At 41.9% G+C, this 71,736-nt stretch overlaps 2 protein-coding genes across 3 annotated transcripts in view; one reads left to right on the top strand and one right to left on the bottom strand.

Moving 5' to 3' along the window:
• arhgap28 (Rho GTPase activating protein 28) overlaps nt 1-23,432 on the top strand; it is a 30,983-nt gene extending 7,551 nt beyond the window's left edge. The window contains exons 1-15 of one of the 2 annotated variants that reach the window (XM_072680010.1): nt 3,210-3,620; nt 8,612-8,796; nt 9,734-9,954; nt 13,287-13,362; nt 13,516-13,688; nt 13,978-14,143; nt 14,244-14,335; nt 15,434-15,511; nt 17,518-17,677; nt 18,399-18,481; nt 20,352-20,549; nt 21,031-21,165; nt 21,535-21,662; nt 21,746-21,810; nt 22,004-23,432. In XM_072680010.1, the coding sequence (XP_072536111.1) occupies nt 8,640-8,796; nt 9,734-9,954; nt 13,287-13,362; nt 13,516-13,688; nt 13,978-14,143; nt 14,244-14,335; nt 15,434-15,511; nt 17,518-17,677; nt 18,399-18,481; nt 20,352-20,549; nt 21,031-21,165; nt 21,535-21,662; nt 21,746-21,810; nt 22,004-22,095 (1,824 nt within the window). In that variant the 5' untranslated portion in view covers nt 3,210-3,620; nt 8,612-8,639 and the 3' untranslated portion in view covers nt 22,096-23,432. Of the gene's footprint in view, nt 1-3,209; nt 3,621-8,611; nt 8,797-9,733; nt 9,955-13,286; nt 13,363-13,515; nt 13,689-13,977; nt 14,144-14,243; nt 14,336-15,433; nt 15,512-17,517; nt 17,678-18,398; nt 18,482-20,351; nt 20,550-21,030; nt 21,166-21,534; nt 21,663-21,745; nt 21,811-22,003 lie in introns of those variants that run through there. The other variant, XM_072680009.1, reaches the window with a different exon arrangement.
• Nucleotides 23,433-24,825: 1,393 nt separating this feature from the next.
• Nucleotides 24,826-71,519, bottom strand: lama1 (laminin, alpha 1). Its single transcript, XM_072680007.1, has 63 exons — nt 71,279-71,519; nt 66,750-66,920; nt 66,309-66,421; nt 60,940-61,182; nt 59,499-59,678; nt 59,107-59,196; nt 58,091-58,208; nt 57,447-57,625; nt 56,859-56,964; nt 56,007-56,164; nt 55,691-55,831; nt 55,066-55,233; nt 53,726-53,830; nt 53,389-53,603; nt 52,428-52,539; nt 52,157-52,267; nt 51,742-51,869; nt 51,237-51,323; nt 50,670-50,881; nt 50,259-50,365; nt 49,115-49,295; nt 48,877-49,013; nt 48,522-48,755; nt 47,907-48,050; nt 46,200-46,382; nt 45,735-45,920; nt 44,675-44,802; nt 44,415-44,535; nt 43,993-44,133; nt 42,945-43,063; nt 42,163-42,249; nt 41,864-42,057; nt 41,331-41,473; nt 41,072-41,173; nt 40,869-40,980; nt 40,495-40,651; nt 39,180-39,390; nt 38,847-38,963; nt 38,331-38,494; nt 38,073-38,211; nt 37,829-37,931; nt 37,590-37,706; nt 36,682-36,864; nt 35,939-36,093; nt 35,575-35,718; nt 35,352-35,485; nt 35,075-35,222; nt 34,237-34,361; nt 33,901-34,051; nt 33,635-33,779; nt 33,277-33,418; nt 33,059-33,173; nt 32,396-32,563; nt 31,489-31,640; nt 30,713-30,895; nt 29,857-30,046; nt 28,912-29,018; nt 27,637-27,826; nt 27,119-27,271; nt 26,732-26,885; nt 26,406-26,539; nt 25,313-25,529; nt 24,826-25,196 (listed from the first exon to the last, which is right to left on the bottom strand). Exons 1-63 carry the CDS (start codon nt 71,337-71,339, stop codon nt 25,033-25,035), a joined length of 9,279 nt encoding a protein of 3,092 aa, XP_072536108.1. The 5' UTR covers nt 71,340-71,519; the 3' UTR covers nt 24,826-25,032.
• Between the last annotated feature and the right edge of the window lie 217 nt (nt 71,520-71,736).

Raw genomic sequence — 71,736 nt, 5'->3', positions numbered from 1 at the left:
TGCTCATGTCAGCCACAGGGACTCGAGCCTTGTTTGTGATGAAGCCGAATGCCGAATTATCCCAGCAGAACGTCTTCAGAGAAGCTCGGCTAGTCATTACTTTTCCAGCTCTCCGATGATGATGATGATGATGATGATGATTATGATGAATCATCTGTGCTGCGTGCCCAAAGCTTCTTAATCCAGTCTGAATCTTTTTTGAAGTCCAGCGTCACTCACAATGCTGTATTGATTCGTTTTGTAGGATGCCCTGTTAATGCCCAGCCTTTTAAACAGTTTTTCAGCATCAGAATGTGCTGACGCAGCGACTAGGCATCCAGCCTTAATGAGCCAGGCCTGGCCTGTGGGAGATCAGACCAAGCTGAGTAAATATAGCACCCATGGAGCTGCCATGTCTGACATTAGAGGAAGGTGATTTTCCCCCTCACCCCCAAATCCCACACCCTGCTGCTATAAAAGCCACTGGCCTGCAGTTGGTCAGGCCATGTGGGGTACATGGGCTGCTTAGTGGCCTGAGCTGGGCGAACATTTGTGCTCAGGCTTCTAGTTTCAAAGGACTCTCTGAAGTTATAGATGTTGTTTCTGGTATTTGGCTGACACTGTTATCCAGACTGATATGCATTTGAATGACGTTACACAGGTTGGTGAGTGTAGAGTTGAGGGGTCTTGCCCAGGGACTCTCGTTGGTGTAGTGTGGTGTGCTTGTCCAGCCAGGGGATTAAACTGTAGTTTGCCATGGAGAAGGCAGTGTTGTTACACTGCACCAGTTTTATGTCTTATTCTTTATCAAACAATTCTAACAAGTAGCATCATACAATTTTAAGAATTTTAAATAATTGTAATTATTTAAAAACATTGTATTGAATACTTTTACTTTAAGTACGCTCATGATTTGTTGATGGTGGCATCTGTACTGCTTAGCAATTAATCACAACTATCCTTTTATTGTTGTTTGGCTTTATGTGTTTATTAAGCCGTTAATATTTTTGTCCAGACCAGTATTCCTTTACCATGCTACCACCCCACAACACACGTTATTGGGACATTAACATTCTTTTATTTATTTATTTTAATTTATTCATTAATCCTTCCATCCAGCCATCCTTCCTTTCCTTTCATTAGTAACATCACACAATTCACCATTTGTATATGATCCTACAGATACCAGGCTTGAGGAGCCAGTGAAGCCTTTTTTTGTTTGCTTGTTTGCTTGTTTGTTTTTTTTTGTTTTTGTACATCAGTCTCAGGTGAAGAACATGGAGCAGGGGTATTTTGTGGCTGATTGTAGTGTAGTGAAGTCATGCGCACATCCAGTCTGCACTGACTAGAGCAACTGCGAGAGGCACAACAACAGTGCGGTTATTGCTTCTAAAATGAGCTATGGTGTGCAGTTTTTGAGCTTAGCACAGTGTCCATGACATGGCTAAATCCATCTCATCAGTCTTTTCTTTTTTTATTTTTTTTATTTTTATTTTTTTACTTTTTTAATCGGTGTGCTTCCCATTCGTCACACATGACGCTGTCTTAAGTGAGCAATCCTGCATGCCGGAATTAGTCTTTATATTTTTAGATTCATCACTATGTGCCAAAGCTGTGAATTCAGTCCAGTCTGCTTTACTCATGAGTGATGGTCACTGCTGAAGCCCTGCATTTTGCACTAGTAGAGTAGAGCCAGGCACTTTCTGCCTTGTTAAAGCTCTCTGAGGCATTTTTAGAAACCAGATGTTTCTTATTTGGGTTGAAGTTTAATTGGGGGAGGTCGACATACCTTTCTGATGAAATCAACTTGAGCCGCTGTTATCGTTTTTGCTGCCCCAAACAGTTAAAAAAAAAAAAAAAAAAATCCCTCACTGATCTATGTTCACTATGTATGAGTTTTCAACATTGCGAAAGGGGTGTGCAAATCACGGTCAGCAATTTGGCACGGTCCTGTGATTTTTATCTGCTCTGAAGTGGATGCCCATTTTAATCAATATGGAAGATGGAAAAGGTTTTAGTCAATTAAATAAATGGACGGTGAGAGGCCATGTAGACATTGACGAAGCACTCGCAAAGGTTTTTCCAGGCAAGGGGAAGGAGCTTGAGACGGCCCCTTTCACGAGTTGCTTGAAAAGTTGCATCAAGACAAAAGTACTAACAAACAAGTTCTGGGGTCGGTTTTGTTGCTGTTGGATGGTGGTCGTGGCACCATGGCTAGCGTTGACATTCCTGAAAGGAATTGGGTCAGGACTTTTTGAGCGACCCTCAGTGTTCTCCTTTGGTTCCAGCAGCATCACAGAGGCCAACACTAGCCCCACGTTTTTTTAGTTTAGCCCTCCTTTGTCAATGACCTACATTTTGGCTTGCAGGCTGTAGACTAGCAGTTTTGCCAAAAGGTGAACTTGCTGTTGTTTAGAAAAGACAAGCGCATGCCTTTTTAGGCACTTATCGTCAGTTGTTTATTCCATCCAGACTTTGTTTGACTGGTCAGGGATGTAAGCATAAGCGCTGGTGATAGGGTTGATATGGTACATTTGAACCTATTCAGAGAAGACGTACTTCCGCAAACCCCCAACCGTGCGGTAGAAGAACGCAGAACAGTCCTACTGCCTCAATAAGTTAATACGTTCAAAATGTCTAGCTATACCTGTGTTGTTTGTTATGATTGTTACGGGGTGGTTTGTCAGGTATTTCAGTGGAATGTTTGTTTTAAGTGAAAGCGAGTGGTGATGGTGGATGATGATTGCGCACATCTGGGACTGGTTTCCCAAAATTACCCTCATTTCATTGCTGCAGCGCCACAGATTTCAAACCTCCACACATCACCTTCCACCTTCACTGCGCTCAATGGAGGCTTCAGGAGAAAGCTGGACGTAAACAGAGAAGACAATGGACATTTAATGACCTCTAAAAGGAAGTGGTGGGGGCTGCAAAGATTAAAGCAGGGAGAGGCTTCAAGCAGAGCCAGAGAGAGAGCGAGAGAGAGCAAAAAAAGAGAGAACAGGGCAGGATGGAGCAACAGAAGAGGGAGGGGTAGAGGTGAGAGAGCGAGAGAATGAGCGAGAATGGAGAGAGGGAAAGAAATGAGAAATGAGAGAGAGAGAGAGAGAGATACTGAAAGAAGGACGGAATGAGGGACAGAATGAAAGCCAGAAAGAGGACAAAATAAAGAGACGGTGAAGTGAGCGAAAGAGAGAGAGCGCAAGCGAGAGAGATGGATGGGTAGTTGGGGGGAGAGAGAGAGAGAGGAGTGTGAAAAAGAAAGACGGAGGGGGCAGGGAGAGAAAGAAGTGTGTGTGTGTGTGTGTGTGTGTGTGTGTGTGTGTGTGTGTGTGTGTGTGTGTGTGTGTTGGAAAGTTGCTGGCCTCCCGTGGAGTGGGATGGATAGATGGAGAGAGGTATGTGGGAGGGGAGATGAGTTTAGGTTACACACACACAGTTCCTGGCGTCACAGGAGGAAATCCTGAGATTGGGTCAGTTTAGCTTTGTCGTTTCTATTCTCTCTCGGCCTCTCTCTGTCTCTCCCTCTTTCTTTCAGTCCTTGTTTTATTGGACTTAGTTTTTATGATCTACATCTCAGATCAAAGCCGGCTGTCCTAATGCCCTCCTCTGTCCTCCTCAGCTGGATGAACGACTGAAAGGTAATCTGTGGCTTTACTCTCAGATGTTTTGTAAGGGATGTTTTTTTAACTCACCATTAATCACAGGCAATGAGCTGGATGGAAAAGCTACAGATGCGACGTGCTGTACTTTCTGATTGTCCTAATATTCGTGTGTGTTCTGTGGTTTCCACATGCAGTGGCTTTGTCAGGATTTGTGCTATACTGAAGTGCTGTTGTAGGTAAAGGAGTCTGTTTGGGGGTGCATGTTGTTTCTGCGTACTCAGTACAGTGTTTTGTGGTGTAGTTAATGCTCTGTGAATTACTGGATACTGTTGGATACTACTGGATACACAGTCCTCCTGACTGTCCTGTTCGATTACAAGCTCACTGTCGCGAAGATGTAGCTGGACGTAGTTTCAGATGAAAGAAGGACACTAAATTGGAGCTACCTTTAAAATTCAACCCTCTGAGCTCTGAAATCACTAAAGTTGTCCCTCGTACGTCTTTAAAAGGTACACGCTTAGCCACAACCCGCACTACCCACACTGCCCGCAGCTAACACTCCAGCTACCAGCTAGACATTAACACTAACTGAATGCTCTCTGGTGACTAAGTTGGTTGCTTTGAAAGTTGTATGCTGGCCATGCAGGATCTTCAGCATACTCCATTCAGTATATCTGGGATCTGAGTCTGTATAAAAGGATGCCTAATCATACTACATAGCCATCATTATGCAAGCTGCAGGTTTGTGAACTTTAGATGACGTAAGTCTCAAGTTGTCTCATGGCGTATTTTCAGTGGATGGCTAATACCTCTCTGTTTGATCATGCAGACTGTGAATGTGAGTGTAGATATAGATCTGAATTCCTTCTCGGTATGATTGTACAGTGTACACACACACAGAAAGCAGGTTTGCCATGTTGTTGATGTGAGAACACACAATTTTCTATTATATGGAGGAACTTTGCAGTCTGAAGAGGAGTCAGTTCAGCTGACAGTATGTCGACTGGGCTGTATGTTCGATGTACAGTCTGAGAAAAGCCCAGCTGAGATCTGCCAAAAATGTCACCATAATGCTCAGAATTACTGACTGTTTTTGGTCAAAACTCTGCCTCTGTTTACCAAAGGACAGCAGGACAAGTGGCACTGAACACCATATGGACACAAAACTGAATCAGGATTCACATAACACACAACTATGTAAATATGTTAAACGTTTAACGAGATTAGCCTCACTGCTCATACTTCTAGCGCTTCAGATCGCCTCTTCTTGTCAATCACACCCTGCAGTTTTGGCAATTGGTGAAACGTCCCATGCATATATTATGCTGTGTGGACTCGTATGTCCAGTTCAAGCAGCTGTTTGCTACTGTTTACTATAATTTAGCTGGATTTATTGTTTCCTGCTGAAATCAGGAAATAAATGCTAGAGGACAATACATGGAAATGCATGAATGTGCAAAAAGTCAATCAGAATGCAACGGACAGTCCCGATAGTCATGGCCAGTTCACAATAGATACTCTCAGTTTACCTGTAGGCTGAGGTTCAGGTTGAGGCAGTTGCATGAACTCCATATGTAGAGGGAAATACAATGACCCCCCCCCCCCCCCCCCCCCCATAAAACTTAAGTCTAATGCAGAGGTCTGAGTAAGTCAAATGACGAATGATAAACGCAGCCTCTGTAGCTAATCAAACATAAAACGCATCATAGTCATCAAATCCCAACGTTTTGGGATTTGTTGACAAATGGCCTAAATGGTCTGTACAGACGTTTGGGCACCCTAAGCATTGCAAGGGCTCAGATTTCTTTAGAAAAGGTCTCAAATCAGACCTAAAGACATGTCACCAGTTGCAATTAGGAAATGTCAGCTCAATCAGATTTCCAAATTTTATACAGAAGAACATGATGCCAACTGTGAAGCATTGGGGGTGGTGATGCTTCCGGTGGCATTAGCAGTGTTGGACAGGTGGGGTGAGGAATGGATGCCACAAGATGCCAGCATGCCTGGATGGAAATGTTAAAGCATCTGTTGAAGGCTGAAGCTAAAAGAGGATGGGCTCTACTATGAGGTATGTTTGATCCAAAACATACCTCAAAATTCACTGCGTACCACCTGAAGAGACACAAATGGAATTGCCCTCACAATTCCCTGAGCCAAACATCATAAAACATTTGTGGATAGACCTTAAACAAGACGACCCAAGAATCTCTTAGAATTAGAGGCCTTCAGCATAGAACATTTTTAGAAAACTACTAGAAAGACTTTTAACTGGTTATAAAAACCTACAGAGGGAGTGTACGTTTCTTTTATTTATTTTGCTATTTGTAAGTCATAGTTTTAGGTATAGCACAGTTTGTTTCTTTTTTTTTATTTACTTATTTATTTTTTCCAATTATATCCCCAATTATGTCATTTCCACTACCTAGGGCTTCCCCAAGCACAGAGTGCTACAAGCACTGGGAGGATGAAGGCTCTTGCTCTTGCTACCTCTGAGACATACGCTGTATGACCATTGTTCATTGTTCCTTCTGAAATCAAGGCTATTACCAAAAAAAGAAAGAGTCTGTCCTGCTTTTGCTAGAGTAGCTGTCTGTACTGCCCAGGGAAAGCTTTCTACTAGTTTTGGGGCACTGCTATGAGGATGATTTGTTTGCATTTAGCAACAAGACCATTAATTAGGTCAGGATCACCACTCCACCTTATTCCCAACTCCCTAGCTCCCAAAAGTATTGGATGTAGCCCCAATCATATCAGAGAACACCTTTGCACTGCTCCACAGCTCAATGCTGGGGGACATTACACCCCTCTAGCCCACACCTGGCATTTGGAATGGTGGCAATAGGTCTCCACAGAGTCCTGTTCTGTTGGCAGTACTTCTCTATGTGATCTGTGTCAGCAATGGATGCAACTTCAAGTAGCTGAATGCATTTATTTGAACGAGCGTTCACAAACATTTGGACATATAGTGTATGTTGCCAGCCAAAACATCAATGGGCAGCTGAATATACTTGGAGGAGAACTCTAACTGCCAACTGACAGAAACCTATGCTGGCTTGCATTGCCGTGAGTGAAAGTGTGTAGGAGGCCTCTTCCTCTCCACCCGTCGTAGAGTGAGGCCAGTTGGGCTGATGTTTAATTTTTTTTAAGTTTGTCAGTGGGTTCTTGACTGTTTATGTTTAAAAGCATGTTATAGTTATGTACAACTGTGTAATAGTCTGAAACATCATGTGAAACCATGTTTGGGTGGTGGTCGAACTTTTCTGGTGATTTTTGTTTCAGTCAGTGCAGATACTTTCTCAGATCTGGTTGGTTCACCAGAAGAAGCAGCTAGAACACACATACACTTACTGATAGGGCTTTAAACCCGTTTTCCAACAAGTGTGACATACTGGTCATACTTGTGTGGTTAAGTCAATGGAGGAAGCTCTCCTAGTTTGCACTGAGGAATTGTCATGTAAATGTATTGTAAAGCATTCCAGAGTTAGCCGGAGATTAGATAGTTGTCCGGAGAATGCATCCTCGCGTTGACGTTGTATTTGACGGTGTATGTGTATGTTTATGCTATGCCCCTAGAATCTGTTGGAAGCTAAGCGCAGACGTCCTTTGGGGAATGTGGAGGCTATTAGAATGAAGTTTTGCTCTTAACACATAAACCATCTCACATGATCATAATCAATAACTTCCTCTAAGTGAGGCCTGCCCTGCTTCCGGGCAGTGAAACTGAGAGAGCGAACTGAGAGACATGAACAGCGATAACAGTTCATTGTCAGCTAGTTTGTCCTTATCAATATTTCAATAGGAAATTGCTAATCTAAAGTGAGGCCTTCTTGCTTTGCTCTACAGTGCTTTTTGACTTCATCATCTTGGCTTGGGTTCCCCTATCTATTGTACAGTGATAAAGAAACCGCTTAACCAAGCATGCTAATGTGGCTAACAGTGAACAGAACACCAAACACCAACACCAAACACCAACACCAAACACCAACACCAAACACCAACACCAAACACCAACACCAAACACCAACACCAAACACCAACACCAAACACCCACCAATTAGCACAGTGTAATTTGGATAATGCTAGGCTAATGGATGGCTGTCCATTTTCATTTCAGCTAAACGTTTCCTTAAGACCTTTAGGACCTGTTGGTGAGCGAGTGTGCAAAGTGATTCTTGTTTTACCATCCTAAAATGACTGAATCTTGTCTGGATGAACTTTCATCTAGAAGGTTCCAGAGTGAAAGGGTGGTGGGGTGAGGGGGGTTCACCTCCTTCTCACCCACAGCTGCTGGGAGAGATAAGAGTGAAGGTCTGTGTAGTGTGGCTGTCCCTTTCATCTCTAAAACCTTCAAGGATGCTCCGAGTGTCCTGTGTCCTATCAGGCCTATCCTGTCCCATGGCTGCATTTTGGGCAGAATGATGTGACCAGGTCTGCCTGTAATTGGAGGGCTGGAGCTACAAAATGGAAAGCAGGCGTTCTGCATGTGCTGGTCTTTCGGAACAAGGGGAGCGTGTGCTTTTTGATAACAGCCTTGCTTTTGTCAAGAGCGCAGTAGTGCTGGTTATTGCATGGCCAGTCTGTTTCTACAGAGACATGGAAACAATGGCTGGCTAGTAGAGATGTAGTGTAGTGCACTGATTCGAAGGTGAAAACTGATCTGCATCTAATTTGGAAGGTTAGAATAAATTATAATATTACTTGACAAAGTATGCCATTTTTTTGCTCAGCACAAAGGGTGTCCTGGCTAGTCTTTTTGTTCAGTCTAAGACGTTATATATGCCTCCTCTCTAATCTGTGCCTGCATCACCGTGGGTGTATGAACGCTATATTTCTGCTTTTCTTTTTTTTTTCTTCCCAGTAACGCTAATGTGGTCTCCTACATTTACACCTCCATGGTGATTCACACCATGGCATGTAGTCCTGTCATTGTGTTATATCACAATGCCTCTTCTCTAGCGACTCCCCCTCAGCAGGCATGAGGCAGATGGGTTTGAGTAAGCACACTCCCACTGTTTTGTTTATGGTAGGAAAGTGCAGTATCGGGGCTTAGCGAGGATGAGTTCGGCGGGGGCCATGCCGCCATCCCCTCCGGAGCGCTCCGTGTCTCGCGACTCGCAGGACTCCATGGATGACTACTGGAGTGAGGTGAGGAACATCGAGGAGGACTGCCAAGGAGGTCAGGAGGAGATGATCGAGAGGAGCAGCATGGATGGTGAGTACTGAACACTTACCAGTGTTTTCTTCTAGAAACAGGAATGCTGGAAAGCATTCTCGGAGTGTTACAGTTCTCAACATTGTGGGTGGATTATTATTATTTAGGGGTTGTTATTATTAGCAGTTTCATGTACTGAAAGCAATGATCAAGTACATTTGTTTCTTGTCTGTTTTGGTTCATTTGTGGATTTAGACTTATGATCAACTGCTAGAACATTATTGTGCTCATATACAGGTTCTTTGTGTTTACATTGTGAAGACATAATCAAGAAATGATCAAGACCTATAGATTAAGCACATAACGTTGATTATCTTATAACATTGGTTCATGTTATGCAGGAGAAATGGTCAGGAGGAAATACCTGTGTGACTTTGATAAAGGCCAAATAGTTTTGGCCAGACGACTGGGTCGGAGCATTCCATGAACGACAAGGCTCTTTGATGTTTGAGGGCAATCTATATAGGACTAACAGAAGGACTACTGTTGCTCTCTCAGAAATGTTTAATGATGGTTATGGGAGAAAAACCTCACAACACACAGTCCATCACACCCTGCTGTGTAGCTGCAGACCAGTTGAAGTGCCCATGTTGACCCCTGTCAACTGTCAGAGTACCTACAATGGGCACAGAAGCGTCAGTGGACCTTGGAGCAATGGAAAAAGGTCATCTGGTATAAGGAGTCTTCTTTTAATATTACTTGAATGAATGGTACGGGCACATGGTACCACTGGGCACCTTCATAAGTCTTGTAGGGTGGGCAGTGTTTGTGGCATGCAGTTGACAATCAGCATATTAGGCTGGTGGTCTTAATATTTTGGCATATCTGATACAATTTATATTTATTTAGTGTCAGATGGAGGTTCTGCTTTGACTGCACAAGTGATCCCATGTCTTTTTTTTTTCCTGACAGCAGGATTTTTTTCCTCTGTTTTCAGAAGCAGAGCTGGAGGAAGCGTGGCTGCATGAAGCTGGTCTATCCACACTGGTGTCTGGATCTCTGACTGACAGCCCTACAGAGGCTCTTCTTTCCACACTCACTCGCTCTCAGGCTGCCATGGTGAAGAAACGCCTGGACAACTACACCCAGACTCTGCGCAAAAGGAACAAGCAGCCCATACGTCATGTCCGAGACGTCTTCTCCACGGCTGACACATCGGTGAGTAAAAGACTGGAGATGTTCAAGAATTATGGCAGTTATGGCAAAAGTTCCCATCACCGGTTCTGGAGGACCTCCTCCCTTGCACATTGTAGTGGTATCCTGCTCCAACACACCACCTTCAACTGAGGACAGGCTCAGTTAGCTGGATCAGCTGTGGTGGAAGTAGGGTAAATACTAAAATGTGCAGGGCTGGGGTCTTGCATGGGAATCTCTGAGCTAGGGAGTAGAGACAGTTCCATAAGCTTAATTAAGCTTCATTTTGCTCAGATCTAAACTTTCTGTCTATTCACTTTCATATTTGTGTTTGTAACTGTGGTAACAGTCTGCCCTGTGTGCACTGAAAGGACCCGCATGTTTTTTGCTGCCCATGCACGTCAGACAGGCTGTATAGGTTCCACTCGGCTGTCTATGACCTGATTGTGCAGGTAGTAGACAGAACAGCTCCTGATTCAAACACAGTTGGAGTGGAAGTGCCCGAGATGCTCATGTGTCAGCCTCATTTCAGCACGTGCTGTTAATATGACTGACAGCTGTGTCTAGTGTGGGGGGAGGGTGAACGCAAGGGGTTCCTCAGCATGCCGGAGACTGCTGCGTCTCTGCACCCCACTGATGGGTCAGCTGCTCTCTGCTCGTCTCGAAACATACTTGCCTGGCTGACTAAGGCTGGAATGTGGAAACAACACAAGTCGGAGGCCTTGGCACAGGAGGGTAGTGACTAGTTATTTATACTCCGTTATTTGAACCTGAGTAAAGTTTTAAGGGATTCAATTCGATAAACAATAAAGCAAACATATAGTATGTTAAGTGTATTTGTGAGGGGAAGCAATCTACTTTTGCTTTGTCATACTTTAACCAGTCAACTCATTATTTAGTTCTGTTTTTAATGTTTAGCTTTAGCATTTTATGCTAGACTAAAAGAATTTAGACCTAACAAACCTCAGCAGCTGTGATTGATGCTAGACAGATGCCTGATGTATTTTACTGCACTTCTGTAGGTTATTCAGTGTTCCAGTGATTTTATGCCAAAAACAACATATCTAACGTGTGTATGTGGACACTCCTTCTAATGAATGCATTCACCTATTGTAAGGCGCACCCATTGCTAAAACAGATGTGCAAATGCGTGCGTACACACACACAACTTGTCTAGTCCCTGTAGAGAAGTATTGTCAATAGAATGGGACTCTCTGGGACACATGAACAGAACATAAACCTATTGTCACCATGCCTAATTCCAGGGGTGAGTATATAGAGTTGTATAAAGCCCCCCCAGCATTAAGCTGTGGAGCAGTGGACCTGTGTTCTCTAAAATGATATAATGAGTTGAGGATGAGGTGGGGTGGTGATCTTCCAACATTCTGACCTCACTAACACTCTTGTCTCTGCATGCAATCAAATACTTACAGTAGTGTTTCAAAATCTAGTAGAATACCTTCCCTGGACAATAGAGACAGTTACTCCAACAAAATGAGAGTAAACTTTTTTTTTTTTTTTTTTTTTTTTCCTGAAGAAACAATGAATGAGCAGGCGTCCCATTACCTTTGTCCATATAGTGTATGTGAACATATATATTTTCACTTTTTAAAAATATTTGAACCGCCAGCTGTACGGTGTGTCAGGATGTCATGTCATGATACATGGACTAATAGAAATCCTCCAAAATGATTTTATTTATTTTTTTTTTTACATCGTCAATTGGAGGTCAGGAAAATGTTTTGCTAGCAAGGGGCTAGCAAGGCAGAATGTTTAGGGCTGGCGGGACAGAGACACACTAATCCCTGCATTATAGAATTAGATCTCTGTTAAATCATAATGATCATTTTTAACCATGAATGAAAAAAAATCCCCAAGAACCTCATGTTTTTTTTTTGTTTTTTTTTTTATTTGTTAATTTTTTTTTTACCTTATTTTCAGTCATATTTTCACAGATAACCATTCTTCTGCTGGAGTGTTGGTTTAGGTCCCCCACCTGTGTGCTTCCTTCAAATCCAGTGAGGATATGCTAAGAGTAGAGAAGGCCTGAGGCTTTGTTTTAGCCTTTAGCATAGTATGTATGAAGCGGTCACAGCAAGGTTCTGACTGAATAAAGTGTAGGCACACATCCATGAATGCAAACAAAGTGAAGGAGGCTCTCAGGACCACCACATTGTAGGTCTGTGACTAAGAACGAGCGTGTGGGGAATGACTAAGTGGCCTGGCTTGCCAGGGACTGACCAGAATGAGTGTTCGAGATACTACATCCATGAGAATCTGGTTAACATCAGTATACATGATTAGTCTTTGAACGCTGAACTATATCAGTATCACATTTCCAAAAATATGATGTCCTGGAACATTTACGTGGTCATCTGGCCAACAAATAGTGTTCAAGAGGGAGAGAATATGTGTCAAAGTGCTGGCAAAGGGTGTTGAGCAATGACTCATGGCCAGCTGGACTGGCAGCTGAGACTCGTTCTGCCTCGAACACACGGACACTGGATATGCTGTGTATGCAGGCTTGAAACAGAACACTGATACCAAACGTGGTTCCTATAATGTGGTCTAGTTTGCGGAAGAGGTTGGCTGCTCATAATTGTCTTTTCCTATGAAATAAAGATGAAGTAAAGGAGAAACTGCAGTGGGAAGTTGTGACGATTATGAAAATTGGCTGTGGTTAGGTGTCATGACGTGAAGCAAAGGTGGCTTCTTCTCTTCTTCTCTGCAGTCAAGTTTTTCACACTGGCAGACAGGGAATTGTCTGCTGTGCTTGTGAATCGGATTGAATTTTACATATTTGTGCTCAATATCTGTTGGATGTTTAGATATGAGAGAGATATGCCTGTTATGTAGTATTAATTATTATGATCAGTTGTTTAGTTATATCCAGGAGAACCGACTGTTTTCTACATCTCTTTTCTCTGCCTACTCACTGTCTGGATGGGAACTTTTTTATTGGATGTTTCAAGGCCAGAGAGTGCATATATACTCTAAACCCCTTTGGTCAGCGCTATTTTCAGACTGGTTTTCAGCAGAGGCCGATGGGTGGTCTTTCAGCGCTTTGAACAGAGAAATGTGAGGCTATTGTTTGAGCTTATTGTCCTGCTGTTCATGTTCTTACCATGACTGCTTTCCCTAAGCTGCAGCTTATTCCCGTGTATGGCTCTAACGTATGGAAAACAACAAAAAAACTGGCTGTGGTTATCATGGTTAATTGTGGAACAAAAGAACTGTGCACGTGAGGTCATCTGGGTTCAACAGTGGCCCTCTTTAACTGCATCAATTTGCATAAGTGTGTATTTTTGGGATTACGAGGTGTTTAACTGTGATATTCATTGCTGTTGTTCTTGCAGCCTGCTGAACACACACCCCCAGTGTCCTCAAATGGCCAGATTGCACCAAAGCTGCCCTACTGGACACCTCCGAAAGGTTAGTTGAAAGGTTTGAATGCCATCTAAATTGTATCAGATGTTTACTGAAACTGTGTATTATTGTATATTCCAATGATTGAAGTGAGGCATAGATTTGAGTATTAAAGACTGTCTTTGTGCCTGTGTGTGTGTGTGTGTGTCTATTTTATAGCGCGTCAGTCTTGTCCAACCTTCAACCCTGTGGAGAGCAGTGTATCAGAGTGTCAGCTGGAGCCAGATATCTTGTCCTTTGAGGTGCCATACTCGGAGGGCGTGACTGCTCATCGGAAGGGTCGCGACTGCCGCGACTGTCAGAAGATCAGGAAAGGGGACAAAGATTTACCTGTAAGTGTGACCGGAATATTGACAATCAGTCAAAGCATCCAGAAGCGTTGACGCAGTTTTACATGCCTAAATGCACCAGAGCCTTTTTTTTATTGCATGCATTAAAGGCAGGGTTAGCTGGAGAGAGGACACCATTGGACCATACTAACATGGGTCCTAATCATAGAACCATAGCATCTTCTCTGTTTTAAATTCGACCTCACTCTTTCTCTCACACTCTCGGTCATGCCATATTCTAAGGAATGTCTCAAAGTGCAGATGGTAACTTTTTTGTTCCTGTTTTATTTAGACGTTTCAGATTGTAAAGCCCAAGCAGGGGCTAACCAGAGTGCACGACCTATCCTCAGAAGACATCAAGAAGATTGGCTGCATCTGTCTCATTGAACTAACCACCTTTTATGACGGCCTGGGCATCGAGCTGAAGAGGAACCGGATGGTCCGGGGCAAAGTGCGGGGTAAATATCGCTGAAGTTGTCTTTTTTACCTTTCCTCACTTGTTTTTTTTCTTCTTCTATTTTTTCTGTTGGTCTAAACACTCTCTTCGCTGTTCTGCAGAAACCGGCATTTTTGGAGTTCCTCTAACTACGCTGTTGGAAAACGACCAAAAGAAATTTCCTGGTTCCAAAATTCCCCTTGTTTTCAAAAAGGTGTGTAGCTTATCTTGTTTTTTGGTCTTACTTTTGTTTTGTTGGGCAGTGGAGTGTGAGTTTGAGGCAGTCCAGTGATGAGCTTGGGTCTTCCCGAAGTGGAAACTTTCAGACAGTGTTTCTGAACACTGGCCCTTCTGGAAAGTTTGTGGTCAGCACTTGTCAGGGTTTGGTCTCTGTTGCCTCCCTCCCTCATCCTCAACTCCAGCCCCAGTGTACAATCTGGGGTTATTTTGACCTGCGTAGGTCTTCCTGAAAGACACTGTGAGGCCTCAGCCTTGCTTCAGCAGTTTTCCTGGAGTAGCGTTGCATGTCTTTTGTCTAGAAGCGCTGAGGTATATCTTGTCGGTGCCTATTAGGCAGTTACTGTTTTGGTTGGTAGGAGAGCACTAGGAGTCTACATTCCATGAAGGATCCAAACCCTCAACTAAAATGATTTACGCTAGAGATTCTTCTGTCTTAATGTAATTTAGCCTAGGACTAGACTTTGTCCAATAAATGCTGAAACCGACACGTTAAATGGTTGTGAACTGATCATGATCATCCATGTTCATGTCATTGAGGTAGAGTTTAGGTTTTATCAGCTTCACTGCTGTGGTTAATTCAGGGTTTTCTCCAGTTTCTGCTCATCTAAACTCAAACAGCTGTATTTACATCAAGTGCTGTCTCTGATGTTCAGCACTGCAGGGGACTGTGCATTCGGTATTGGATGAAACCAATGAGTGTTTTTGTTTAGGCTTCGCTGCTTTAACAGGAGTCTCGCAGTCTGATTGACTTATCAGTGCAGAAGATAAAGCAGCTTCTATCTGCTGTTATATGGAGTGGAATGCTGAAAAAAGCTCACACTGCCCACTGGGTTATCTCTGAACAATGTGTTGGAGTCTCAGAGAGCCTGAGAGAGAAGCAGTTGCTGAAACATGCAAAACAACAAGACAAAAACAAGCTGCAGTATTAAGCAGATGTGGAATGCCCCAGCTTTACTTCATTGAGCAAATATGGGGTCATATTAGCCTCCTCAAGCCTGTCGTGATGAGGAAGATCACATCATGACATGATTGCAATAACTGTGTATTTGTTTGTCTGTTCGTTTATTTACAGCTGCTGTCTAAGCTAGAGCAGACAGGGCTACAAACAGAAGGAATTCTCAGGGTCCCTGGCTCTGCCTCCAGAGTAAAGGTAATGTCACTTTACTTCCCCATACATTCTACTTTCTTACTAGTTTGGTTTCCATACAAATCCTCATACACTCCTCTTTCATACTGGTTTACAAATTCTCATACTTACTTCTATTTCCTGTACATTTCCTTCACTGTTCACTTCGCAAAAGAAAACAAACACCATAGCATAGTGGATTTGTCCAAATCTGGTTTCCTTGTAATTCAGGATCAGCTGGTTTTAAATCCCTCAGAGCAGCACATTTCTTGGCATGATTGTCTTGATCTCACACGGCATTGCAAAGCCACTGTGTTGGTTCAGTTTTGTATCCCACACTGAGGTCATTAGGTGGTCGTGTGCCATGAGTGCGGAACGAATGGCACATGTGGCGGCCTGATGACACATGCATTAAGCATTTTAAAGGCTGGCCTATTTCCGACACTCTTTCTGTCTCGTCTCTCTTTACCACTGCCATTTATCTTTATCCCCACACACACACACACACACACACACACACACACACACACACACACACACACACACACACACACACACACACTTTTTGTGTCTGATGTTGACTTTGCCATGTGTGAGTGCTCCGAATGGATTAAAGCTAGCTGTGTTTGCATGGTGTCAGCTTGCTGACGGGTCTCCAGGGAGAGACTCCTGAGTGCTGAGCTTCATTCAGGTGGTCTCGACTCTAATACAGACCAGTGCAAGCAGAAATGGATCCTTAAAGGGAATTTTAAAGAGCAGCCGTACCTTACAGCTCATGATTAACGTTAATTAAATTGAGGTCCCACATAACATTATGGGGAAACCATGTCCTATTATATGTGGAGTGGTGCATCATTTAAAATGCAGGACCTAGTTCTTGAGTCAGCTGTACTGGAAGGAAGCTCTGTTCTGATTGTCTGCTTTGCTGTGTGCCTCAAAAAGCAGTCCAGTCCAGCTGAAACAGTGCTTTAAGACTTCAGCTGTGGGCTGAATAGGTATGTGCTTATTTGTATGACATTGCAAAAACACACATTTGTTCAACTTCATTTCTGTTTATGAACTGGAGGTAAATGGTACAGGTTGCTCCTGGTCATGATTTTGGATTTGTTTGTTTTTATTTATTTTGATGCTGATGTTTTAAAATGCTCAATACCACACACAGCTTCATCTGATGATCATCCCTTAAATTAACCCATTCGTTGCAGTGAACACACTGAAGCTAGTGAATTAGGACAGTGAACACACAAACAGGGAGTGGTGGGCAGCCACCTCAGCACCCAGGGAGAAATTGTGGGTTAGATGCCTATCTCAAAGGCACTTCAGCACATGCCTTCAGTTCCTGCTGATCCAAGCCTACCTCCCTAAGCTTTAGGCCACAGCTCCCTCCAGCCCAATTTCTATTGTAATGTGTACATATATATCTTATATATATAACTTTCATCATATTCTAAAGGGACAAGTGAGCTGACTTCCAATACAGCCAAATCTCACTCCTCGTGTTAAGTGTGTTTAATGAGTGTGTGGTCACACATTCCTGAATACTACTACTCAGATTTGTGTGGCTGTGTTGTAAGTTACAGTGCTAAACCCTTCACCATGTTGTAGCACCGAGCCTTTGATATGTCATGCATAACTTCTGCAGAATCTGTTTATGTTCCACAAGCCTTCAGATGACTTCCAAGAGGCCATGGCCTCTTTTTGATTTGCATGGCGCCATTACAGACAGGGGAACCCACATCTGCTCCAGACAGATGTACATGTGGAGCTGATTAGCAAAGCTCAATGGTATAGGGTAGATGCCTGTTCAGAAGAAGAGGCTGCAAGAATAGTGTGTTTACTTAAAGCTTTGTTTCACTTGATGAATTATTTGTCATGTGCTGTATTTATGATGGCTTCAGTTGAAGGAAAGTGAAAAAGAACCTCTGCCCATCCAACATTGATGGTGGTGCAGGCAGTGTTTTGAAACCTGACTCTGTCAGCGTGCGTGAAGTCTAATTTTTGTTGTTGTTTTGTTGTGTGTATGTCTTCAGCATTTGAGGCAGGAGCTGGACACAAAGTTCTATGAGGACAACTTTGACTGGGAGCAGGTGAGGCACAATGATGCAGCTGGTCTTCTGAAGATGTTCATCAGGGAGCTGCCACATCCTCTGCTCACGCTGCAGCACCTGCCCGCCTTCACTGCCGCACAGAGTGAGTCTCCTCCGATTACTGTTTACAGTTACTGTTTCAGTCTACACAAATCGCAGCATGTGACCGGTTGCACCTGAAAAGCTCTACTAGGACAATGCACCTCTTACCATGCCACAGGTTTGTTCGGTTAGATTTCTTTGGAACACTATTTAATACATTGCAAAACTGCAACTCGCTTGGAATGGTGGTGCGCCATCCAATACTTTTGGCATGAGTTGAGGAATTTAGGATGCAGTGGGGTGGTGATCATCCACTTTCCTGACCTCTCTAACGCCCATATTAGACACTCTGGATGACCATGTATTTCCAGTGATTTAATCTCATAGTTTAGAGTATCCTTTGGCCCTCAGAAGAACAACACAACATATGTCACAACTTATCGCCTTTGGAACATTTCCCAGTCATTTCTCTCATACCGAAATGCAGCTTGTGTTCTGAGTTCCTTATTTGGTCGCCCAAATTCAGTGGTCTGTCTGTTTATAATCACAGATTAACATTGAAAAAGTAGTTGACTCTACCTATACAGCGTTTTTTACAACCTTACTGTCCATCAACTGTCTGTGCTGTGGTTCTCAGCTCTACTTTTGTTATCATTTTTAAAATGGAGCTCTTTGTCCCTGTTGGCCAACAGATAATGTAAAAGAACTCCTTATCACTGAACACTGTGCTATAGATGTATGTGTGTGTGGTGAGATTAACAGCTCTGTCTCTGGTGTGCTAGATATCTCCTCGCCCAAACACCAGCTGCAGGCCCTCCACCTCCTCATCCTGCTTTTGCCTGAAGTTAACAGAGACACGCTGAAGGTAGGCAGCTCAGTCCCACCACCACAGACATCCTGCCTGCTGGCTTTTACAGTCATGCGCCACACCTGGAGTAATCGGGAGGTTCTTGGATCCCATACAAATGAATGTTATTCTGGCCTTGGAAATTGTTGGTTTAAATCTCATCAGGTTTCATGTTGTTAAGGTGATACTTTATAGCCATTGCACAGCAGTACAACAGAATTTAAGCCATTCGTGGTACGGAACACACAAACAATGCCCAATGATGGGTAGTGAAGCCTGTACAGGGGATCGAACTGGTGAATCTCCAGTCCCAAGCTCATTTCTATAACCTTTAGGTCACGGCTGCCTCCTGGCTGGGGCAGCCATGGCTTAAAGGCTAGAGAAGCAGGATCAGAAGGTTGCTGGTTCAATCCCCAGGCCAGCATCTATTTCTAAGTTGCCCTTGGACAAGACCGAGGTGGATGCCAACCACCCCGGGTATGTGTTTTCAAGTGTGCTTAATCTACATGAAAACAGTTTTCAGTCATTCCAGATCCGATTGTAACTTTTAGGGGTCAAAATCCAGATGTCAATCAAACCAAATGCTTGATTTTGACATTTGCATGCAGAGCTGGAACCACAATATTAGCTGAAAGCACACTGTGTGCTTTTGTTAAGTAAAAATGCAGTTAAAATGTCAGCAAAAATGAAACAAAAGCGTCAAGGAAGGTCACGCTCAGGCCTAAATGGATGCAAAGTAGCTGATGCCTGAGGATTACAGGATTGCGTGCTGTGCATATACAGTGTGGCTATAGATGAATTCAATATCAAACCAAATTTAATTTTTGGAATCCTTGCACTCCTTAAAATAAATGCTGTGTGGTTACATGAGGTTGCGTTATATTGTAATGTATTGTGGGTGTGTGTGTGTGTGTGTGTGTGTGCATGTGTGTTTTATTAGAGTGTATGTTTATATTGAGGCCTATATTAAAGACCCAGAGGACCTAATTAAACTGTCAGCCATTGCTACACCTCTTGCATGGGGATAGACAGCAGCACTGACTTGAAGGTGTTTAGGCCTATTCTGTCTGCTTCCTCTCCTTTTGCGCTAATTGGTACCCTTCTCTGTTTGAACTTTATGGGAGGAGTGCTGTGTGGTCTTCCAACCCACTTGCAGGCAGTCGCAAGGGTGAAGCGTGCAGTAGTAAAGTAATTATGGGGCGAGTTTAGATAAGAGGTGTGTGTGTGTTTCAAGGCAGACCCATTTGAATGAGCTTACAGTTGAAAAGCTGGTTGGGTGAGTCTGCTGTGAGCTATAATTTCATTGTCGCCAGAAAGTGCATCAAAGAGAAAAGGCTAAAATATGGCAGTTTTTAATGTATGTTTTTAGAGATGGGCTTATGGCTTACCATTATTTAAAAGCTGATATTGCTTAGCAGGTGCCCATTTGTCCCATAGCACCTCTGTTATTTGAAGTATGTCAGCTCTTTGCTAGGTCATCATTTTAGTCAGTGCCCCACCTGACTCTAAACCAAAAGAGGAAATGCCTCATGACTATTCCTGTCCTTTGTGCTAGTCACTGCTCATATGAAAAGGCAAAGATGAAAAGCCATGGTTTCAGCCAGTCAAAAGAAAAGATATGTGCTCTTAAACAGGTCATCCTCATTCCAAACAGCAATGTGCAAACATACTACTACCTGGAAATATGTTAGTTATGTCAATAACATAGCTGAGCACGTTACAAAAGGTTGTAGTAGGGTAGCAAGTGCCACAGCTGCCTCTCAGGGGTAGAGAACATAGATTTAATAGTTCCATCTTATTTTTTTTATAGAAATAATATTCACTAACAGTTCTAGAGCTTGTGTTCTGTTCTCCTTCGTTGACTCATGGAGTATGTTATCTTAATCAGGCTCTGCTGGAGTTCCTAAGGAAGGTGGTGGCCTATGAGGAGAAGAACCGTATGAGCTTGTGGAACGTATCCATGATCGTAGCGCCGAATCTCTTCACCTCCCGGGGCAAGACTTCCAGGCAGGAGGAGATGCAAGGGGCTGCAGGGGCGGCTCACCTGGTCCGTCTGCTCATAATCCACCAGGACCTGCTGTGGACGGTAGGGCCAGCACCAGAGGCCAAGCCAGAGTGAAAAATCTTTATGGAAGTAAAAAATAAATAAATAAAAATGTGTTGTTTATACAACAGCCAATTCTGTCTAATTGCAGAAGATAATCTGCCGAACCAGCTAATTTTGAATTTGCCATATTTAAATGTGTTGCCTGTATAATTGAATGACTGAGGAAATGTATCACAACTGTTTCTGGTACCTGAAACCACACAGAAATGTTGTATGTGGTATAATATAGAATAAGGGCTCTTTTACGATGCCTGGGGTGGAATAATAAAACGGTGTAAGAAACATAGTTTTAAATTCTCATCAGTCTGAACATGTAGATGAATGGTTTTCTAAGTCGTTTAAATCCGTCTTGGCCTTGAGTGGTCTGGGAGATGGGGATCAAACTGACCCAAATCCTAGGCTGAGTTCTTGTGCCATTTCCCTGCTGACATGGAATTTTTTTCCCCTGGCTTTGTTTCAGGTGCCCTGTTTTCTCATCTCTCACGTGCGGAAAATGAATGAGAATGCCATGAGCAAAAAGACCCCCAGCTCTGAGAAGACAAAGAGGAAACTGCTGAGGAGACGCACCACAGATAGGGAGAAAGAGAGGAGCGAGGTGAGGTTTGATATTTACCTCTGTATCAGCTTTCAGAAGTCAGACTAATAAATGTACTTAAAGGGAATTGAGTTGCACTGAATTGAATGAACTCAACCCCAAAGGCCAGTTAATGACAGGGCAGGTCAACCAATAAATAACGTAGTAAAATACACATATAAAAATGTCATAATAAAATGAAATATACAGTTAATAAATGTGTGTATGTATATACATCTATTAATAATCCATTATGACTCTTGTTTATGGGCAAATGTAAACTTTTTATTAGATTTTCTCTCTTTATGATGACTCCTTGCACTATTGGAGAAAGGGTCTCTGACCTCATTACAGCTCTAAAAATAGTATCTTGTGACCTGTGTGTTGCAGGTCACTGACCTTCGAGATGGTGTTATCAGGGTGCAGGCACCACTTCATGCTAAGGTCTCCATGGCGATTCAGCTGGACAGTGAGACGAGGGCACGTGATGTGATAGCCCGCTTTGATTTTGAGAATGGGTGCGTGAACAGCACTTCATCTTTTCTATATGTCAAGCAAAGCTTGATGTGTGGGTCTCTAATTCCTCCTTTTGCTTTTTCAGGCAGGGATCTCGCAACACCAGTAGAAGACACAAGTGTTATTTGTTTGAGGTTGGAGGAAACATAGGTAGGTAGCTGCTGTTTACATTCTGTAGACATCTGTAGATCTTTGACATGGTTCATAGCATTCAAGAGAAATGATCTGTGTGTGTGTGTGTGTGTGTGTGTGTGTGTGTGTGTGTGTGTGTGTGTGTGTGTGTGTGTGTGTGTGTGTAATTTTTATTTATTGTGTAAATCACAAAACCTTTTTCTTTTTGCAGGTGAACGCTGTCTGGATCCAGACACTTGCTTACTACAGGTGTACCGTGTGAATCCCCACTGTGAATGGGTCTTAAAATCCAGAACAACCTGAGGATGTTTAGGCTACAGCACGAGGTCAACTAAGGATCCTACAGCTTCGGCTTCTTTGTGCTCACCCCAGAACGAGGCTCATGAGGGCAGGAGGATGTACGAGGCGTACCTCTTTCCACAACACTCAAAACACACACGTTCTTGACCGTGGAGCCCAAGAATTTACTGAGGTTTTAGAAGGATTTCGACTTATCCTTCTAAAATATGTAAACCTTCGAGTGGAAATCTGGATTCCAGACAGGCGCTCTCTCCGAATAGAGGGCTTTTCTTGTTTGTTTTCCTCCAAGGCTTGCGTCACACATGATCAACACAACGCAATGCTGGCCATTGGGATTGTTTTGATGCCAAAAAACGTGTGCTCTTATCTACAGAGGCCTTTTAATGATTCAAGGCTTCTGTGGAAGCATGTTTTTCCCATTGCCTACAAGGTATCAAGTGTAAAAAAAAAAGAAAAAAAAAAGAAGAAGCATGTACATATAATATTTATACAACTAATTTATCCTACTGTCTTGTGATTTTACCATGTAAACCGTGACTGGTTTTGTATTATTTGCATATGCTGCATGCTTACAGTAAAGCCATCTGAATTTATGACATTTAGGTACAGTATAAAGGCTGGTCATATAGTGATTATCATCATGATTACTGTTATTACCTCTTAGCTAAAGGCAAGTGAACATTTAAAGCCAAGTTAAAACGCGCTGATTTGGATTGAACGGCTTTGTGTGTCGCTCTGCTGCATGAAATCAGTCTGCACACAAGCTGTTCGAAAGCACTACATTAAAACCTGTTGCACAGTAACCCGTGGAGTATGGATTTACAGTCCAAATGAAACTCTTGAACACTTTTGGCAACTTGAAGGAGAGAGAGATTACGAGGCAGCCAAACAGGCTCTTTATCATGTGAGGCGTTGGGTTTCCTTGCCGGAGCGTTTGGATCAATGTGGCTTGGCCGGGCTTTGCCTGAATGAACTGATAAGGACTGGTTTTACATTACCCTGTGGACTGGGTATCCAGTTAAACCTGGACCCAAGTTAAAAAAGGAAGTCTTATGTAGAGTGTGGTCCGAGATCAAGCTCGGCCTGCGTCCACGTCTCCACTGATTGCCAACACTACGATCACTCTATTGCTTTTGTGATTAAGTATTGTTCTGAATGAATTTAAAACACAGAAACCCTAATTATTGCAACTGGTTTGTTTTTTGTACTTTGTCAAAAACAGTGTAAGAAACAAAACTTTTTTTGTAAACTGTTACATCTAATGTACTGATGTTACATTCAAATGTTTTTTTTTTTTTTTTTTTGTTTAGCTTTTTTTATTAACATTATTATGACCCTGACACTATTGTGACCTTGTCTTTTCTGTTGTAAAAGTATGTGCTGTAGAGCTGAAGTATTATTGAACAGTTAGACAATTTCTGTTACGTCACATCCCCCAAGTACAGTAGATGTGTATTCTATAACTTAGAGTACAGTAAAAAGTAAGATGTAAGTATGAATACAGAGTCTAAATCTTACTCTCTTGAAGGTGGAAAAATGGAGCCCAAAATGCCCCTGAATAAAAAAGGTCTCATGCTCGTGTAAAAAGTAAATCATTTGCATTTAAAAAGTATTTCAATTATCAAATTATTTTGCTTAAAAGAACATATAAAAACCTTTAGGCTGGGCTTCAGGCTGAGCTTTTTGCCCTTAACATAACCCAGACTAACGAGTCTGCTTTGTCTGAACCTTTTTCAACCATCTCTGCAGACTATTTCACATTACAGGCCCTGTGAATTAGCACGGCTATGGGTTTTATTTTACATGCTGGGTTCATTTCTATTGCTATTCCTCAAGAAAATATAAAATAGTTATGCAGCTTTAGGTGTTTCCCACTTCCAGGCACTTGCTAGGCTGTTGCTACATTGTCACTAGGGTGGAACTGTTTTTGCGAGGTGAATGGTAAGGTGTTGTTAAGCTGTTACTATGGTGTTACTGTTTGGTTGCTGTGGTGTTGCTAGATAGGTGTAATAATGTTGCATATGGTGCCCCAAATGGTTGCAATGGTAATAGGTTAGTGGCTGCTAGGGTGTAGCCAGGTGGTTGCTAGGTGGGTCCCAGGTGGCTGTTATTGTAGTTGCTAGGGTGATTCTAGGAGGTCGCTATGGTGTTCCAAGTGGTTGCTATGCTGTTTCAGGTCACTTCTAGCATATTGTCAAGTGGATGCTGCGGTACCCCTTGTGGTAGGTTGGGTCTTCCTATAGTGTATTTGCATTACGAAAACCTTGGTCTGATCAAAAGCTGCATACAAGCCCAAATCCCACAACCCAAATGAACCATCTGGACCTGGAATTATGTCTGTCTCTCATATAGTGAAAATCTGGCAGAAAAATAATGATAAGGGTGAGGCCTGTCACTCACTTTACTGCCTAGTCGAGTCAACACCACAGCTGACCAGAAACAAAAGGAGCTGCTGGCAGCAGGAAAAAACCTCAAACTCTTTCCCCAAGCATCTGGCACAGCATTCCCATAGTAGAGGAGCCGTGGGCTGGTCATTACAGTCACTATTCTTATACCAAGCAATGCCCGTGAAGTGAAACTGAAATTAACACCAGCTAAAGAAAGCCACTTTGATCTACTAGATGTGAGTGTGTGAGAGTATCTTGGTCAGTGCAGCCACTTTCATTTTTGTTCCTCAGATGAGTTTATAGAACGTTAAGGTGAAAGTACCATTACACAGAATGAAGAACACCATTTTCCTGAGCACTTTATTGCATTTCATTAACAAACAGGTGAGTGGTGACAAACATTTGAGTGGAATCAAACTTCAGGATTCCCCCAGACGTCCGATTCGCAAATAATTTTAACAACAGATTTTTAAAAATAGTTAAAAAAATTAATTACATTTTCTTTTTACACAATCATTACACAGGGAGAGGCACTGGAATGCTCTGGAGCGGGTCAGGCGGCAGCAGCGGCTGGGCAGGAATGTGGCGAGACGTCCGGGTGGGCGAAGGCAGAGCTGAAGTCTAAGACATCTGTAATGTGACCTTTAGAGATGCGCAGGTTTCGCATGCAGCCGCGGAACGATGCCCTGGAGCTCAGACAGCTCTGCTTCACATCAGCTGTGTTGGAAAACCAAAAGTGAAAGAAATCAATGCATCAGTTCTCGCTGAAAATTAAAACGACTGAATAACCAATCGATGATAAGCCATAAAACAGCAGGTGCAAGTGGCTGTACCTGGATATCCTCCAACGTAGATGGGGTTCTTGGTCTCAGCAGAGGTGGAGGATGAGTGGGGATTCTCTGTGCTAACAGTCGAGCCATCCACGATTAGACTGAGGCTGTGCTTTAGCTTTTTAGCGACTAAGGTGTGCCAGCGCCCGTCACACAGCAGACCCCTGCTCCTGGACACGGCTGTGAATCGTCCAGCACCGTTGTTCACGTTAAACACCACCTGGAGAAGCAGCACAGTCAAGAGTGAGGTTACCGAGCAGCCGAGATCGTAGTCTCAGCCTCAGATGCTCCGCACATGCCTAAATGAAGCTTCGGACATGTGTGGTGCGTTAAGCTGGCCACAACTATACAGACAGACTGATTGTTTTTATATGGTCACGCTGATGTGATAGGGAATGTGATTACTGCGTATTTGAATCCAGAGTGCTTTTTGAAAGAAGCACAGTATGGGAGAAGCCAGTTAGAAGAGACACCATTTATATTTATCACACTAAAAAAAAAAAAACACTTCATGTGGTAGCAAGTAAACTAACTAGGTTTATTAAACCTAAATATTTTCAATAAATAAAGTTGAATAAACCTTTTTAAATTGCTTGTGTTCAACGTGGTAGTGCAGTCTCAAAGGCACAGTTTAATTCTAAGGGGAAAAAAGAGGTTGGGGGCTCTCGAGTGGCGCAACCATCTAAGTGTTGGCTCTATATGTGGAAGTTTGTCAAGTCGATTCCCGGTGATGCAGCAGCCATCTGTGGTCATGAGTCCCAGTGAACACAATTGGCCTCGCTCTTTGGGTTGGTAGAATAGAATTGTCTCCCTTACTCAGCACAATGCCAGTCAGTATCTGTGTCTGTTATTAGATGTAACAGAACTAGTTAGTGTTCTCATCCAAGTGTGTTCAGCTGTCCAATGACGTTGCGTTAATGGCAGCTTGAAAATATGTGGTTGGCTGGAGGACTTGGAGGAAGCCTATCCTTCAAGCATGATGCTGCCAGTGCTTCCTCCAAGTCCAGTCAACCATTGGACAGCTGGACAAAAAAACGTAAACTGCAAATATGAAGTATGACTGTTTCTGGTACATAAACCCACACATGACCCTTACCTGGCCATTGATCAGCTCGAGTCCAATGGCGTCCACTCTGGTGCTGCTCACCCCCAGCAGAACTCCATCCAGCGCTGTAGAGCGGAACTCCAAACTCACGGTCACGTCAGAACCCACATAATAACCCTCTTTCACTGCAGAGAGAGACCATGAGTGACCTTATAGCACCACTGTCTTACAACCTTAAAAAAAGTGTTTGCATGACAGTGACAAAACATTTTATATTATATTATTCAACTATAAAACCTATATGTAAGATATGTAGGTTTCAGAGTGAGCATTGCAGCCCTGGACCAGGGGTTAACTGGCTGATGTGTAATACTGACCAAAGGCAGCGTATCCTGAGCCGTTGAAGAAGGTGCCCTCTTGGGCAGAGGTGAAGCAGGGTCCAGTGTGGTGGGCTGAAGCTGCGTTCTGCAGATTGACCTCAGCGCCGTTCAGCTTCACCTTCTGCATGCAGCCTGCTGTGCTGTGGGTGACCTGCATGCACAAGCCAAATTCAATACAGTGCTATGGATACAGTGTATTTCTGCAGGAGAACAATGGGAAGGCTGTGCGCTGGTTGTTTATACCAGTCTCTGCAGGACAGAAAGCGGAAAGCATCACACTGTCTCCTAACTAAAACAACTCGGATCTGATGATGCTACTTATCTAAAAGCTATAAACTCGTTTCATTCTTAAAGATTCTTTTGTTTTTACAGATGAATACTAACATTTCCAATCTTCTTGGCAGTGTAGTCAGGGGGCAGCCCACCCAAGTACAGCTTCCCTTCCACATCCAGAGTGTGGCCTTTAATCGGAGTGCGCTCAGAGTCCACCCTATCAACAGTGATCAGTGTGCTCTTCTTACTGAAGTCTGTCCTCACCTGAAAGACACATGATCACACAAACAGGAGCATAAGTAACAGTGAAAATCCACTAGGAAAAATGGAATGCTTGTATGAAACTGTGTGTAATATTGACTGAAGGCAGCATGTTCGGCTTTGTGTGTAGATATTAACCCCTTAAACAGCCTATGGCTCGCCAGTGGGCCGAAAGTGTTATCACAAACATCCATTACTAAAGAATAGCCCCACCCTGAAGTTTCTGATGCTTACGCCTTAGTGTGTAATAATAAAAAACATTTTATTGCGTATAAGGCGTGTCCTCTCCAAGTACTTTCATATCATTTCAAAAACAAAGAGAGGGAGACGGAGGAAGCAAGGGCCTACTGTGTGTAGACCTCACTCACAGTGTGCCACTGTCCATCGCTGATGTGTGTGTGGGCGGTGGTGACGGCAGGGCCTTTGCCCAGGTCACAGGAGAAGAGCAGCCGGCCACCTTGTAGCTGTAGCACAGCGTAATCCTGCTGGTTAGCATTAGCCATGTAGTACAGGATCCCACTGGGAGCCAGTGTACGAATGGACAGCTCAACTGTGAAACTGAACAGAAAAGAGAGAATTAGCTCATACATATCATCAAATATAAATTATGTAAAAAAAGTGAAATTGACAGAAGTTTGGGGACACCTGCTTTTGTTTATCCTGCTTTTGACTGTCTCTACTGTCCAGGGAAGACTTTCTACTACATTTCAGAGTAGTGCTGTAAGGATTTGATTGCATTTAGTGACAAAAGGGTTAGTGAGGTCAGGACGAATGATCACCATCCCACCTCATCCCCAAAGGTATAGAGCTCCATCATTCCAGAGAACACAGTTTAACTGTGTTCAACGTTATACCCCTGTAGCCAGTAGGTTTGTGTTTATCTTCTCCACAGAGTCCTATTCTATTGGCAATACTTCTCTAAAAGGACTAGACAAACTGTATATGTGTGTGCATCCGTGTCAGCAATGGGTGCAATTAAAGTAGCTCAATGCATTGATTATAGAAGGGGTTTCCACAAACATCTGGACATATATTGTATATCACGAGAAAAACATGATTCCATTTCCTGCCAATAAAGCAAGGATTTGCTTTATCAAAGGACATGAATTAATGATTAACAGCCCCTATGGTTCTAAAAGCGCATTTCTGATAACGTTACGGGGTGGAATGTGTTCATCCCTGGGCAACAGCAGTGAGAGTCTGAAGGTGTGGTAATGGTAGAAAGAGAGAAGTGGCTGAGTAAGCAGGTCCAGGCTCAGGCATCCTGAATAATGCACAACTCAACAGACACACTGCTCTGGGAATACGAGGTCATGTTCTCCAGCTCTGATCTGCCCCTCTCCTAAATGCTCTTGTGTGTAAGATAAAGGATCCAGTGGCACCTTTGTGGGATGAGTGAATAAGGGGGATTAAAAATGAAAGGAAAGGGAGCATTAAACCCACACCGTTGAAAGAGAAGATAATGACCCTGCTATTACAGCAGGGTGCTTCAGAGGGTGCAAGCAAGGCACCTGCTTACTAGCACCTCCTAGCACTTCTGCTTCTCAAACTAAATGTAGATGTGTCTTAAAATAAGAATTTCGTTGTGTTGGGGGGGGAAGGGGTTTGGGGGTGGACTTTGGCAGAGGTTATGAACGGCCTACCTTGACCTGACGGTCTTATTCTTGAAGCTGATGACCATGTGACTGTTTTTGGAGAGTCCAAACTGGTGGGCATCTGGTATACTTTCCATCCGGTCCATAGCAGCACACTGGGAAAGCACAGGTGGAGGTACAGCATTTTTGTCATGATCACGAAGATGAGTCAAAAGTCTGCTTTTGACAAAGCACGATGGAATCTGTAGCATGCTCCACAGTGGCGACATTCCTTACATGCAGTGAGTTTTCTGTACACGTAGCAGGGCTTAATATAGTAAGCTGCGGGTTTGTGAGACTTCCTTTCCTTTGGCATTTAGCTCAGCCACAAAATGTTCTGTTCTTGCAGCTCATTTCAACACAATATGACTGTATCTAATTAATTACCTCCTAATGAATGTGACAATTAGTGTGTATTCGATCTTTAAACCAAATATTTGAATAAAATGTTTTTTTTCCTAAAATCTAAATTTATTTTTAAAGATCTAAAAGATCTAAAATACCATTTAAAAAAAAGAATGTATTTATTTATTAATTAATTTAATTATGAGTCATTTTAATGCTTAAAACAAAAATCTTACATCTTTTAATACAGTGTTTCTATTTGTCTGGAAAGTAATTAAAAATAAAGGTGAAGGTCAAATGATCAAGTTATTTGATCAATGCCACAGAAGAACCCCTTTTGGTTCTATTATAAACCATGTTTGTACCAGAGATGTGTGAGTGTGAAGAAATGCCCAGGTTCTTTACTAATGTTTAAGTTCTTCACACTCATTTCAGCCACAAACATGGTTCTCCATGGACCGTAAAGTGGTTCTGCTATAGCATTAGGAGCTCCTACATTTTTAAGAGTGCAACACTTTCTCAGAGATGAAATAGTGTCTATACTGTGTAATGTATGGTCTAAAAGCATTCTGTTGTTTGTGTGTGTGTGCGCAGTGTTTGTGCTCTCACAGTGGTCGCTCCGGGTGTTACAGCACTCAGCTCAGTCGGGGGTGATAAAGGCTGCTGGGTCGGCTCAGCAGTGGGCTCCGACTCAACATCGTCCTCGTCTGGCAGAACTATGTGCTTGGGCCGCTCTTCCAGCAGGCAGCTGTCCAGGTCCACTCTCTCGTACCTCACAGCCCCTGACAGGTCCAACAGCCTGAAGGACACACAACCACTAGTAAGTGGACTGGCTATCACTATCATTACCTGAACATGTGCCCTGGAGGGGACTTTCTCAACCGCTCGGGTAGGTCTCGTGAAGAATGTCACCCAGTGACTACACATGGGTTTGGTTATCTGCACATAAATCGGTGTTCCTTATATGGCAGACTGCATGTTCGATTACAAGATAGTAGCGGTTTCTATTTACATCATGCATCAGAGAATGAGCCTTTGTACACGGTACATCAGTGTAGCATGGCAAAACGGGGTTATCTGAGGAAAGTGGTATATTTCCTTCATAGTTTCTCACTGTTTTACACTGATAAAACAATAAAATAGTCAGTTGTAGCAAAACAGTAACTGTTTGTAATTTTAATATTTTTAGTTTTTAATTTTAAATAGATAGACAAAAATGTTACACATAAATAAAATGTCATAAATGTCTCATAATAAGGTCACATTTTTCTTTTCACCTACGTGTGTTTTGACCTTCTCCCAAGTCACCTTCTCAGAGATGTTAGGGTTTTCTTAAGACTGATGAATTGTACATAATACTTCTGAAAGGGTAATTCTGAAGGTTTAACCTTGTGTTTAAGTGCAAGTAAAGCAAGTGCTTCTGCAGTAGGTTTCAGGACTCTGCAGTAGTGTCTCTATAACTCACATGCCATCCACTGCCGTGTTCCTGATACAGCCGTAGAACGGGGTGGTGAAGGTGAGCACTGCAGTGGCCTCTCCTTCTGGGACCCCTCCGATATAGAAGTTACCCAGAGAAAGAACCTTCTCTGCAGCTGAGCCCAGCCTTACTGTTTCCTGTTGTTCCTCATCCACATACACAGCTAACGTCCTGCATCAAAACACACAGTAACAATGATTAGTTAGTTTGACTGTTTGTTCTGTTTATAAAGTGCTGTAAATTTATAGGGATTATTTCTCATTCAGCAGCAGATTTGTGATTATTGTGTAAATAATAATAAGGTAAGAAATGCAGACTTGAAGCTATTAAACACAGAATGTAGATCGGATGTAGATCAGATCACATAACCACATGCCTTATTAAAGCAACATTATGTGGCACTATCTCTGTATCGTTGCTGCTCTAGGCTCGGCACACTACTACCGCACTGTTCACTGTGGTGTAGCGGGCAGCAAAACACCTGTGAGGACTGCGTAATCCTGCGTAATCCGAGTCGTATTTGTGCAAAATCCGTAAAGTGTGTTCTGTAGAGGTGGCTCAAAGCGTGAAATACACCTCCTGACTGTAGGTGGACATTCCAATTGTTGCATAACGCTGCTTTAAATATTTTAATATTTCACAGAAGTAATGATGTGATCTAAAAGCATGCAGAGCAGATGGATAATAAGAGCACTAGACTTTTAAGAGCAAAGTCTAAATCTTAGCTGTGGACAGCATAAGCCGCAGGTAGAGCAGTGCCAGACCTTTTGTTTCTCTGCAGGATGAGGGAGTGTTCCTGTCCATCACTGAATGTGCCGCTTTGGGATTTGATAACAGCTTTGTGAACTCCTCCTCCGTCCGTCATGCTCACATGGACTTCCACTTGGCCCGACACCAGCATAACAGCCAGGAAAGACTGGACAGAGAGGGCGAGAGGGTTAAGACAATTTCATCATCTCACTGCTCCACAGGACAAGCCAAGCTCAATAAGGGCTACTGAACATAAGAAGCAATAAGCTGCATATAGTCATGATGAATGGTCCACTGACAGGAGACCATAGACATTTACATAGGTAGACATTTAAACAGAAAGATAGACAGATCTGATATATTTCTTTGCCAAACTGCAGAAATAGCTGTCAACATTGAGGAGACTTCTCATTCAGCTATCTTTTTCAGGCCAATTTTCAATGTAGAGTTACGTAATAACTGAATTTTGGGAAAAGGAACATGCCTGAAGCCCCATTTCTCCCCATTACGAAGCTTCCACATCTCACATGTCACTGCCGCCCCCTACTTGCACCTTGGGGTCTGTCCTCAGATTCCTACTTTTTACTTGCAACATCACAAGCTAATAAATCGAGGGTCATTTTCTACTTAGCCACCATCTCACCTATCCAAACTCAATATCCTGCAAACTTCATCTTCAAGCACAAGGAGGTTAATACAATCAGTCTACCAAATTGCTTTCCAACTCAGTCAAAGCCGTATCTTCTAACACACCTGGTCTCCATTACTAGATCTTTCATGTCTAGCCCTTACTGTCTCGATTCACATTCACTTTCTCTTCATACTTTTTATGAGCAATGTAAATCCTTCAGTCTATACTGCAACCACTCTCTGGGCTAAAACTAAAGATTCAGGTCTCTCTGTGGTGGGGTGTGATGGTACCTGTTGTGTATGCCGGCGTTTGCGACCAGAGGCTGAGTTAAAGCCTGCCAGGATGAGGCCACTGCTGTTCCTGCTGGAGAAGCTGCTGATGATCTCTGTCTGAGGACCCACGGTGACGGCAGGCATCTGCACATATCCTCCACCCAGCACGGACACACTGCGGATAGGCTGCAGCACACAGGACACATGCATTACCGGTTAGTGTCATACAAGCCTGTGGGTCTAGTCTGCCTTAGTTTGAGCACACTACATCAGCCGACAGAGGGCTAATCATTCCCAGTACTCCGCTGCAATGACAATATCCATATGTACACCGCAGAAAGTAGCACACTGAATTTGACTAGATTCAAATGTGGCACTACAAACTTACAGCAATTTAGCATTCAGTTAATTTCCTTCACAAACATTGTGCTGATAATATAGATTATAAATATGAAAATATTTGAATCAGGTCAACTTAATGAAATAGTATAGCAATCTAAAGTACTCTCAATATTTCAGTGCCATAAACAGCAAGTGACTGCCCTCTTGTGGTGAATAAATGGCACTTAGACCAGTGGCTCTAAATCCCAGCTCAGCATAACTGAATTAGAAGCCCATGATAGGATCAGAAGTGTTAGATGATTGGTGAACCTTTTTTCTTGACTCGACTGTGCTTCTTACCTTTAGAATACACCCTTTCTTCACGCCATAGGACTCCTTCAGTAGGTCAAAATTTGTGCGTGCAATTTCCACATTCTTAATGCAGCCCACATATGAGCGAGCAACAACCTGCCTCCTGAAATTAGAGTGAAGATTAAGAAAACCATTGGTGTGAAATAGCAGCTTTTTATGTGTGCTTTTAGTAAAAACAAGAGAAAAACTATTCAGACCAACAGTACCTGATGGGTCTAGATGCTGGCAGCCCACCAATATAAATAGGATCCAGGTCTGAACGGTTGAGATCTGAGGCAGTTCCAGGAGACTCTGCCTCCATCACCTCTCTCTCTGAGGCGTTGTCAGCAGCCATCACAGCAAGGTAGCCTGCGTACAAAACGGATTTAGCACACTTCTGTCACACACATATTCTAAATACTATTAACACTGACATAAGGGCTTTTAATTTGTAATAATTTAATATTTTATATTTAATATTTTAATAATAAAACATTTTAATTCCACATCCTTTGAATCTGAAAGTGTGGTGCTTTTACATCAGTCGACCACAATTATATTCCTCATTGAAAACAAAAAGCCCACCTTTGCGCTTGTTCCGCTGCAGGGCAATCTTGTACCAGACTCCTGTGTTGTAAGCTTTGCTGGAGGTGAGTGTGAGAGGTCCAGAGCCCAGTTCGAAGGTCACATGCACTTTTCCCTCCACCAACTCAATGGATAAGAAGTCTCTCTTTAAAGACACAACACATTCCATGTTATATAATAATATAAACAAAATGCAAACTAGGACAGCAAGACTATAGATTTCATAAATAGAAATGATGGTACTTCAAATATTGCAAGGAACATACGGTGCCATTAGAGGCCAGATAGAGCAGCAGGCCGTTGGGCGAGAGAGTTTTGAAGAACATGACGATGCTTGTGGAGATGGAGCGCAGAGACTTCTCCACAACTGAATATCCACTGCCATCAAAGTAGAATGAAGTTTCCTCCAACTGTGGACTATGGATACAACACAACCACAGAAATTAAAATAACAAATTGCCATAGTTGCCATTGGCTAATATTCCCAGGGCATTTGTTTAAATTAAATATATATACATGTAAATACTAAAATTAGTATTTTTTATATGTAATAATAATAAAGTCTGCCCATCTGACTACACGGAACAATGTTTGGACATTACCTCTTAAAGCACCCTCCACACCCTCCTTCTCTTTCGGCATAGTTCCAGAGGCCGATATTCCTCTCATTCAGCGAGGCTTCACCCATACATCCTTTGAAGTGAGTCATCTTCACTGCTGAGGATTTCTATGAAGAAATTGAAGCAACGTAAGTCAGCTTAGTACATAGTCCAGACCATCTCTTCTTAAGCAAAGCCCATTAGAGCTGCACAATGTAGTGTTTGGTAAGCATATTTCACTGCTGACCTTTGCACATAGAGATATCAGCAAGACTTACAATACACTATATGGACAGAAGTATTGGGACACCTGCTCGTCCATTGTTCCATCCAAAATCTAATCAAAGTCTCTACTTTCCAGGGAAGTCTTTCTATGAGATTCTGGAGCACTGCTATTAGGATTTGATTGCATTCAGTGTGTGATTGCATTCAGAGAGGTCAGGATGTTGGATGGAGCACCAACCATCATTCCAGATCCATCATTACAGTTCCACTGCTCCACAGCTCAATGCTGGAGGGCTTTATAGCCCTCTAGCCCATGCCTGGCATTAGGCATGGTGACAATAGGTTCAGGTTGATCTGTTCCAGAAAGATCTATTCTATTGGCAATCCTTCTCTACAGGAACTAGACAAGCTGTGTTTGTGCATTTGCACATCTGTGTCCACAGAGGCATGACATTCTCAAGCATATTTTGATTATTTTTATTGAGACTCCAGACAAATTGGATGAATCAATTATACATTTGGATGAACCAAGGTATTTAAGAGCTATAAATAACATGTTAATAGATGTACCACTATGATTGTATTACATGGTTCGTTTAAAAGCCACTTAGCCTACCTTAACCTGACCACTCAGGCCCCCCACAAACACCCAGGTGGATTTGTTGATGTCCATGACTGTGGATGAGCCTGGGGCTGTGGTCTTCACTGGAGGCATTGGCTCAGAATCCAACTGTTGAACTGTGAGGGAGCCATGCTTTCCAAATCTATGAAAGTCATAGAATAAAAACCAAAGCAAAACACAGCTGTAAGCAAATATGCCAAAGAAGTTAAATCCCAAACCTAGTTTAGATTAACATTTGTAATAAACTATGGCTACAAAGATTGAGACATACCGAGTGGCATTAATTCTGTGCCATTTGTTGTTGTTGATCTGTACGTTGGGGTATTCCAGCCGAGCATAACCAGAGCCTGCATCCCACAGGAAGGACACTTTGCCATGCCTCATCTCAAGTGCCATGAAATCCACCTGGAATCAACAGAAACAGCCCAATTAACATGTGAACCTATAGGATGTACTTAGATAAGAGCAATGTCAATTAGGATAGGAGGGCTTACACTGGAACTACTGCCCATGTAGAAGAGCAGGTTGTCTGGTTCAGTGGTCTTCACAGTCAAGGTGAGAGTGTTGAAATTGCTTGAGGTCACCTCTGGTTTATATGCTCGCACACAATCCCGATCCGCTGATACTGCAACTTTAATCTGTACCAAAAATAATTATAAATAAATTATTCGACAGCTGAGTAGGTGTTTACAACTTTAAGAGACGTTGTCAGAACCACAGAAGTCTCTTATCACTTAGAATTCATGTGTTTTAAGCTAGAAAACAAACAATATAACAGCAGTGATGTTGGAACATGCTGGTTTTAGAGAGTGGATTGTGAGGATGTAGGGTAGTGTAGTGTATGATTGGTGCACTGACCGAAGCTGCCTGCTTGCGGGCCTGGTTGATCAACTCCTTTATTTCAGTCAGGTTTCTGCTCAAGTTCTCTCCAAGCATCTTTAGAGGTTTCAGCCTGTCAAATAGTCTCTCTGTCCGCAGCTGGGCCTCTTTGAGCTTAGATTCAGCTGCACTGGCTGATTTAGGACAACAGTAAAATAAATCAATAGATAATATTTGTTTATTAAATAACAAAAAAGATACAAAACATTAGATTCTTCATTAAATTCTGTACATTTACTGTTTACTGTTATTACTGTTATTTCAATGACCAAGAAATGCCTAATAAAATCATTGGTGGTATATACACTATGTACATACCACCAATGATTTTATTAGGCAATTCTTGGTCATTGAAATAACTGCAGAAACTCTATTGAAAACGTATCAGTAAATGATACATTTCTGCAAAAGTTAATAAAATATGTTTTATTACATGACATAGATATTGTGGAAAGAATAAACTTTATATTTTTGAAAATACATTCTTTCCTTTTAGCCATTTTTATATCACCACTTGACAGAATATAAATGGATTTATGCACATGACTGCATGTAATTATAAATTACATCATTATTTCTGTATGTATTATATGTATATTTAAATAATTATGTAAAGTAAACTTAACAAAATAACAGTAATAGCCTCAGACCTTTAAGGCACTGGTATTGTCTACCCACTCACACAGTGTCCAGTGTGTAAGCCATTCTCCCACATTGCCTACCTGTGTCCTCTGAGTCCTTGACCATGTTGTTTACAGTCTTGGCGCTGGTATTGGCCGAGCTAACAGCAGAGGAAGACTCCTCCAGCTTCACACGGTAATCGTCCAGACGCTCTAGAGCTTTCTGCAGTGAGGCATTGGCCTTCTCCACCTGCTGTTTTGCCTCCACAACCAGTGCTCTACCTCCTGTGCATACATGAGGAATATTAACTCAGATACACCCTTAACTCTGAGCAACACAGCATTCGTTACAGGCAGTCAGGGTTCAAGCACAACATGAAATCAACCAACAATCTTTGCATATAAGTTTGAGTATTGATAAAGTTATGCAAAACACGATATTGTGATTATAATTGATATATCAATATTTTTAGTTGTATCTGTCAAATGAATTCATGCAGAGTATAGAATAGTCTAAAACTTCTGCTTATACTGATTAAGTTAAAATATCAATGCTAGAGCTGCAACAAAAAATATGAATTCAATTTGTTTTGATTATTGCCCCCTAGTGGCCATTATGATGGAAAAATGGAAATCAAGTGGTTGAATATTTTTTCAAATCTGTCGCTAGTGGCCTTGTTGGCCAAGTGACCTTGTTTATTTATTTTACAAGACAGATTTTACACACACACACACAACACACACACACACACACATGCTCTATATTTGTAACCTTATTTGAATTGCTGATGTGTAAAGGTCTATAAAAGATTCACTGTGCATTAATTGTTTGACAGAGAAAATAAATTGTGATCCCATCACTTCTTTGGTAGGTTAAAGTCAAGCCACTGTTTCAAATGACTAGTGTATTCACCATGTTAACACTCCTACAGTAGTGCCATTAGACAGCACCTATCTTTCAATAGCCTGAGAAGACATGGCTGATATTTCAAATGTGGTTTGAGACCCACCATTAGACAGGTTCCCCATGGCATTCAGGGTCTCAGGGAGTTGCTGGGTGAAGTTGTCCATACTGGCTTTGACCAGGTTCAGCCTGCCATTAACATCACTGACATTCAGCGCCAGCCCTGTAGAGGGATATAAATAAGAAATAAGAATACAACTGGATATAAGGATTTATTTCAATTCCTTTTATGGAATTTATGGTGTTCATTTATGTGTGTGTTAGTGTGTATGTGTGACAACTTACCTTCAGTGTAGTTGTTCAAAGCTGCACTGTCATTAAGAATTGTGAAGCTTCTCTGAACGGCCCGTTTGCCCAGTACAGTTAGAGACTCGTTTGCCTGTAGAGTCTTTAATAAAATAAAAAGAGTTCAAGAAGAATAACTATTTGATGATTTAATTGAGTGTGTTTGTCTCACATAAAGAATAAAGCACTACTCTGATTAAGAGTTATTCTACTGTGCCATCAAGAGTTTGTTCTTTTGACTCACCAGGTTAAGGGCAGAACTAGCGGTCTGATTGGCTGAAAGTGCCAGTTCCTCTGCCTGCTGGATGTTATCACTGATATTGGAGTTGACTTGGGAGGCGTTGGTGACATTCAGTGATGCGTCTCTCACCCCATACAGAGTGCTGCACAATAGTAAAGCATATGACTAACGTCAGCATCATTTGCCAGGGTACATTAGACAAAAGAAAGCTTGATATTAAAATACCTTGACAGTAAAAAACACACACAGAGAAACACATACCTGTGGACTGCCTGAGCCTCTTTACTAATGGCTTGGGCATGGTCTTCTGCTCTGTAGACTAGCTGCAGTGCATCTCGCTTGGTCAGGTCCATCACTAGAGTGTCCACATGCTTCCTTAGAGTGGGGCTCCACTGTACTAGCTCATCTTTCTCCTCCTCCAGCTTCTGATTAGCCAGAAATACACAACAACATCAGACACACCACAGCAGGATCCCACTGGTATTAGATACATCATTCCAGGCTTAAAACATCAGATACATCAGATGATATCAGATAAACCACAGGCAGATTAACACCAGACACCACAGTTAAGTACTCAAACATACTAAATACATGTTTTCAAGTACTTGTACCAAAGTAACACTGGCTATGTACTTGTCAAATAGTATAAATAGTATAATATTTTAGTAAGCAATACTTTAGCTAATGGAAATGATGTACACATTGTACACAAATTCAGTGCATTACCCGTTTCACTGTTCTGACTGGATGTTGTAGTAAAATATCAGGCCTTACCGTTGTGAGGTTGTGCAAGTCCCCAGCAATGCTGAATGCATCAGTGAGCAGATCCTGTGCTTCCTCTAGATGTGTCACCATTGACTGGTTCAGACTGCTCACGTTGTGCCTTAAAGACTGTGGTAAAATATTCTTAGTTATTTAATTAAGAATATTTATAATAATAATTTTATATTAACACAATTAATTATGAATTTAATATTTAACATGCCCAAATTATTACGAATCCACATAGTAAACAAATTCTCATACAAAACCAACCCCTTATTTACAGTGTAGTAAAAACCCAATCAATCAATTACCCACATAACAAAACCCGAGGCAAACTCGTACCGTGAACTGGTCTAGGTTGGTATGAATGTTCTTCAGCAGATGCTCTGTGTGATTATTGTGGCTTTTGGCTGCGTTTAGGAGGTCCTTGGCCTCCAGGAGCCGCTGGTCATGCTTGACTAGTGCTGTAGAGATGTTCTTCTTCAGGGTCTCAATACGAATAGATGGCTCGACCATGTCCTTCTGTATGCTCTCGAGCACAGCCACTGCAGCACTGCAAACACAATCCCCACCACACTTTTACACGCTGACAATTCTACGCTGCTGTCTAGAATGTTGGCTACTACATTTCACATACTTATTAAAGATAACTGCATCCAAGTATGATGAGTAATGTTGAAAGGAAATAGGTGTTGCAAATGATTCCATTATTTAATATTAATTAAATCATTTTAGTTTATGTAGTTAAACGCACATAACTGCATTTTTGGTGCAAATTTGACCCCACTGACATGCTTCCTCATTTAATGCAGGGTTCATGCTCCAACAAATAATTGCATAAGTGTATCGCATAAATAATACAATCATTGTTTCCAACTCCAACTCTGACTGTCTGATTCACAAAGATATGTGAAATAAATACGTGTTACAGCTGCAGTTCAGGAGAAGTCGTACACTTTGCTATTGCTTTTGTTTACAACAGTAGTCTGTTTGCTTGTACATGCTACTTTGTAAACACATTCGCAGCATGGCAGTAGATGAAAAAAAATGGTTTATATAAAGAGAGCCTTCTTCAAAGCTATTTTTCCTATTACAGCATCGTCCTCAATACCAAAACTTTATTCACCACTTAAACGCACCTTACATCTACATTACAGAATGCAATCAAATTGTTTAAAATACACAGTTGAGTTTATATTTCTGATTAATAATCATAAAAAAATATCCCAGCACTGGTTATTAAATAAAACTTTTTTGTTATATGCTATATATAGTATGATATATTGCTACTATATAGTATACATACATAACAATATTCCTATTATGTTGAAATTAATAATACATTTTAATAAAAATATAAAGTTTCGGTTTCCCATCATGCCGTGTGATGCCTGTTCCTAGTTTTTTTTTTTAAATCACACTTAACCAGATTTAATTATTTACTTTCTTTAAATCTTTTTTTTTATATCAGTTTAGTTTCTACAGTTTGTGGTATTTTTATTATATTCTTTAAATGCTTTTATATGTTACATTTTTCTAATCGTTTTTAATTATTGTTTACTTGCATGAAAAGTGATTCATAAATAAAGCTAAAAAGTTTTATCATTCAAACTTTAATGGTATGTTCTTGTCTCAGTAAAGTAAGTAGGAGGTCTACCTGAGCTCTTCTTCAGCAGTGATGTTCCTGTTGGCCAGATCAACAGTCTTCATCTTCTCTAACACAGCCATCATTTGCTCCAGTAGAGTGGTGCTGTTTCCTTCTTCCATCTCCTCCATTGTTGTCATATTGAGATTTCCCACATTCTCCTCCACAACTAGACCATTCATTAACAAGCAGAGTGAGAGACAGCATGTTTTGGTTCTAGGACATTGTGATACATTTCTCCAAAAATTAGAACCAACAAAAAAGCAAACAAGATGGGAAATACGCTATGAGCAAATTCTGGGACCCTGGGTCATTCTCTCCCCATTCTATTAAAGAAGTGGACTGTTTTAAATATAGTTATTAATAATATCTCATGTCATGTGTACCCTGGATGGCAGTTTGAATCCTGTCAATAAAGTCCAGAAGGCCTTTTCCTTGTTTGAACATCTCTTCGGACACTTGGGCAACATCTTCTCCAGCAGCAGACATATTTTGAGCCTGGATATGGAAACACAGAGACCACATTTGTTGCAGAAGATGACAAGTACATTTCAACCAATAAATCAGAGGTCAGGTGTGAAATTAAAACCTTCTGTTGCAGCTCATCCAGTTGTTTGTGGAGGCTGATAACATCCTCTTCTCTTTTGTTTCCCAGCTGATAAGATGAGTTTTGCTCTGATGAGAACACAGTCTAAAAGGACAGAAAGATGTTTTACAAAATACAGCAACATTTTATTGTGCTCATTCTAAATCACCAAAACAGCACATTTTAAATAATTGACTTGTTTTTGAGAACTGATCTCAACAATTAGATTTAATTTTTAATTATTACTTGAGCAGGCACCTACCTGGAGCTCTTGAGTTTGGTTCTCTAGGCTGATTAGCAAGCTGTAGGGTGCCAGGATAACACCGCTGAGGTTCAAAGACAGGATTGAGGCCTCGATCGCATCCACATCGTCCAGGAGCACCCCAGTACATTCATCATCGCATGCTGGAGCAAGCAGACATTAGCTAGCATTGGTCTCTATATTACGTCATCCATCATAAGGGGAGATGAAAGGCCTTCTTTAGAGCTGCTTATGTTTTCATAACAGCTTAATGATAAGCTGTGGAATCAGCTGAGCATTTAATTGAACATAATTGTTAAAAATCTGGCTTTAGAGAACTACAGCATGAAAGTGCTTCGTGAATTTTTGCAAAATGAGTCAATTAAGAAAAACAATGAACTATAAAATGCGTTTACACATTGCTGCCTGCCATCAGTGTCATTATAGTGGAAAGATTAAGGAAATGGGTCCTATGAAAGAATAAGAGTGGATGTGTGCATATAGGGAGGAGGGGGGAGGGTGCAAGGGGTGTGCTTGTGATCCAGCATACTCACACACACACTGGTCATTGGAGAGGACATGTCTATCTTCGCACTGGTCACACAGGTGGCCTCTGACCCCAGCCTTGCACTCACACTTTCCTGTTTGTGCGTCACACACTTGATGCAGGGAGCCAGTTTCACTGCACTGGCACTCCTTACACTTCCCGCCTGGCTCCGAAGGGTTACCATAGTAACCCAGTGAACACCTGCAGAAGCCGGAGGTGTGAAAGCTTGCTACATTGTATCCTCATGATTTAGAATTATGTTTAAACAAAGCGTGGGAGTGTGTCTGTGCATGTTTGCGAGCCCACCTCTCACAGTAGCGTCCCTCGTAGCCTGGTTTACAGGCATCACAGCGGAAATCCCCAACACCATCCAACACACAGGTGGGGCTGAAACTGCACAAATACCCCAATAACAAACAATCAGTATTGTATCTAACAAATGTCTTTCAAGGGCTGCATATGGAATTAGTGTTCATCCCTCTGAATTCCACATTCTGCACCATGAAACACTATTTCATTTTTTGTTTGTATGTATTTTTGTTTCTCAAGATTAGATGGCTTAAATAGGGCCCATAATGTGAATCTGCCATAAGTTCTACATTGGGTCAGACTTTCATGAGGAATGCACAAACATAAATGCTCCAAAATGACATGGAATACAATCTTTTTGCATTCACTTCCACAGGTTTGCTCCTTCTACTGTAAAGTTGCCTTTTGGAAGATACGTTGTATTTTTTTGACAACAATATGAATAACTGATCATATAATATTATCATATACACAGTTAAAAAATTCTTCTGGCATCTAAATATAATAATCCCAGATTATAACACATCTAAAACACATTTTACATCTATAATGCATAAATTATATTGTATTAAATGTATAAAAAATGAAATTAAAATAGATAAATAGCATGTGATTGACATTTAAACGACAGTGTATATATGTATATACATATAGCAAAACAACACATAATAACAATAACTCTGAAACCTGCACAGGGGTCAGTATGTCAGCACCTCTGAACTCTGTGTTTTTGTCTGTAGTCAGTGTGGAGTCAGTGTAGTGGCAGCAGAAGAAATTACCTGTTGCTATGCAGTGGACAGGCACAAAGTGAGCAGTCACTGATGGAGCCCTTCACCTGGCCGTAATAGCCCGGAGCACACACATTACAGTGCTCCCCTCTTGTGTTGTGCTGACAGCCCTGGTTATAATGAAAATAAGGCAATCTCAGTTTAATGTAGCAGAAAATAATAATGGGGTGGAATCTATGGCCGGCGAACCTCAGAACTGCAGAATTTGACCACTGTCTCCAGCAGAAATCAATGGGCCAACTGTTCTTAGAAGACATTTCTTCTTAAATCCCAATTATGCAGTTTATGTGTTATGAAGATTCTGATATTCACCAGTGTTTTCCTATTTGGGATGGGTGTTCAGTTTACGAGGACAATGGGATTTATCATTATAAGAGAAGAGCTGTGAACAGTTCTGCAGTTTAAAAATAAATTAAACTGATGGTGACTGTTTATTGGGACATTTAACTAAATGTCCATAAAATGGAGCTCTAAATTACTATATAACTATAATCTCTCTCTCTCTCTCTCTCTCTCTCTATATATATATATATATATATATACACATACATACATACATACATATATGTATATTCTATTATATAACTACAATAGATCATTAATCATATTCTGTACAGATTCTATTAAATCTAAACTCTAATCATAACTTAAACCTAAAACCCAAACTTCTAAAGCTATTCATGACCCTTTGACAACCAATCCATTTAAGCACTTTGGTAATAGTTTGGGTATCTGTAGATAATCAAAACTCAAAAAGTGTAACCATGTATTCAAGAAGAGGGGTATTCAACTCCAAATCATGAATCCAGTTTCTGGTCCACGATTTTGTCATCAGTGGTAGTTAACTAAACTGCAGGTAATGGATCCCACGCTAAGCATCAAGCCCTTTGTGAGGTAGGTAGAAAAACACCCTGAGAGGCGTGGAGTGGAGACACTGGGTTTATTTACCAGTGGAACAGACCAGTGGAGTTTAGAAACTATGCTCTGGCTCTAAGGCAGTATAATGCAGATGTGTACAATATGAGGAAAGTTGTCTCACCAGGCATTTGCCCGTTTCCAGGTCACAGGCCAGGCTGTGGTTGTTGCACTGGCAGGGTACACAGGGTTGAATCATAGGCCTGTTCCTACCCTTCATATCAAGCTCGGAAACATGCTGTCTGTAGTAACCAGGAGCACACTCCTACAACACACATACACACACACACACACACATAAATAAACACAGTTAAAGAGAGGCACACCCTATTCCTAAATAGAACTGATGTCACTCCTCCAACAACACCACTTCCAACCTTGCGAGCTTATTGTTCAGTACCATACAGGACAGGGGTGTAAATACAGCTTCTAGTGTATTGGGTGGAGTGTTCTGTTCTCATTCCCAATATCACTGACCAAAACAATGACCATAGGTTATGAATGACTAGTGTAAAGAAGTGATGAGAGAAGGAATGCTGGTGTTACCTGGCAGGACAGGCCTGCATACCCTGGAGGGCATTCACATGCCTCCACCAGTCTAGCCACCTGCGTGCCCTCAGGAGCCTCATCTGCCTCTATGGATGTGTCCATAGAGATATTTGAGATTCTGCGATGGTGAAGGAGAAACCAAATTAGAATTACAGACAAAATGAGAAGAAGATGCCGTTCTATACTTGTATGGCACTTTAGGTCATTATGCAGAGGCAGGAAAGGGCATGAGGCAGTTCTCTGGCCAGGGGGCTGACCTGCTCTGTTGGAGTCCTGTGCCGTATGAGGCTTTGATGAGGATGTATTCCACGTTGCTCAGGATGGACATAAAATCTGCGTGGCTCACAGCTTTCTCAGACACCGCATTGTAGTACTTCCACTTGTGCTGTTCAGTCAAAGAAAGGTCACTGATTAACACTCAACCAGTCTCAAATAGTTCCTCAGAAAAGAGCCACTTGAAGCTAAATTAGCCACTCGCTGCTCTACTTTCAACCGTTCTGTATTCTCATACATACAGTATTTCTGAAAAAATACAGCGGTGACATGGTTCTGTGCCCAATTCATAACTTTCCATTCAGGTAAAAACCAGCACATTAAAGTGCTGGTTAAAGCAGTATAATGTGACCACTGTTTTTTCTTGCTCCTGGGCTCCCCCTACAGTTGGAAAGTGTAATTCCAGCTTTGGGCCTGGACAAGCCAAGAGATACAGAACTGTCACTGAAAGTGAAAGAAGCATGTGGACTGAGGCGGTATTATTAGTAATATTATTAGATTTTACACAGATATGACTCTTGTTACTTGAGTGTTGTCCTGCCTGCTTCTCCAGAGTTATATAGTGCAGTTAGCAGGGTGACCATCAACAGACAGTTGCAAGTCAGTGGAGCATCACAATGATTTTGATGCTTTTATTGTAAGGTAAAAGGCTACATACTGTTGCTTTAAAATTACCCTTTCGCTCTTAGCAAAGATAACACACTGGACTTATGTAAACAGCTCTCTGATTACCACTATATTTTGACATTGTTGCCATCATCAAAATCACCTACATTTTTTGTATTTTTCACCAGATCAGAATCAGAACACTTGTAACACTTTTGGGATGTGGGAGTAAACGGGTAAATGGGAGTCACCATGAAGCAGCTGTTTTGAGAGCAAAAGGAGGCCCCACCCAGTATTGAGTGCAGTGTTCCTCATAAGGTGGTTTCATCATCTTGTCTTATAAATGAATTTGTCCATGTAATCATGTCAAATAAGCCACAAATTTGAGTTCTATGTATTTGCCTGTATTATTATTACTGTGTAGTGATTACTCCTCACCTCAGTTAGAGGGACACGTTGAGTGGTGCGGATGCTGTTCTCTGGAGCAGGTACATCTGTGTAGATCACCAGTTTCCTCAGCTGCCCTCCTCTTATTAAAACCTGTGGCTCATGATTGGACAGACCTGATCCATCCAGAGCAGCAAAGGCCACAGAATAAGAGAGTTCACCTCCATAGGACAACATCTGTAGGGTATAGAGATGAGACTTCAGATCATCCATGGAACAAATGTCTCAGTGTAGTTATTTCTCCAATTAAATGAGGTAACTAGTATTTCATATTCAGAACTGACATCTAATGTAATAGGAAATATGTACAAGAATGCATCTGCTTCTGACCATAACAACACACATTTACAGTAAAACAACAGAATAGAAGAAACCAAGCAAGCATTGATCAAAGGCTATCATCATTCAATGAACTGTGTGCTTCTTGTCCATGGTCCACATTGTGCAATGTGTTACCTTGCTGCCCTGGAAACTCTGAGGCAGTCTCCAATAATAAGGTCCAGTGAGTGTGGAGTCTCTTTGAAGCTGAGTCACATCCAGCAGCATTTCTCCCTCTGTGTGATACACGCCCTCCAGCGTCCCCTGCAGGTCACTCTGGCTCACCACATGCAGACGCTCAGCCTCAGGACCCACAGTGATCTAACAGAAAGGAGATCAGTGTGATATTAAATTCATTACATTAGTAAAAACCATTTACATTAGTTTTGAATGCATTCCAATTGTTACTCTGAGATCACCTGTGACTTTTCTGTGGGTTTATGTAGCAGAAACAGTCAAGTCCATTTTTACGTGATTATTTTCTAAGCTCTTTTCATGCCTGAATTACACATGCTGTTTTTGTTGCCATGGTCAGATTGATAACTGTATTGACTGGCTGGTCTAGACTGAAACACTACTCATAATTTCAGCATAGATGTGTGGACAGACTGATATGTATAAATGCACAAACACTGTTATTAAAAATGGGTTTTTGATCTAATCAAGACCAAATGGATCAATAATATGAGGTGAAAACCTTCTCCAATGTTGGATCTTTCAACTCGCATTAACATTCTACTTGTACTGCTAAGAACCTTTCTGAAGTATGTAGCATCTACTTTATATGCTACTCCTCCTCTACAAAGCATCCAGGGCTGAAAGGCTGCTCACTTGTTCTACGGCTTCCCAAAGTTGTTGAAGCGTGACTCAATAAGATCATTCCACGGACCTTCTCCTGAAGAAAGCATCAAATACAAAACTTATGTGCTTTCTTTCCAAGCCTTCAAGGCTTCAGACCCACGCTACCTCCAAGTAACAACTCGAAACTACAACCTGGCACTGCTACTTAGCATGCCTGACTTCAGGCTACCTGGCACGTCCTTTCCTAACACTTTAAAAATAAAAAATCATTCTCACAAGGCTTGTTGTTTGGGCTATGCCTTATAAGCACCCGTGAATAACAGAAAAACAAGGTCATATCCTTCAGACAGGCACAAATGTAATGGTCCTTATCTCCAGGGTCACTGCAGATGGGACTGCCATTCTGCTGCTCTCCACACTGTATCCACTTTCCACTAATTAATACCACATTACTGCTGTCCCGACAGTCTTTCCTTATTTGACTCGGTTGAGTGTTTGAAGTACAGATGGGCCTGTGACTGTACTCCAGCCAAACTGGTAGCTTGCAGGTGCTTCATACAGTCTTCAGTTCAGCCCCCCCCCCCCAACCCACACACACAATACCCCTCACACTAAGTGAGCATTTGACTCTTGGTAGTTTTAGCTGGCAGTTCTTTGGTGCCTTTGTTTTAATTCACTAATCATGATCTAAGGCACTGGGGTGCACCCAATTCTAATTTGTTTATAATAATCAATGTAATCAATCAACCTTGCAATTTAATGTTAATGCATGTCTGAGGTCAACTACTGTGTAAACAGTATGTATTATGTATTATTTATTTTCATAATAAAAGTCACTGGTACACAAAAAAACTCATAACTGGCTATTTTCCATTTTTTGACATAATGTGAATCTGGCAGGAATGGACCAATAGAAATACTTTCCTTCTGCTGTAAAGTAGTTGTTCTTATTTCTCTTAGGAATATAACATCACACTATATACAATAATATCATGTTGCATTCTTACAATGATATAATGCTGGAAACTAAAAAAGTGAACTCACAGGTACTCTGACCATGCCGCCAAGCTCCTCACAGACAGCTGAGACCCCAAAGCAGAAACAGGGGCTGCAGCCGGCTGGATTTGGCCCCCACAGACCAAATGTCCCATTCTTACACTCATCACAACCCCCACCACCGACATTATCCTAAGAGATTCAGAAGGAGACATACAAAAGACATATAACTAAATAGTAGACATATAATATAATAATCACACGTTTGAATACAATTTTAAATATAAACAAGAAAAAAATACTAAATAAGCAAATGGACGACTACTACTACTACTAATACTACTACTACTAATAAAAAAATATACTTCTATTACATATTTACACACAATCTACACAAACTACCATTAGTCAGTGATGGGGTACTATAACTTTATCAGTAACAAGGAAAAAAAGAGATCCTATGTTAATCCCATGCCCTAGAATCTAAAAAGCAGGTAAGGTGGCTAAATGTACAGGATAACAGAAATGTTTATTAATGCCATTAAAGTCATTTGTACCCAAATTTATGAAGAATATTTTCTTAAAAGTGTGTTTAAACAATCTGCTCCTCTAGTTGTATCTCTCACTAAAATCCGCAGCACTAGTACAGAGTGGTCACAGTACCTTGCACACACACTGTCCATGGTCCTCACAGCCACACACTCCCAGCTCATCGTCACAGAAGTCTGCACGGGTGCCGTTAGTGTTGCAGTTGCAAGCAGTGCACTCTGGAAAATTCCTGAAGCCTAACGCACAGCGGTCGCACTTCTGGGAGGCAAAGTGCGGTCTGCACACACACTGACCACTCAGTAGATCACACTGAGACGAGTTGGAGCCAGCCACACTGCACTCACATGGCTAGAGAGACATGCAGGCAAAGGCTGGGTGAGTTGTTGAGTTGTCATGTGTACTGTGTGTGTGTGTGTGTCTGTAGGTGTGGATGTGTGTTAAAAAAAAGCACTGGACTAATCGTTGTTACCTTGCATCCGGTTACTCCATCATGGCCCCAGTGATCCTCCTCACACACTTCACATTTGTCTCCTCTGGTGTGTGGAGGACAGATACACTCTCCAGTCTCCGCATTGCAATTTCCATGTGTGTGAGCACAGTCACAAGCTGCATATTAGGAATTTGTTTAGTTTAGTATGTACAACCTGCGGTCATTTTCATGTTAGGCAACCAGGCCCCGTTTTCAACTGCGGAAAGGAAGGACTTACCCGTGCAGCCGTCGTCTGTGAAGTTGTAATAGCCGTGCTGGCAGCGGTCACATTTGTCACCTGATACACCAACAATGCACTGACACCGGCCGTCTTCCTCGCACGCTTCAGAGACTGACCCTGACTGGTTGCATTCGCATAATCTGCAGCCATCACCACTGTTAATGCCATGGAAACCAACCTGGTGAACACAAAGCACCCCCATCAGCTACACATTACCACCCGTTTAACCTTAATGAAAAGGTCATCTTGCCAAGAGGACTCTGAGAGGAGAGCACTTCACACTTATTATTGGTATGACCAAATCAAACCATGTTCTTGTTACAGTGCTAAAACCATTGCTATGCTATGCTATACTTTTTAGAACTGGAATAAAACAGCTGCAGTTTTGTCGGGTGAATTAGCCTAATGTGGGACTGTGCCCTATTGACTATCCACTACATGTGATCTGAATAGGACAACGTTTCAGACACAGTGAAGTGCATCACTGACAAAACCCCCCAAATAGTTCACTATATAGTGAACAGGGCACAGGGGCAGGTGGTTAAAACTAACTTTACACAACAGCTTTTCATAATGAACTATAAGCAACTAATGTCCAAACACCCAATGTGAGCTCTGTCATTCATCTTGATCAGACCACTATGCCAAATGTAAGAAAGGCCCATTAAAGCATCAGGCTGTCTGACACTCTCTAATCACCTTCTATCTCAGCCCAGATCTCAGGGCTTTTGGAACAGCTGTATTCCTTTAACATTGACAATCGAGCCAATGCCCTTACCCCACCAGCCTCCCTCCATCCAGCCGGAAGAGTGCCAAAGAACACTGAACCTCACTGATGCACATTAAAAACCCATTTGAACACTAAACCCCGCTAAACATGGTGGACTACGAATGGAAGGACGAAGAGTCCTTCACTCACATCATTGCATCCAGGACACAGACGAAGAGCTGCTCCATAAGCAGACATGTATATGAGTTACTGGTAAGCAGTGCATCAAATTGTTAAAAAAAATAATAAATATTTCATTATATTAATGTATTTTATTACCTTTCCATTTGATAGAAGATAGACATGGTCAAAAGTTCATTGAAATAAAAATTATATTTCAACAAAAATTTTTTTTATCATATTCATTATTACCTGGCAATGGTCACACTTGTCCCCAATCACGTTGGCTTTACAATCACACTGTCCAGTTATAATGTTACACACACTGGAGACTGATCCGTTAGCATGGCAGCCACAGGCTAAAAAGGCAAAAAAGGCATAACAGTAAGACTGGATGTAAACAGCTTGTTTGTGAATTCACTGGCAATAGATTATAAAATTGAAGAGAGGTAAAGACATGCAGTACCTTTACCTCCCTCTAGATGGCCCTCAAAACATGTTTGATCGGTATTTATATTTCAGCCAGAGGAGGATTAGACACCCAATACATACTGAACTACAGATCATCTGTTGCTACTAAACCATGCGATGTTGCCACTGTCAAAAAAGTGACTTCAGTCCCACTTTGGATCACAGAAAATCCAAACTCTTTGATAATCTTACCTTGGCAGTTCTTAGCAGTCACAGCATCACCGTAGTAACCATCCTCACAGCGTTCACAGTGTCTGCCAGAGGTGTGTCCTACACACTTGAGACACTCGCCCGTTACAGCATCACAGTGGCCAGGCTCTGATGGGTCCACATTACCGTTACACTCACACACTGAGCACTTCTGGCCTGGGACAGTGGGGTTTCCATAATATCCATTAGCACACCTGAAGCAGACACAGAGCAGAGAGCACACATCAACTGACTGAAGTACAGAGTGAAAAGGGAATTACTCTCATCCTTTTTATTAATCCTTTTTATTATGATTTTTCACTGTCACACAAAACCCTTATATCTCCAAAACGACAACTTTACGACAACGACAACGACAACGACAACATCTTCACTTTCATTGAAAGTCAATGTAAAAATATCTTTCTCCAGGTTATTTTGGAGCATTTCTACTGGTCAATTCATCATGAATTTAGACACAATGTAAAGAACTGTAACTGTCAGACTCACATTATATCAAAAAGTAAAAAAAGTCTTTATTTGTCAAACATGAATACGCTGTGGCTCTACCTCTCACACTTGGTCCCTGCGTATCCCTGCTCACACTGGTCACACAAGACCTCTCCAGGACCTTGTAGAGAACAGGTAGGGCTGAAGCTGCAAACATAAACATGCAAAGACAGTATAATCAGCTTGCACCATTGTGCCGATAGACTACAGTGGGATGGGCAATATCACAATATATGATCATTATCATGATTAATTATGTCATAATTGTTTTTCAGAACATACAATGCAGATCAGACCTCAGATAAAAAAACAACACAACCCAATACATTATGAATCATAAAAATGTATTCCAGAATTCTGATATATATGTTTGCCATATCGACCACCCCTAAGCCTCGGTCTTACAGTACTGTAGTCTTAACATTTTTAACTCCCCTAACACACACTTCCTGGTTGACTCAAAGCCTACAAATTCCACAAAGCTGTGAGCTGACTGCAGAATAGAATACACACACACACACACACACACACACACACACACACACACACACACACACTAACTCACTTGTTAGACGCCATTGTCAGCGGGCAGGCGCATCGCTGGCAATCTTCTGCTGTGCCCTCTGTGGGGTCGCCATAGTAACCTGGCAGGCACTGGTCACAGTGGGGTCCTGTAGTGTTGTGAGAGCAACCCTTGGGGGAGAAACACGGTTTCAGTATTTTGCAACCCCCAACACATACACACATACACACATACACACACACACAATCACTTAATGTGCTGGACTACACACCATAGCAACCTGACTGTTATGTAGAGTGAATTACTAGATGCAGATTTAGTACCTTAGGTGACATTTTATAGCATTCAAAGCAATAAATTAGAAATTTACACAAAATTACACAAAATGAAGGATTTTTCCTTTGAAAGGATCATCAAATGTAATATCCACATGTAAACAGTACAAAAGAAAACTTACTAGACAAACTCCGTTGATGTCACACTCAGTGGCATGATCGTTACATTCACACTGCAGACAGTTTCCTCCAAACAGGATGCCTCCAACTCGATAAAACCCAGAAATACAGTACTGCAGAGAAAGAAACGGGGACAGAGCAAGAGAACATCAGTGAGAGCAGAAAGAAACAAACATAGACTACAAGTACAGACATAGAAAAGACTGCCTTAAATATTCACTCAACAACAGCTAATTTTGTGAGAAAATACTGTAAGTCCCACTCCCCTCCTACCTCACAGGAGGTCCCTGAGTAGCCCCAAGGGCACTCACACTGCTCGACATCTGGAACTGGAACAACGCTTGTGGATGTGGGGTCAGCCACAGCCAGAGACACAGAGCTCAGCCTGTACATTACAAAACATCGTATTCATATCATATTCTGACAACAATAAACAAGACAATGAGGGCCCATCCCACTGACACTTGTGGAAGCCAATTAAGTGCTATGACTGGGTGACTGGGAAGGTGTAAGAAAGTATTAAGTTTGACTGTAGGAATTCATGCTAAGCTAATAAAAAAGAACATTTAACACAGAAAAGTACATGAGAGGCAAAACTACATGAATCAAGTTTGAGGTAAAAATAAGTTCACATTCTTTACAGAGAAGTCCTGAATTTACTCATCTATGTGCAAAGGTTAAGGCCAATTTTAAATGTTATATTTTTCCCCATCATGTCTAATACATATATGTATATATATATATATATATATATATATATATATATATATATAATTAGCAAGATTTGGGTATGGCAAATTGTTATATTTTTCCCTATTATGTAAATTTTGCAAATAACAAAAAAAGTATATATATATATATAAAATTATATTTATTTTATTTTTTTTTTATTAAAATGTTCACATTTTATAATTTGGAAAAATTACATAAAAAAATCAAGTTTCCTGAAGAAAATATGTTCACCCTGTTTTTTACTTAAAAAAAATATATTACACTAAAGAATTTGTATACTATTTTACATCATTTATAAATTCGAAATGTACGTAATGTAAAATGATGAATGGAACAAAAGATATGACCATTCATGAAAAGCCATTTAATTTTTCCTACACTCCTCCTACTATGTATATACTAATATAAGCTTAAACACTTTTTACACTTTTTAACATTCTGCACAGCCTATTTTCTACTGGACCACATGGGATCACGTGATACCACCAAAAGGGCATCTTACCGAAGCACTCCGTCCACGCTGGTGTTGAGGTGAGCTCTGATCCTGAGGCTGGCCACATCAGCCAATACGCTCATCAGCTCGTCTCTCTGCACTCTTCGCTCTGTGTGCATGTCCACAAAGAAGTGCGGCAGGAATTCCAGCACCACATGCTGCTCTGTGTGAGGGTTCAGGAACACCTGCTTGGACTGCAGCTGCCTCAGGGTCCTCCCATTCCCCTAGGGGCAAAAGCAGGTCAGGAAGCAGGGGGAGAGTGTAAGTTGTAGTGCTTTGTCTGTTGTCATTCTCAAGTGAACTGCAGTGAAATATTCCATTTACTCAGCACATCGATGTGGATTACCTGAATAATGACATCAAAATGTGATGGGAGCGTTTTATCCACGTTGTTGTCGACAGACACATCATACGCCACGCTGTAGTTCAGAAAGCTCCCATAAGCAGTCAGCTGTGATGAGAAAGAATGAGGAAATGTTAGGTCCAGCTGTGCTTAAGTATTTCACAACTCCTTACATAGTTCTTCATAAGTGGCGTATTTCCTGTTTACCCCATTTTTCCCTACTTGACTTTTGTTTACATTGCATCAAAATTTCATAAACGGACCAATAGAAATGCCCCAAAATGACTTGGGATAAAATCGTTTTACATTGACTTGCATTAAAAGTGTTGTTAATCACCCTTATGGAGATATGATAAGGTTTCTGTGTGATGGACGTTTTGTGCAAATATTTAGGTCCCACTTTATATTGTGTCTAATAACTGTGTAGTTACATATTAACACTGTAATTACAATGTAACTACTGGTGATGTTGCTCAGATACAGTACAGCAGTACATCTGATGTAAATACACATGTGCCTCATTTCTGGTGTTTATTAATGCAATTACACAATAACAGGAAAAGCAACAACTTGTATAAATGTACACAATTATCCTTGTCTTATTACATGTATATAACCACGTGAAAATACAATATCCTGTTGAAATTATTAATATACACGTTACCATAATAATCAAGTTACCATAACAATCAATTTGTTACTGCATAAACACTTCACAAATGGTTACATTGGATTGTTAGCGTGTAACTACACCGTTATTATAGACATTTAATATAAGGGGGGGGGGGGCAAACAATTACCACATTAAACTTAGAGGTTTACTGGGACTAACTTTGAGGCTTTCTATCTTTAGAAGTGTGTGAGTACATCATCCAGATCAGTGCGTGCTGAAAGCTGCTTGTTATAAGAATGTTTTTCATAAGCTTCTTGCAGTAATGATCTGAGAAACACACATTTGCAGCCGTAGGCAACAGCTGGACACCTGTTGGACATTTAATTTCAGTATTAACATGAGAGCAGGACCCCTAAATGAGAGTCATTTCTAATGATAATTGCCATCTCCTTCACTTCTAGAGCTGGTGTAAGTGTGAGGGATAATTACTTATTGCAATTTCATTAATCACCCAGGGGATCAATGGCGACAAATAGTAAGAGTCACCCTGGTTATGTGTAAGCTAATTATTTCTAAATGTAATAATGTAATAACGAGTCTGTCCCTGATCAGGTGTAATTAGAGGGCAGCAGCTATTAACATGAACATGAGGATGGGATATGGGATGGCCGAGCGGTAGAGTGTGTCAAGGGGAAAAAAATTAGAGAAAGAAGGCGAGAGAAAGACAGACCTTGTTGCCAAGGAAGGACTCTGGAGCTGACCAGGAGGACTGAACGAGGTAGCTTGTGGTGGCTGTAGCATTGTTGTTAGCAACAATGAAGTTGTCCTCAGTAATAGGGGCGGTGTAGACAGAGGTGCTGTGGATGGAGGGTCGGAGCCAGCCGTCTCTGTGCACAATCTGTATAATGACAGAATGAGTGATGAAAAGCTCTGACACACAATATGGACACAATGCTGGTACTACTAATATACTGCAGTGTACTGTAAATCTTTACATGCTAGTGAACCTTTGCTGTGACATGCTTAAAATACAAGCAAAATTTTTCATCAAAATAATTAACATTTACATAAATAAATACCCAGGTTTAAAAAAACACAGACAGACTCATCAGGAGCTATGGGTCAAGATATTTCGCTGCTGTCACACAAAACCTTGTATTTCTATAAAGGTGACTTTACGGGAAGAGGAATGGAAGTCAATTAAAGTCAATTATTGAAGTCAATTAAATGTACTTCAAGCATTTCTATTGGTTCATGCATCATAAAATTTGCTTTCATGCATGTCAAAACATAAAAAACAGCTTTAATGGAGATTTGTTAAATGTATCTATGTGTGTTAATGTGTGTTACCATACCAAGGACGTATTCCAAGTAGAGCTCTCACACACGTCAGAGACACCAAAGCAAAAGCACTCAGTACAGCCTTCTGGGTTACTGGCCTGCAAGTTGTAGAAGCCCTGCTTACACAGGTCACAGTTTGCCCCCATCACATTGGCCTGGAGAAACAAAGACAACACAGCTGGTCAGCTTCAGGAGGAAAGATTTAAAGGTCAGGAAAAGAGTTGCTTACTCAAATCGATCTTCTGCCTTACCGAACATTCTCCTGTTATTAGGAAGTCTGTGAGTGAGTGTGTGTGTGCATTTCAGTGTGTGTGTGTGTGTGAGTCTTACTTTGCAGATGCACTCTTTACAGGGGTCGATGTTATGGCTGCCTTCTAGACTGCATTCACAGCGTGTGCACAACGGGAAGTCCCTGTAGCCAAATGCACAGCGATCACACTTCTCTCCTGCAAAGCCCTCCTTACACACGCACTGACCTGGAAGAAGACCTGCAGAACAACAAAGGACCAGTTTGACCAAGAAGCAAACATGTCTAAGACAGAATGTAAGCCAGTAAACACAAAAACAGCACACTACTACTTGGTGTTTTTAGTTATACACTTGGGCAAAAGTATTGGGACAGCTGTTCAGTCTTTTCAGTGTTTCTTTCAGTATCAAGGATATTAAGCAGAGTTTATCCTGCTTTCATTGGAGTAACTGTCTCTACTGTCTACTGTACTAGATTTTGTAATATTGCTGTGAGTATTTGATTGCATTGAGCGATATGAGTGTTAGAATGGGGCAGGGTCAGAATGTTGGATAATCACCACTTTACCTCATGCCCAACTCATCCCAAAAGTATTGGATGGAGCACCAGCCATAATTCCAGAGAACACAGCTCCACTGCTCCACAGCTCAATGCTGAGGGGCTTTATAGTCATCTAGCCCATGCCAGTCATTAGGCATGGTGCCAATAGGTTCATGTTTATCTGCTCCTACTGACAATATTCTTCTACAGGGACTAGACAAAATGTGCATGTGTGTACATTTGAACATCTGTGTCAGCAATGGGTGCAACTTAAAGTAGCTGAATGCATTCATTAGATGGAGTGTCTGCAAACATTTGGACATTTCAATATCGATCTCAAGAAAACATTTCACATACATTTACGTCCCTTTTGTGTACATGTGTGTAAGTTTTACCTTTGCCAGGGTTAGCATGGTTGTCGTCTCTAACACAGGCATGGCTGACTGAGCCTCTCATATCACAGTTACACTCCAAACACGGCTCCTTAGCATATGGCGACATCTGAGAGCAACAAACACACAAACGAACGCTCACTTATTAACTGATATAATCAGACATCATTTTCTGAGCGTGTAAAGATGTCAATGTCATGAAAAGTGACTCCCTCTTAACTCTACAACCTACCACAACACCAGAGTGTAGCAGATATACCGTAAGTCATGTGCAGACAAGGTAGTAAGTCTACTGCTAAGCTCAACTGAGTCATTACTCACACAGATCCACTTTTACCGCAGTATTTAAGAACGCTACTCCCATAAACAAGCCATAAACAACAAAGTTGATACCATAAACTCTTCATCTGCCTTCCCGTCATCATGATCCTTTCTGTAAACTGTTATTGTACTTGCTGTTGCACTGGCAATCATGAGCACACTCACACAACCCATTCAGATTCATTTTAGAGGCAATAAAACAGGTGCTACATGGGAGGCAGGGGGCTTATTGGGCCACACACACACACACATACACACAAAGCTCTGTACCTTGTGTGGTCTATAGTAACCATCAGCGCAAGTCTCACAGTTAACGCCCGCAGTGTTCTGTGTGCAATTGATACACACTCCGCCTCCCACGAACTTGCCGTGTGTGTTCATGCTCATCTTCAGATCAGCCACGGTCTGGTTGTAATAACAGTCCTCTGCCTTGTTGTGACAGTTGCATTCTGATGAATGAGAAAGGACCGAGAGAGGGAAAGGAGCTGTGTTAATTTAAGCAGTGGAGGAAGCAGCAAATAGAGCAAAGGACAACAACAACACTTAATGTGTTAGAAAAAAAACTGGGGGAACCGTCACAGTGCCAGAGGCCTGAAAGAAACTTAACAAGCCTGATGCATTTTGGGAATGGATGCTTAAATTGATCATTTTGGCCGAAGATATATCTGCAGATAAAAAAGGCTGTAGAATTTCATGAGAAGGACATCTTTGCAGCTGTTAATCAAAGGGTGTATTAATCATGCTTTTGGCTTGTGTTTTGCAGCCAGTGGCATGGGGAACATTTTACTGGAGGAGGGAAGAATGGATTTAATCAAATACCAGGGGTACAAGAAAAATGTATGATATGGGCTTTGCAAAAGCTGGAGGTTTTCTCATTTTTCGGAGTGTGCTCTGTGGGTGTGTCTTTGGCTTACTCTCGCATGTGTTGCCGTCCGAGATGGTCCCAGGTTGCCACAGTTCCTGGTGGTAGCCGGGACAACATTCATTACAGCTCTCTCCACATGTATTGTGCTCGCACACACACTGCAGTTTCTGGAGGAGAGAGCGAAAAAACAATAGGTTAAGATTGAATACACTCACACACACACATGCTGCAGTGTCCTACAGAAAAAGAGAGCGAAAGGCAGTTAGACAAGCAAAAAAACTAATTCTGAAGGCTCTTAAAGTCTCTCTCTTACTCACACACACACACACACACACACACAAACACACCAAGACCCCGATGCAACAAAAGGGAGGGCGGAGAAAACAAATGGCAAAAGGAAATGCTTTCCATTTACACAGTCTGTCAATCAGTGGAACCCCACAGTAGAATCCCCCACCAACCACACACAAACACACACATACTGAAGACATTCCCAGGCCGAAATTCAACTAACACCCAATTAACACTGTGTGTGTGTGTGTGTGTGAGTCTGAGTGCGTGCTTGTTAAGAACCCAGTTGAAGAGGCCAGGGTTTACCGCTTGCTTTCTCAGCCTCTTGTTAACGTGATTTCCACTGTTAATGAGGTACGAAGTGGAGACAACAAGGTTTGCTTAACGCAGTCTGAATTGGATCATTTCCTCCGAACTGCAGGGGTCCGACTGTTTTACTGAAAGAACCCACTGGTTTGGAAACTCTTGCTCAAATGTAGGAGGACATATGATCTTCACTAAAGAGATTACCGTTGCAAAACATCCACACAGCACAGCAGCATTACCACACCATTTAACACCGTGCTCTTTAGTGTTTAGCTGAACAAAATCTTAATAACATTAACGTGCACCACTGAACTACATTATAAAATGTGATTAAAAGCAATATGTCTGCCACGGGTGCCAACAATTAGCTTGACAGGGGTGGAATTTCACACCCTTAATGTAATCTCCTTTGACTGACGGGTCGTGTTCAAATCTGTTGGCTGAAGACTGAAAAGTGTGTTCTGTTACCTTGGTAACAGGGTCCCAGGGGCAGCTCTGGGCGTGGCCATAGCAGATGCACATCCCGCCCACTGAGATGTCCTTGATTGAATAATAATACTAAAGACAAGAAAGAGCATGGAGAGGGAGAACCGCATTACAAAAGACAGAACTCAGCACTGATTGGTTAGCTAACGGTGAAGGTATGAGGTAATGCAGGCAATTTAAAGAACAATTAAAGGACATATACATTTAATAAGCAGTATAATATAGCATTTAGTGTATAATTGTCTAATGCCACAATACAATAATAAATGATAACTTTAAATCACAACCTTACTATGAAATGTGTCATAGTACTGATAATGTTCAATTTAACTGAATTCAGTTCAACTGAATCGAAAGTGAAAGCTCGAGCGTACCCGGCGAGTGACGATGGGGTCCACGTCTTTGGGGTCTCGGTAGCTGAGGGTCATGAGGTCAGCGTTGAGTGTGCGGATGCGCTGCAGCCGGAGGCGGATAAAGCGGGCGGAAGTGAACTGCAGCAGCTCGGGGGTGAGGTCATCAGCACCAGGTCGGCCGTTTATCAGAGACGTGTGAATCTGAGTGGAGAGAGAACCAAAGCTGTAAACACAGCATCACCTGCCATGGAACTCAGACCTGTTGGGCCTAAAGACTAAAGACTGACTGTATCCTCAATATGCTTAGAAAAGCATATTGTGCATCACAATTACATAATTTATCAAGATATGATAAAATATCATCATATTACCCAGCCCTAGACTAAACCAAACTGCAGGTGGGCTAGGATAACTGTTTACAGGGGCATTAAACACTGTGTTTACTAAAACTTAAACCTGTTATCACTTTATTTAAAAGAGAATCCGGCATTACTAAAAGAGGGCTGTAAAAAAGGCCTAACCCTCATATAGTTATGTAACAGTCTGGGCTCATTACATTTACGCCCCCGAAATGTACATACACTCAGGTGGTGATCATCCAACATCCTAACCTCACTAATGCTCTTGTAACTGAATGCAATCACATCCTCAAAATTCTAGTAGAAAGAATTCCCTGGACAGTAGAGACAGTTTCTCCAACAAAAGCAGGTCAAACATTTTTTAATACTCTTGATTTCAGAAGAAAGAATGAATGATCAGGTGTCCCAATAGTTTTGTCCATATAGTGTACTTACTATGTATACATCAAAGAACACCTTAAAACAAGGTGTTCTAGGGCACCTTTAAATATGTTACTCTTTATTTCTTATATTTAAATCTGGTGTGGAGTTAAATCTGCAAAACCCCATTATAGCAGTTGGGCACTGCCAAGACAGCAGATCTGTACTGTAACACTCGTAGCCTGAACACATACACCTAAAACTCCTGTAAAGCTTGATATGTGAGTCAGTGGAGCAGTTCTTGTGCCGGAGGCTCAGTGGGTTTTAGAACTGGACCGAGCGCACTGGGAAAGCATTGTTCATTGTTCCACAGCCGAGTCAGATCCTCTAGACTGGACTACTGCCAGACTAGCACTCACTGCATGGGTCCCCCTGAACTGCCCCCTGAACACAGCACTTTCCCATTCACAAATTCACATTCCCCACAATTAGAACCATCTGAGCTGACTGGGTTTTTAAGCTGTCAGAATAAAGGTCCTAAAAGCACAAGAGCAACACATTCTATAGCCCTACCACAAGGATTCTGTCAGAACACACAAGCAGAACCTTGCTGATCTTCAAACAGTTTAGGCCTGCGCTAGACTAAAGCTCTTTAGGACCAGAGTAGATTTTTCTGCCAGCTCGTCTAGAGAAATATCAACAGAGGTGATCGATGTACAGTATGCAGCATGTGAGCTACTTACCTCTCCATGTTCTAGAGGCACCAAGCGGGAGTAGTAGGAGGTGCAGATGACCTCTTCGTCTCTCTTATAGGTGGGAGGGCCAAGGCGGGGGGTGATGTTGTAGCGCGTCAGGCACTCCGTGTCACTGATGGCATAGTACTGCCAGGGCTGGAAGCTGATGCCATCTAGGGAACGTTCCAGAATCCAGTTTCCTGGTCGAGGAGAGTTAGCTGCCTTGATGATGACATAAGCTACCTGAAAGATCTGTTAGAAGAAGAGCAAAAGCATATTTCAATCACTAGGCTTCAGAGCAAGAGCAGCTATTTCCGTTCTTCTTAGCTAGGAGCTAGGAGCAATTACATAGAATACCGCAGATATTTTAATGTGTGTAGAAACTACAGACAGGCCATTTTCCACCTCCATCCACACAGTGCAGACTGTGTTTGCTGCTTTCCCTTTGCGGTTGTGCTAGCTGACAGCATTAGACTAGACTAGTTTGGCACGGAGAGCTTTTTGTACTGTTTCTTCCTTGTGAAGGTTCCCTGCTTTCTGAATGTGCTATGCTTTCTGTCTGTCTATCTGTCGGTCTATTTCTGGCTGGTGTCTTTCCTCTGACATGCACATCGGTGTCTCTTCTGTTCATACTGCTGATCTTGCAAAGGCAAACCTTCTGTGTCTTCCTATCTCATCTGTCTCTCTCCTTTCCACTCCGTGTCTCTCCAACCCCTTACACAGAACAGGTTCCGACAGGCTCTCAGAACAAAACCCCTCTTTCACAACACCCCCTTCCCCAAAAGCCCTGACGGGAAATCCAGGCCTAGTCCCTCACCTGCTTCTCATTTCTCCTCAAAGTCTTCAAAACCCACCTCAGTTGTGAACACTCACATTTCACTCTGGCCTTTTTAACCCTTACAAGATGGACATAGATGGACTCTGGTTCTGCCAAACTGTTCCAGTTATGTAATTACATAATTTACTACCCAGCAAGTGGCAATTAATTACATGTGCTTCTGACTGACCTTCTGTATTTGACAAATACAGCTCTAACGGTTTACAAAAAAAGCCACAATACCCTGAAGCCCTACAGATAACCACCAGGAATGACACACTTTAATTGACATGTGGGTTTCCCCTCCCCAAAGTCTGCGGGAATCCAAGCCCCTCTACTGACCTCAGGAATGCACCAATGGGGGCTCGACCTGTACCAGTTAGACACTTTGGACTGATTGTTTTAGGATGAAAACACAGGCTTCAAAGTTCACAGTGGGCTTTCAACACCCGGTCTGCATCACGATCACGTTTCATCCTCTCCTCCATTTGCCCTTTGCTTTGTCACCCTGGTGGTCTCAGAGTCCCGTGTTTGCTCACAGCTAAGCAATGTCAAGGTGATGAGACAAACAAACATGCCAACATACTCAGCCAAGTCAATAATGGTTCGCTGTCTCTTGGGGCAGAATGGGGACGGAAAAGAGTCTTCTGAGGGACGTCTTTGAGATGAATGTGGAAGAAAGTAGGCGTCTTAACTACACACTTATCTTCACTTTTGATCTGAAGACCACAGGGTTTCCAGACCCCTGTCGTGACAAGACATATGAAAGCGCTCACAAAGTCGAAATCAAAGGAGTGGGTAGCTTTCTATTAGAGGGTGCTGCTCCAGTTCAGCTCCCAAACCAACAACTTCTGACATGTTTAATGACTTTTATATGCATATGGTAATCATATGTTGGCTTCCTGACATATCAGAGGGTGGTTGCTATGGAACATAACACGGTACAGGACAGGGGTACTAGCTTTAGCAATGAAAAAAACACATAAAATCATTTTATATATATATATATATATATATATATATATATATATATATATATATTTAAGCTTTTTAGCAATTTCAGAAAAGTCTATGAATAAAACAACTAAATAATGATAATGAGCACAATCTCGTATTGTATATATTTCACAGTGCCATAATCATCCACTCCTTTTTGCCACTTATCCTTGAGCAATAAAACATTTGGTCTACAACGACAAGATATCCCCAAGGATACATGCTTCTCTTCCAAGGTTTTTAAGACAATATGAGTATGATAAGCGTTTTAGCACCAGAGCCCTCACGTGGATAAAAATACTCCATGCTGTATTTGCAGGCCCACAAAACCCCAAAGCAAACAGTTCTCTATCAGGGAAAGGTGTGACAAATTAGTTAGCTCATCTGCCGATGCCAATCCCATAGAATCCCTCAACCAGGGAGCCAAGAGCTTGATCCAATTAACAGCATCAGGCCAAACAAACAGTCGAGGAAGCCATTTGGGGGTCTCTCATCCTGTTAGACCCCCCATGTTACAGTCCTCTGTAAACACACACACTCTCTGCTGTCCAAACACCTAAGGAGAGATCAGGCCAGCTGTGTTGGCCATCGCAGACACACACCAACAACCTGTTCTCCATACCCTCTAAAATGAGGCTTTTCTTGTTGAGGCCGTAAACATAGTGCATTAACGCGGCTCCTAGAGGTGACAACTAGCACAGTCAGCTAGGGTTCTGGACAGAGTTTCCTCTTGTTAGGAGGGGGCAGGCATCCTGAATAGGTAGGTTTAGTAAACACTAACAAATTGTGGGAATCCTGAATGTTGAGAACTAATCCTAGCTGTAAAAAAGGAACTGTGCTTGAAATGCTGCATGCACTACAAGAATGCATGACTTCGGCTTAGAAAACAAGGCTGTTTTTATCAGCATCAGGTTTCTAATTGCATTTTTCTCTGCTAAATAATTAACCATTCACTCACTCCAGGTGCTACTATATTTAGTTTCTTGTGTAGGTTCTGCTAATCCTTCTATGCATGCCCCCGGGCCCCTGGGGTCTTGGTCTGGCCTCTCTAACGCTGGCTTGCTTTGTCCTGGCCTGTATTGTGTCCATCCCCCCTTTGCACACCCTTCCCCCGCTCTCCCCAACTCAGACAAAAGCCTGACTCATCTTTACCCCAGATTAGCAAAATGCCTGTGGCTAAATGCTTCTCTTTTCATGTGGTTGGATGAGCCTTAAATTCCAGCTCTGGAATTGCGATTCCAAACCTTAGTTAGCACATCTGCAGTTTTTCAGCTGTAATGCTGAAGCAAGCTACAGACATAGCAATGAGATTTGCTTTAGGCCAAACACACAAGCAATAAAAGGCATGGGGGATGGAGTATATGAACTCTCATCAAGGTCATTGTCATTCACTCGCCTTCTCTGATGCCTTTTCATTTTAATAATTTGCTCAATGGAACTTGGAACCACTATTATAGACTATTAGCATAGCACTGTTGCTATGCCAGCTACAAGCGAAAAGGAGGGGCAATTGTATACCTAGTACAAATGTATGTTCCCACACATACCATAACAGATCATTTCTAGCTCACATCAAAGTCCACTAGAATCAGTGAGCAGCTTAGCACATAACGCATGGCTTTACATAGGCCTTTGTGCCTAGCACTGACCGGAATGCGTTTTGTCATAACGAGCTTAGCGACATAGGATATAACTGAAGCAAGTTAAGTTACATCATGGGATCTCACTGCCAACGTATTACCTGTACAAAATTAATCGCTGCTTAAAGGATTGCTGCTTATGGTGCAGACCTATACTATAGACTGCCCAAATTTACCCCTGCTGCTCATTCTTTCTATGTTAAATAAACTTCCCAAAAACCAACAACTTCTGAGATGTTTAATGACTTTAATATGCATATGGTAATCATATATTGGCTTCCTGACATATCAGAGGGTGGTTGCTATGGAACATAACACGTGTCAGGGAATGGGTACCAGCTTTAGCAGTGAGAAATTTACCCCGGCTGCTCATTCTTTCTATGTTAAATAAAGCTGAATAAGTATTAACCCAGGAGGCTACAATTACCGGTAATCATGAGTTAATGGTTGCCATAATGTTGACCTCCGTGATAAGCAACACTTGAAATGCTAAAATGAGTGAAATCTGGACTGTGACGTTGATTGCAAAATCAGATGTTCTTGTTTCCGAACAGGCTTATAGGCAAAGGGGTGCTGTAACATTCTCTACAGGAGCCATGAGCACAACAGACATGCTCCACTAATAAAGACAATGATATCTCTTCTGGCTGGTCTGCCTTTACGCACCATCAGGCCCTTGCAACTTATCCAGAATGCAGCGGTACAGGTCGTCTTCAACATTTCTAAATTCAGCCATGTCACTCCTCTGCTGCGTTCTCTTCATTGGCTTCCTGTAGCTGCTTCCTGCATCAGATTTAAAACCCTGATGCTGGCCTACAAAGCCAAGAACGGACCAGCCCCTCTGTACTTGATGGCAATGGTCAAAAGCCGATCTACACAAAGAGCCCTTCGAGCTTCAAGTACGGCTCGGCTTGACCCGCCATCCCTCAAAATCCATGGAAGACAAGCGTCCAGGCTTGGCATGATGGGAACCACTATGAGATCTACCAAATAGAGTTATGCTCTTTGGGTACTGGGCTAGCTCCTCATCTTATTAGTTGGTTTGCAGCGGGTAATACTGCCTGGACAGCAAAGTCTATGGAATCAGCATTTCCATTTGGGGAAAATAAACATGGCTGCTCTACAGTTCTATCATGGTGTGTTGAGAATAATATCACCTTTGCTAAGTCATGGACAATTAGCAACTGCAGATCCTGTAATTACTTTTTTCTATTACTATTACTACCAAATAATTGTAATTACTGGAAAGATCAATTTAGTGAAAATATCTTTGCTTGTGTTGATGGCAGAAACAGGACCTTACAGTACTCACTCTGTGCAGAACAAAGTGAAACGATGTTGGCTTTGGCAAGCTGAGAGCCTCCTGGCTTTGAACCAAGCGCAGGCTTTAAATATTGTATTAGATCAAATATTAAAATACCAAAGAACTCATTTATCTGGTGGCGTCTAGCTTATTCCATAGGCAAAACCTCTATGGCCTCCAGTTTCACTCAAACCCTGCTGTATAGCAGCCCCATGAAACTCAGGTCAGGTCTGAGAGAAGATTTAAGATAACGCTCTCACAGCCTCCCATATGCAGACAGCATTACGAGGAAAGGTAATGGATCCAGTGCGTGGCTGTAAATCACGGTTACAGGGCTACAGCAACAGGTGTGCTCTTGGCCGTAAGGTAAGCCTGACGGGCCTGGTGCAGCTGCTGAAAGTCGTTTATGATGAGAAGGGGGAAACAGGCTGTTGTGCATTTCTTGGCCCAAAGGTTTGATTTTGGCAGAACGCCTCTATATCTTGAAGGGCTAAAAGTCTGTTTTATTATTTTACATATATTTAATTTCACCTTTGCTTAATGCATTATCTTCAGATGACTTTAAGGGCTGTTATAGATCTGTGGATAACCCCATTGTGTGCATGGCTGGTTGAAGTTCTACCTGACGAAGATCCAGCGTGATGGTGACCCAGTGGAACTGACGGCCGTTCTTGATGCTGGGACTCTGCCACCACTGATTGGTGCCATCAATAGCGTTGGTGATGGGATGTTTCTCTGCTCAAACAAAAACATGATATTAAAATTGTGATAAACAGCATCCTAAAGCAGGTGCAATTATGTCTCGAATATTCAGTCGTAAGTGCTTTCGAAGTAGCGCTATCCATCAGTCCAGAAAAAAAAGCACTAAGTGTCAGAAATGTTCCACTGTGTAATTCTTGACACATTGTAAATCAGGCAATGAATTAGGCTGTGAAGAGACCTCAGCTCAGGTCTGTGACTTACAGGCTCTGTCATTAAAGTATAAATCAAATGTCTGGAGCTGCAGCTGGTGATGATAGAGACTAAATAGCTCAGATCAGAGAGAGACTCTAAGAGGGTGTACCTTTAGGGTTAGCACTGTTAGCATCACATGTCCGGCACTGAGGGTTACGAATGCGCCTTCCTGGAACGTGCTCCACTAGCTTGCAGTACATCTCAGGAAGGGGGTCTCCACAGGTGGCGTTGGTAGAGATTTCAGCATTGCTGGCCAGGTTCAGAATTGCAGGAAAAAGACCTAGAGCACCAGAAGAGAGGACTGTAAGTTTACAAGCTAAATCCTTTGACAAGCTTTGGAAGGGGTACAGCACAAATTACCATTGGCCAAGGTACTGTATATAAATAAATAAAGCATCCTTCAAAAGTTTGGAGACAATAAAAACAATTTGATTCAAATGCTAGGGTGACCACATTCTTGTTAGACACTGAGGGCATATGGGGATCCATTAAAGTTAGGATGTAGTAGATGAGCAGTTTCAAGTAGGCAGGACAGTGGCAATGTATATGTGTGAGGGTGTAAATACCTCCAAAACCATGCAACTACAGTATGTTAATGTACATTAATACATACACATTTACTTAATATTTATTTAAAATAAATAGCCTTAATAGCCTACATGACCAAATCCTCTCCTTTCCTCAACCTACAACTTAGCCCTACCTGAAACCCCCCCGGCCACAGCATCCCTAGCATTTAGATCAGATGTCTTTAAGATATACATATCATCACACTTTTAACCAAATTACTCCACTGACACCCATATTCTCCAGTACCACATTCCCCGCCCAATGAAGACAATGAGCAACGTCTTCAGGAGAAAAGAACCAGGGCCTGATCAACGGCTCTTTAATCCTTTATAATGCACTACTGTTAAGTTCAGCAATTCTAATTGGAAACAGACGTCTCCCAGCATCAGTCAGCACACATCATCTACTTTCCAATTTTCTCCCCTACCCCTCCTCCCTCTCTCCACAGGGTCTGTCTTTGAAGAGTGACCCCCCCGGCACCCGCCCACGCGTTTGCACCAGCCATTGATGGCCCAAATGACTATGTCTTGAGCAATTGACAATGGCAGCCATCTATTCATGTGAGCGGGCCTTTTTTGGTGTCTGGAGATAACCCCCATCCCTTTCTAGTCCTGACCACTCATTATCACAAGGACCACGGGTTTAAATGAGAGGGGACTCATTGGCCACATTGTTCAAAACTACATAAGGGAAGCTAATACTCTCGAGCTTAAGGAAGATGTGGAATGTTATAACACAGCAGTAACTTTTCTATCCGTCCTCTGCAGTAGTTGGTGCATGGGTCGAGCACCGGCTACCTGCAAGACAAAGGCCTGGACAATCACCTGAGTTTAAGCTAAAAACGTTAAGGTGGGATCAATCATTCACAGTGAACTTTGAACTAGAGCACCACATAACTTCAGCGTCTATCTTCGACGCCAAAGTGCTTACTCAGCAGCTAAAGTAGACTTCAAACTGCTCATAGATGACAAGGCACTGCCCTAAATAGAAGGCCACATCTGGGCTGCCTTAATTTGCATGTTATAGGCAGACAATCCAGTAGGCTGATTTTTTCCACATTGTAAATATCCAGTTATCTCAGTAAGAATCTAGGCTTTTAGCTTTTACTTATTCTATACCTCAAAACCTTAGTTTGTTAGCTTTCTCTTTTTCCGAATAGTAATTTCAAGAGTTATCTGATCATACTAGTGTGATCATGCAAAAGTCACTGAAATTAAATCAGTTAGATATTCCATACTGTATACATTACAGTACGTAGTACAATGTTACAGCTCCCTTAGATCAAGATTTACGGACCTAATAAGGGCCTTCTCCACAGGCTTTGTTTGTGGGACATTTGCTAACCCCGTTAAATTTTAACACTTCCAACCCTAAACCTGTTATTTCAGTTGACATTTCATTTAGATTGTTTTCTTGTATACAGCATCACATTATCCAGGGCACAGTGAGACCTTTTTTAAAATGCACATTTCAAGAAAACAGGTCATCAAAGCTCACTTATGAGAACGTCCAACAAACAAACGTCAGAGCATATTACAGAGATGAAGCCTACAGCTCTCCCACCCCCTCCCCACTCAACAGCCTATAGTGACGAACATTCTTATGTGAGAAAACTGGGGTCCGGCTTCAGTGTGCCACAATGTTTGGACAACAGCATCCCAGTGATTGACTGCTCCACACCAAAGCGCCTCGCAAAGGTTAACTCATCAGGATCCTGAGTAGCCCGGGATTAAAATAGCCATCTTTGGAATGTCACATGTCTGGAAGAATAAAGGTACTTTTCAGCAGCTCAATATATGATAAGATCGGTTATCATGAGTGCAAGTTAAAGACATCAGTGACAAGCCAGACAACACGAAGACATTAAACAGACACAGTTGAAACAGCTTGGCTTTATTAAAACCCAATTCACCATGTGTGTGCAGCACAGTGATGTACACTAGTAAAAATGAAGCTGCCAAAACAGGTTCTTTGAAGCAATGTCATTTAAGAACCCATTTTAAAAGCTTAAAGAATCAGTCAATGGATGGATTTCTAAAGATTCCTTTTTGGAAATGTTACAAATAATACATACTACCTTTACATTACTACACTTAGTACACAAAGTAATTGGCTCTAAAGTAGGAATGTACAATAATATCAGAATAATAATGTTATGACAATTCTTTTGCCACAAAGTGAATCAGATTGAACAGATATTTAGATTTGACTCACAAACCCCTGAACAAATGCATACATGCTATAATTACATGTAATGCTGATCCAGGTGGATGTGATTCCAAGTTCTGTATTTAATAAATGTCCATAGACAATATATCAGCACCGGCAAATCAGACCAGGATTCCTGTATCTGTGCATACCTAGCCCAAATTCTTCAACCCTCTGTAATAATCATTTAGGTCTCTGGTAGTGGTTGGTTTTAATGTAGTGGGTAACAACAACCACCTTCCTCGTGATAGAATAGGACCACGCTACACCTACGATTCAAATGTAAGTCGCTCTGGATAAGAGCATCAACCAAACCCCGCAAATAAAGAGAAATAATTGAGTCTGGACATATTTACTTAGGTCAAATAACATTTAGATATAATTATTTTAACAGTCTGGAGAGTGTGATTCAATCAGCGCAAGTCTGTGGGGAAATGATCACTATGGTTAAGCACAGTCTGAGATGCTACCAGACAATGGATCAGGCCAAAACTTAGATCATATTTATCCTGAACAGATGATCCTTAATTCAAAGCAAGCTAAAGCTACAGCCACAGGCTAGTTGCAAGAAACCTCTCAGGAACTGAGCATTCAGCACCTCTTACTCATCTGCAGCCATGCCAGAAAGTGTATGCACACACTGTCTGAGCACAGATTTGAAGAAGGTCTCACTGGTGAGAAGAAAGAGCTGGATTATGCTACAGTAGAACAGGCAGAGTAACCCTATTGTCTTTGGTGGCTTCGGGATCAAATATGGACTATATAGCCAATAAGCCTTTGGGAATAGGAGGGCTTTGAGTAGCTCTAGATGAAAGTGGCGTCTATGATAACAGTATTCACTTCAAAGCACTCAACAGTTACTAGACACTCTCACTGATCAGACCTGATAGCTGGAATTCAGTAGAGACAGCCTCTCTCTCTCTCTCTCTCTCTCTGAGGGGAACTGTGCTAACGTATACCACAGTTACAATCCTATTAGTGCTGTTGACCTCAGTCGCAGTCCATATAGGAAAACTACATTAACTGATGAGAAACCTTGTTAATGTGACAATGCTGTTGGACGCAGGCTGGGCATGTTAACATCCTCTAATTTGATTCTGGGTCTCAGGAGGTTGGGTCTCTTTGTTAGGAGGCTAGGCAGTTTATGTCATCCAGAAGTAATTGAAATGCATGCCAGTAACTACGCTGCTGAAGGCAATAAATAACAAAATGCATACCCCTAAACACGACAGAGTCCAATAATCAGCCAGTTAGCGAAGAATCTTTTGTTGTTGTTGTTAAATAAAGTATTTTCTCTTCAACACATTGCATGTAAAATGCATTCATTCCACGAAATCAGCACAACAAAAAGTGCTTCAATGGCCACATGATAATGTGGCCTTGTGTCTTTGAGAGGAGGACACCTCTGCATGTTGCCACTGCTGTTCTTTAGCACTGAGAGGCGTCAGCCATAACGATTCCCATTCAGCAGGGTTCAGGAATTTCTCATTGATTCATCGGGGCCAGAAAGAGGCTCGGGAAAGCACATTCAATAGACTTACTGAGTCAGTGAGTTATTTTATTTATTTATTTATTTTTTTGCGAAAATGATCAATTATGACCACAAAAAAAAAAAAAAAAAAAATAGGAAAAACAAGCTAAATTATTATTTTTTCATTCATTGGAATCCACTGGAAGTTTTGACTTTTGAGTTTTTGAGTCATTCAGGCCACATTTGAATAATACAGTATTATATAAATATAGAAATGATCTTTTTTTTGTCATTTAGCCCAGCGTTTAGTCACTGCGGACCGGACCTGGGCTGTGTGGACACTGAGAGAAAGTGCAGAGTCAAAAGTGGAAGAATTATTTCCAGCTCACCTCTTTGCTGGCACTCGGCGGAGGATGCCCACAGCAGCAGCGCGGTCAGGACGAGCCTCATGTCTCCTAACGCAGATACAGAAGAGCTCTGGGGAAACTGGGAAAAGTGGGGAACCGGGTTCCACTGCTACACTTTTGCAGAATTCAGGTCCTCTCAAAACTTCACATTTAGTATCGGTTTCTTTTCATGGTGTGTGCTCAGCTAGCGTAACCGCTCTCTCTCTCTCTCTCTCTCTCTCTCTCTCTCTTTCACACACACACACACACACACTGTCTCTCTCTCCCTCTCGCCCTCTCTTTCTCTCTCTAACTCAGTTCTTACTTTTGTCTCAACTTTTCATTCTGTCCCGCTACAAAGTGCTGGGCTGGAATGTACCAATACTGGGGTTGGGGGGGAGGGAGGGGAGGGGGGGGTGTGATGGTGATGCGGGTGTGCAGTGGTGCGCCTCCCCCTTTAC

This window comes from Salminus brasiliensis, chromosome 5 (assembly GCF_030463535.1).
Source record: "Salminus brasiliensis chromosome 5, fSalBra1.hap2, whole genome shotgun sequence".
Lineage (NCBI taxonomy): Eukaryota > Metazoa > Chordata > Actinopteri > Characiformes > Bryconidae > Salminus > Salminus brasiliensis.
The sequence above is the reverse complement of the archived record's forward strand: the minus strand, read 5'-3'. Positions and strand labels throughout refer to the sequence as shown.

What these genes read in the sequence shown, in the direction of transcription:
- lama1 (XM_072680007.1), bottom strand. Translation starts at nt 71,339, where the DNA reads ATGAGGCTCGTCCTGACCGCGCTGCTGCTGTGGGCATCCTCCGCCGAG. An exon ending in AGCGTGGACGGAGTGCTTCG is followed by an intron (nt 52,540 to 53,388) that starts GTAAGATGCCCT and finishes TGTAATGTACAG; the next exon opens with GCTGAGCTCTGTGTCTCTGG. An exon ending in AGAGTTTCCAGGGCAGCAAG is followed by an intron (nt 45,921 to 46,199) that starts GTAACACATTGC and finishes TATACCCTACAG; the next exon opens with ATGTTGTCCTATGGAGGTGA.